Source organism: Silene latifolia, chromosome 2 (genome assembly GCF_048544455.1).
Source record: "Silene latifolia isolate original U9 population chromosome 2, ASM4854445v1, whole genome shotgun sequence".
Classification (NCBI taxonomy): domain Eukaryota; kingdom Viridiplantae; phylum Streptophyta; class Magnoliopsida; order Caryophyllales; family Caryophyllaceae; genus Silene; species Silene latifolia.
In genome coordinates, this window is record NC_133527.1 from 131,601,931 (window position 1) to 131,674,019 (window position 72,089).

Genomic DNA, 72,089 nt, shown 5'->3' on the forward strand with positions numbered 1-72,089 from the left:
CAAAGCTTATTAATATGGGAGATCACAGTTTTGGGTAAAAGAACAGTGGAACACCAAAAGTTCTCAAGCCCAAAAACTATAGAATTGATGAGTTGCAATTTACCAGCATAGGATAAAAAACAGTTTGACCAGTGAGCCACAGCTTGCTGGATTTTGATGATGATAGTATCAAACATGTCACTGGTAAGTCTAGAAGTGTGCAAGGGAAGCCCTAAGTATCTGAAAGGGAAATCTCCCTCAGAAAAACCAGTAGAATTAATAATAGTCTCTTTGACAGGATCAGAAACCCCTCCAAAATAGATGCTAGTCTTCTCATTGTTAGCATGTAAACCAGACAGAAGAGCAAACTTTTGAAGAGAAGCAGTGACAGCAGAGACAGAAGGAACATCTCCCCTAATGAAAATCATTAGATCATCAGCAAAGATAAGATGGGTAAGCTTGATCTTGCTGCACTTAGGATGATAAGAAACCTGAGGTTGGTCACAAATTCTTCTGAGATGACGTGAGAGAATTTCCATACCAAGGACAAAAATATAAGGAGACAAGGGATCTCCTTGTCTAATCCCACTTCTACCTTGGAAGAAACCAGTGAGCTCACCATTGATCTTCAGAGAAAACCAAGGACTAGAAATGCACCCCATGATCCAACCTCTAAACTTTAGAGGAAAGCCCAGGAGCAGCAAAGAATTAGAGATAAAGGACCATTGCAGAGAATCAAAAGCTTTTCTAATATCAACTTTAATTAAACAACGAGGAGAAACATTTTTCCTGCTGTAACCTTTGACTAAAGCCTGGGAAAGCATTATATTTTCAAAGATGTTCCTGTTAGTAACAAAAGCAGCTTGCTCATTCCCAACAAGAGAGGGGAGGACCTTCTGAATCCTGTTGGCAAGGATCTTGCTGATGACTTTATAAAACACAGTACAACAAGAAATTGGCCTGTAATCCATAACAGTACTAGGGACATCCTTTTTAGGGATAAGAGAAAGGATGGTAGAATTGGCTTGCTTAGGCATAATGCTAGATTTAAAGAAGCTATGAACAGCTTTACACAAATCCAAACCCACAATGGCCCAAGCAGATTTGAAAAAACCAGCTGAAAAGCCATCCATACCTGGACTGCTATTGCTATCCATACTAAAGACTGCATCCTTAACCTCCTTCAAAGAAATGGGAGCATCAAGGGCAGTGCTATCAGAGGGGGAAATGGAAGGACCATCAGCTAAGACAGCATCAGTAAGAGGTTGAACTGGAGAAGCATGACCCAATAAGCTCAAATAGTAGTCCTGGAAAGCTTTGTTGATAGAAGTAGGCTCAAAATGAAGCTGACCAGTCATATCTTTGATGGCACCAAGCTGTTGCTGATGCTTTCTAGCAGAGATTCTAGCAAAGAAATATTTAGTACTATGATCATCCTCCTGAATGTGTTTAATTTTTGCCCTTTGAGCCAGAATGCTAAGTTCAGCAGCCTTGAGTTTACTATAATCCTGGATTTTAACATAATTACTACCTTTCCATATTATATTATAATTATTTTCCGATGCAAATCCCGATTATATTCTAACCTTATTATACTAAATTTCAGTCCAATTACTTAATGTCACATGGTCCAATACTCAATTATTAGCTAAGCCCAATTCCCGACTTATTTTACTTATTTTATTATTTAATTATCGTCTTATTTGTAATTCATTATTAGAAATGCCTTTAATTAATTATTAAATTACATAAACTATTCTCATAATTTATCATTAAAATACGGGGTATTACAGTCTTCCCCCCTTAAAATGAACTTCGTCCCGAAGTTCGCCCATAACTACAACCACAACATTCACAACATCAAACCATTCAACATTACTAAGCAACTTCGATTATCAACTACATCAATCTCATCAAAACAATAATTCAAAATTTATGTAGTATTACATTCTTTCCCCCTAAAAATATGTGGGGTTATATCCGTATAAGACCCTTTAAATTTAAGGATTATAACGTAAATTTAATACGTGATTATAGTCATAAAACAAAATACAAGAGAAACGATAAAAGGTAAAGAATCAACCTCGGGTCCTTTGATGCGCGGCGTAAAGAACAGAAATCAACAGAGATTTCCTCCTAATTGTTGCACCCAAGACCGTCTGAGACTATGCCCCTGTGCTAGAAAATGCTTTCTAATTGACTTGCAATATTGAGAAAGCTCTTGTGAGGTTTTTACGATGTGAGATCTAGGTTTCAGAGAGAGATGATCTCCAAAACCCTAGTTTTCTGTAAAATGGAATTGTCTAGGTCAAAAGGAGAGGGAGTCTCTCCTTTTGTTTGGTTCGGCCAGCCGTGGGTTTGCATGGGGAAGTGGGCTTCCACTTCCTCTTAATTTTACCTCGTGGACCGGCTCGAAAAACGCTAAATGTATATGACGCGGTTTATTATAAATCGTCATCGGTTATCGATTAATAAAACATCAACTAATAACACGGGTTAGTTGAAGTATTAATACATGTCCGACAAAGGCGATATTGTATAATTTATTCAATATACATTAATTAAATATAATCGTTTATATTTAATTTACGAATTAACTGTTTAATTCGCCTTAGCCCATTTTATTTAATCCGTATTAAATATAATATCTCAACATCACATTTTGACTAATTACTAGTCAAATAACTCGGACTAACTGGTTAGTCAAAATTGGCATCAACATGACTGTATTTTCATACTGTCACATCTCTCAAACGTATCCTATAGGTGTGACTTTTAGGGACCAGTTGATCACCGCCATGTGTATGACAATAACGTCAAACTTATCTAGCAAGCCAACCGTTATTGATAAACGTGGATCAACTGATAATAATACCAAAAGTGAGGGTAAATATCCGTATAATACCCTTTAAATTTAGGACTATAACGTAAAATTTAACATGCAAATATCGTCATAAAACATAAATACAATAGAGAAACGATAAGGAATAAGAATCAACCTCGGGTCCTTTATAGTGCGGCGTAAAGAACAGAAATCAACAGAGATTTCCTCCTAATTGTTGCACCCAAGACCGTCTGAGAAATGCCCTTGTGCTAGAAGGTGTTCTCTGATTGCCTTGCAATATTGAGAGAACTTGTTGTGAGGTTTTTCGAGATGTGAGATCTAGGTTTCAGAGAGAAAATGTCTCCAAAACCCTAGTTTTCTGTAAAATGAAATTGTCTAGGTCACAAAAGGAGAGGAGCTCTCCTTTTGTGTGTTTCGGCCAGCCGTGGGTCTGCATGGGGAAGTGGGCTTCCACTTCCTCTTAATTTTACCTCGTGGACCGGCTCGAAAATTGCTAAATGTATATGACGCGGTTTATTATAAATCGTCATCGGTTATCGGCTATTAAAACATCAACTAACAACACGGGTTAGTTGAAGTATTAATACACGTCCGACAAAGACGATATTGTATAATTTACTCAATATACATTAATTAAATATAATCGTTTATATTTAATTTACGAATTAATCATTTAATTCGCTTAGCCTATTATATTTAATCCGTATTAAATATAATATCTCAACATCACATTTTGACTAATTACTAGTCAAATAACTCGACAAAACCGGTTAGTCAAATTTGGCATCTACATGACCGTATTTTCATACCGTCACATCTCTCAAACGTATCCTATAGGTGTGACTTTTAGGGACCAGTTGATCACCGCCATCCGTATGACAATAACGTCAAACTTATCTAGCAAGCCAACCGTTATTGATAAACGTGGATCAACCGATAATAATACCAAAAGTATGCCCTTTGATCCTTTTAGAGATTTATAAGTCCTTGCACTAATCATAAGGACACCAGCCCCAACAAGCTCCCACTTGTCCGCACAAGTGTATATGCAATGACGTTATCCGCATTAACTGGAGGACACAAGCTCCAACAAACTCCCACTTGTCCGTACAAGTGTATGTGCGATAACCGATTCTCATATTCATTTAAAATTTCTCCCACTCAATGTAAAACAATTTGCAGATCTGGATCCACAAAGGTCGTATTTTACAATCGATCTGTATCTAGAGTGGTTTCCCCGACTAGAGAGTAACTTAACCGATAAAACGAATCCGTATCCGAGCATGGCCATGCATTTCGATTCTGACTCCTCGAGTGGCCCTGAGAAATATCGAGTACCTGATAAAGGCTGAATATTTCCTTCAACTCGACTCCTTCCGATCTAAGCACAGCATGAAATGACCCAGAAAAAATCTACTTGGCCCCCTGTTATGGATGACCGTGAGAAAGAAACCAAAGTCACCCAAAATCTGCCTTAGTCTCAAGAGACAGTCGATAGTCAAAAGAATCGACCCTTAGGATCACCATGGAGGTCCTATCCACGACCGGGCAGCGAATGTTATAAAACATTTAGGACTCCACGTCGATGTCACAATGGTGTCCTACGAGATATCCGTATAACTCGCCTCTGTGATTGGTCAGTCAACCGGTTGACTTATGGCTCGTTGAACCCACCATCAACCAACGTCACAAAATAATTGCCAGAGTTATCAGCTCATGTGGGCAATTAAGGACTGAAAAATATAATGTTTGTTCAGTTCACTTTGTGGTGTTCAAAATTTGTCGTACAAATCCACATGAAAAACAAAATATATATATACATAAATATCAAAACGATGATGTCGTATAGAGTACAAACGAGAATGAATCTAATCCATAAAAGGTACTACAACTCAGGAACACGTTTGATTCCCATGGAATTAACGTGCCCTTCATGCTTATCTTGTCGTAATGGTTTAGTGAGAGGATCTGCTATGTTATCATCGGTAGCAATCTTTTTTATCACTACTTCCTTTTGCTCCACGTAATCTCGGATTAGATGAGCTTTCCGTTGTACATGTCTAGACTTATTGCTAGATTTTGGCTCCTTAGCTTGGAAGATGGCACCACTATTGTCGCAATAGATGGTGATCGGGTCATTCGAACTAGGCACTGCTGGATAGTCCATATAAGAATTGACGCATCCATATCGCTTCCTTTGTTGCTTCGGATGCGGCATAGTACTCGGACTCGATCGTAGAATCTGTGATTTGTTTCGAACTCTTCCAAATGATCAGCGCCATTATTAAGAGTAAAAACGAATCCAGATCGAGATTTCGAGTCATCACGATCCGTTTGGAAGCTAGCATCTGCAGAATCTTGGTTCACAAGCATAGCTTTTGAGGGCCTCCATAAGTCAATGCCCAATCTTTAGTCCTCCTTAGGTACTTAAGAATGTTCTTGACAGCCATCCAATGTGATTCACCTGGATGCCGTTGGAATCGACTTGTCATACTCAATGCATATGCCACGTCCGGACGTGTGCATATCATGGCATACATGATTGATCCTATAGCCGAAGCATAAGGAATCCGTGCCATGCGCTCTTTCTCTTCTGGTGTCTCTGGTGCCTGAGACTTGCTTAAATGCACCCCTGGAGCCATAGGAAGGAACCCCTTCTTGGAGTTAGTCATGCTGAATCTCTCTAGGACTTTGTCTATGTAAGACTCTGATCGAGAGATAACATCCGTCGTGATCTATCTCGATAGATACGGATGCCTAGAATTCTTTGTGCCTCTCCCAGATCTTTCATCTGGAAATGGTTTTTCAACCATACTTTCACCGAAGATAAGAGAGGTATGTCATTCCCAATCAGGAGTATGTCGTCAACATACAATATTAGGAAGACAATCTTGCTCCCACTCGACTTGATATATAGACATGGTTCCTCGACCGATCGAGTAAATCCATTTTCTTTTATCACTTGGTCGAAGCGATGATTCCAACTCCTTGATGCTTGCTTAAGTCCATAAATGGAACGCTTAAGTTTGCACACTTTCTTAGGATGTACTGGATCGATGAAACCTTCGGGTTGTACCATGTACAACTCTTCCTCCAAAAAGCCGTTTAAGAAGGCGGTTTTCACGTCCATTTGCCAAATTTCATAGTCATGAAAAGCGGTAATCGCTAAGATAATCCGAATGGAACGCAAAGCATGACTACAGTGCAAAAATCTCATCGTAGTGCAAACCTGGCACTTGGGTGAAACCTTTTGCAACTAGTCGTGCTTTGTAGATATCTTGCCGACCTTCCACAGAATGCTTTATCTTGTAAAGCCATTTGCATTGAAGGGGACGAACCTTAGCAGGTAAGTCAACAAGATCCCACACGTTGTTCTCGTACATGGAGTCCATCTCGGATTGCATGGCCTCAAGCCATAGCTTTGAGTCAGAACTAGTCAAGGCACCTTTATAGGTTGCGGGTTCACTACTCGTTAAGAGTAGAATGTCATCTATGTCATGTTCCTCGACCATACCAATGTATCTGTCCGGAGGAATAGAGACTCTTCCCGACCTCCTAGGTTCCTCAGGAATGTTAACCGCAGCCGGGATTGAAGGAATAGGTTCCTCCAATAGTTGCTCGGTATTTGGTTCTGGAACCTCCGACAGGTCGAAGGTTCTATCACTCTTTGCATTCTCGAGAAATTCCTTCTCTAAGAATGTCGCACTAGCCGCAACAAAAACACGTTGTTCGGTTGGCGAATAAAAGTAATGACCAAGCGTTCCTTTAGGATAACCTATAAAGTATGTCTTGACCGATCGCGGGCCGAGCTTATCCTCGTGTCTCCACTTGACATAAGCCTCGCAGCCCCAAACCCGTATAAAGGACAAGTTAGGGACCGTTCCCTTCCATAGTTCATATGGAGTCTTGTCAACAGCTTTAGACGGACTTCGGTTAAGTATTAGAGCAGCTGACAGAAGAGCATAACCCCATAATGAATCAGGTAAAACCGTGTGACTCATCATGGATCGAACCATATCAAGTAAAGTTCGATTTCTCCGTTCGGACACACCATTCAATTGAGGTGTTCCAGGTGGAGTTAACTGTAGGGCAATCCCACAGTCCTTTAGGTGTTGATCAAACTTGTGAGAAAGATACTTGCCACCACGATCTGAACGTAGTGTTTTAATCTTTCTACCCAATAGGTTCTGCACCCTATTCTGGTATTCTTTGAATTTCTCAAAGGATTCACTTTTGTGCTTCATTAAGTAGACATAGCCATATCTACTTAAATCGTCCGTGAAAGTGATGAAATACCTATAGCCTTCTCGTGCGGTGATTGACATAGGTCCACATACATCCGTGTGTATGAGTCCTAATAGGTCGCCAGCCGCGCATTCCAACACCTTTGAAGGAAATCCGAGTCATCTTACCGATGAGACATGATTCACACGTGCCAAATGATTGAAAATCAAAGGCCGAGATAGCTCCATTTTTGATGAGTCGTTTTTACGCGTTTCTCATTAATGTGTCCCATACGGCAGTGCCATAGATACGTTTGATCTTTGTCACCAACCTTTAACCTTTTATTCATTACGTGTAATATTTCCGTGGTCCGATCTAAAACATAAATTCCGTTCATGGAGACCGCCTTGTAGAATCATATCGTGTAATGAGAAAATGCAAGTATTATTTTCTATTACAAATGAAAAACCAAGTTTATCAAGTGCGAAACCGAAATAATGTTTTTCGAAAGACTAGGTACATAATAGCAATCATATAATGACAACTCAAATCCGCTAGGAAGCTGGATCACATATGTCCCCTTTGAGATGGCGCCCACTCTTGCTCCATTCCCAACACGCAGTCCACCTCACCCTTTACGAGGGGTTCGATGTTTCGGAGCCCCTGCACATGATTACACAGATGAGAACCACAACCATTATCAAGTACCCAAGTTCCGTAACTTGCGTGGTTAATCTCAATCATATGAATAAAAGTAGAAGAAGAAGAAGAAGACATACCAACAAAGTTTAACACGACCGCCTTTAAGTCCTCATGATAAACAGGACATGTGCGTCTCCAATGCCCAGTCTTGTGGCAATGATGGCATTCCATGTTTTCATTCTTGCTCTTTGTCGCGCCTGATGAGTTGCTCGACTCACCAGGACCACTCTTTCCTGAACCCGACTTCTTAAACTTCGCCTTACCTACTGCTAGGTTTGCCTGAGCTTTGCCCTTACCTTTCCCCTTGTTTGACACAACGAGAACATCCTGTTTCAAACTCCCACTGAACTTCATGTCCTTCTCGGTCTGTACGAGAAGGGAGTGCAGTTCATATGGGGTTTTCTTCAAATCATTCATATAGTAATTCGCTCTAAATTGCGAAAAACCATCGTGGAGTGAATGAAGCATGCGGTCGATAACAATGTTCTCGCCGATGTTACAATTAAAGGTCTCCACTTCTCGACATTCTCAATCATGCTTTGAGAATGTGTGGGCTAACCGTTGGCCCTTTCGAGTCTCGCATCAAAGAAGCGAGTGGTATGCTCATAGGTCACGATTCTCGGTGCTTTCGAGAATTCCTTGGTGAGCGTGGTGAAAATCTTGTTTGCACCATGGGCTATGAAGCGTTTCTGCAAATTGGGTTCCATTGCAAAAATGAGTACGTTTTTAATCGCACCCGCTTCCATACAGAAATCATTAAACTTGGTGATTTCAGCAGCTCTAGCCGTGGGACCTGGGTTTGCCGGGATGGGCTCTAATAGATATTTGAGCTTCCCATCGCCAGCGGCAAAGATTCCGTAATGCCGCCTCCCGATCCGCGAAGTTTGATCCATCATTCTTCGATCGAGTAGACCGATTCATCTGATTCATGAAGATCCGAAGCCAGGACTCACGGTCCATTGTGGCACTTGGCATTGGGTTATCGAGAACCACCATTTGTTATTTAGCGCTTTAAAAGTCGTGATCTACACCGAAAAAAAAAAAAGAAAAACAAAACGAAATAAGCAACTCATCGAGGTGATTTAAGTCTATTTAAAAAGTATTTTTTTTAACATGTAGACTCTCGCACTTGCATAATTGATCTCCCTCAAGAATGATACAAGTGATCCCAAGACTCAATTTCCGTAAATTGATAAGCTAACTGTTTAGCTAATTCTACCGTAAGAACTCTTGGTCGATAGATTTCCGTAAATCCTATCTATAGTCCACCATAATCACAGGATCGTACGAGTGACCATAGTGTTGAGATAAAATAGGTCAATCGGTTCCAACTTACCCGACGTAGAAGGGGTCATATTATGCCTACCGACGAAGAAGGGACTCATTGGAGTTTGACCTATAAAGACCGTTCTCAATTTTGGTTTATACGAGGAAGATCCCATCAACTAAGTTTTAATTCATTTTAAGTGAACGAATAACTAGCATCTGCGTGAATGAATCAATTTCGGTGATGGCTTAGCATGATCGTGTGACATGAGAATGTCAAAAGAAAACTAACTCGTGACCTCTATATGTGTCAGTTTTCATGCAATAATTAGGTGGTTTGGTTTTTAGGCGGAATATGATGCATATTATCGTTGCGAAAAATAAATAAAGGAATGCAATACGTAAATAAAATTCCTAGTGTGGCCTATCCTAGCATAAGAACATAATACAACTTTGGAATCCACCGTTGGACCCGAAAAGCTTGTCTTGATGTTCCATCTTGATCCAAGTAGCGGGAGTGAGCATCCGGTCTCCATCTTAGGTCTTCTCAAAAATTACAATTAAAATTACAAAATATAAACCTATTTACATTCTAATAAAAAAAACTGTAATTACAAGTGAAAAATCCAAAACGGAGATACGAGATCTCAAAATACAACCAAGACCGTGTTCCATCATTACGGTAACACGTTCTACTAAGGCCACACTAAGTTACAACTGTTTGTAAAAATGAATAAATACGTAATAAAAGTCATTCACGGCATTCAAAATAAACGATAAATAAAAATGCATCAACTAAAAACAAATTCATTCGTGACATAATTCCGTAATTATGTTAAATTTATCCAAACCACCTTTTAATGATTAAAATTCATGTGATAAAACCGCTTCTATCAATTTAATTTTAATCCATTACAATCCGTTACTTTAAATACGCTTTAAAACAACTTAATGGTACGTGTGTGAACCGTTTCACAATCATAGCGAGTGTACAATATCCGTATAAAGTACATATTGAAGCCAAAAGAAAATTTAAAGCAAAAGGAATAAATTTTCAAAGTCATTAAAACAAAAGGTCCTCAATCCAGGGACAAAGGTTCTCGATCGAGGAACAAAGGGCTCGATCGATCGAACCGCAAGTCGATCGAGAGAATTGCCAAACAGAAGGTGCTCGATCGACTAAACCGGTGGTCGATCGAGTACTTTTATCAAGAAAGTCCGCTCGATCGAGTACGAGGACTTCTCGATCGAGCAGTGGGGTTTTAACAAGAGGTCGATCGAGTACAACAAGGACTCGATCGAGCAAAAACAAGACAGAAAAAGCTCTCGATCGAGTAGAAACACACTCGATCGAGACCAAACAAGTTCTGAAAAACCAAAACCCTCGTGAAAACAGGTTTTACGATACAAAACCAAAACAATTTTGATCAAAAACGCATGAAATCAATTTTATAATTGACAAAACTTTAACATATTGCTATAATATCTGTATAAAATAACAAGATGCAAAAAACGAATTGAAAACATAATCAGCCGTGTAAAGAGCCGCGCGGTTTTCAATGCACAAAATCATCGTTTCAAAATCGTTTTATGAAAAACACATAGAAAAATTTACGTGGCCTCTCTCTGATACCACTTGAGGGTAAATATCCGTATAATACCCTTTAAATTTAGGACTATAACGTAAAATTTAACATGCGAATATCGTCATAAAACATAAATACAATAGTGAAACGATAAGGAATAAGAATCAACCTCGGGTCCTTTATAGTGCGGCGTAAAGAACAGAAATCAACAGAGATTTCCTCCTAATTGTTGCACCCAAGACCGTCTGAGAAATGCCCTTGTGCTAGAAGGTGTTCTCTGATTGCCTTGCAATATTGAGAGAACTTGTTGTGAGGTTTTTCGAGATGTGAGATCTAGGTTTCAGAGAGAAAATGTCTCCAAAACCCTAGTTTTCTGTAAAATGAAATTGTCTAGGTCACAAAAGGAGAGGAGCTCTCCTTTTGTGTGTTTCGGCCAGCCGTGGGTCTGCATGGGGAAGTGGGCTTCCACTTCCTCTTAATTTTACCTCGTGGACCGGCTCGAAAATTGCTAAATGTATATGACGCGGTTTATTATAAATCGTCATCGGTTATCGGCTATTAAAACATCAACTAACAACACGGGTTAGTTGAAGTATTAATACACGTCCGACAAAGACGATATTGTATAATTTACTCAATATACATTAATTAAATATAATCGTTTATATTTAATTTACGAATTAACTGTTTAATTCGCCTTAGCCTATTATATTTAATCCGTATTAAATATAATATCTCAACATCACATTTTGACTAATTACTAGTCAAATAACTCGGACTAACTGGTTAGTCAAATTTGGCATCTACATGACTGTATTTTCATACCGTCACATCTCTCAAACGTATCCTATAGGTGTGACTTTTAGGGACCAGTTGATCACCGCCATCTGTATGACAATAACGTCAAACTTATCTAGCAAGCCAACCGTTATTGATAAACGTGGATCAACTGATAATAATACCAAAAGTATGCCCTTTGATCCTTTTAGAGATTTATAAGTCCTTGCACTAACTGTTAAGGACACCAGCCCCAACAAAAAGTATGCCCTTTGATCCTTTTAGAGATTTATAAGTCCTTGCACTAACTGTTAAGGACACCAACCCCAACAAGCTCCCACTTGTCCGTACAAGTGTATGTGCAATGACGTTATCCGCACTAACTGGAGGACACAGCTCCAACAAACTCCCACTTGTCCGTACAAGTGTATGTGCGATAACCGATTCTCATATTCATTTAAAATTTCTCCCACTCAATGTAAAACAATTTGCAGATCCGGATCCGCAAAGGTCGTATTTTACAATCGATCTGTATCAAGAGTGGTTTCCCCGACTAGAGAGTAACTTAACCGATAAAACGAATCCGTATCCGAGCATGGCCATGCATTTCGATTCTGACTCCTCGAGTGGCCCTGAGAAATATCGAGTACCCGATAAAGGCTGAATATTTCCTTCAACTCGACTCCTTCCGATCTAAGCACAAAGCATGAAATGACCCGAAAAAATCTACTTGGCCCCCTGTTACGGATGACCGTGAGAAAGAAACCAAAGTCACCCAAAATCATCGTAGTCTCAAGAGACAATCGATAGTCAAAAGAATCGACTCTTAGGATCACCATGGAGGTCCTATCCACGACCGGGCAGCGAATGTTATAAAACATTTAGGACTCCACGCCGATGTCACAATGGTGTCCTACGAGATATCCGTATAACTCGCCTCCGTGATTGGTCATCAACCGGTTGACTTATGGCTCGTTGAACCCACCATCAACCAACGTCACAAAATAATTGCCAGTTATCACTCATGTGGGCAATTAAGGACTAAAAATATAATGTTTGTTCAGTTCACTTTGTGGTGTTCAAAATTGTCGTACAATTCCACATGAAAAACAAAATATATAAATATCAAAACGATGATGTTGTATAGAGTACAAAAGAGAATGAATCTAATCCATAAAAGAGTACTACAACTTAGGAACACGTTTAATTCCCATGGAATTAACGTGCCCTTCATGCTTATCTTGTCGTAATGGTTTAGTGAGAGGATCTGCTATGTTATCATCTGTAGCAATATTTTCTATCACTACTTCCTTTTGCTCCACGTAATCTCGGATTAGATGAGCTTTCCGTTGTACATGTCTAGACTTGTTGCTAGACTTTGGCTCCTTAGCTTGGAAGATGGCACCACTATTGTCGCAATAGATGGTGATCGGGTCATTCGAACTAGGCACTACTGATAGTCCATGTAAGAATTGACGCATCCATATCGCTTCCTTTGTAGCTTCGACGCGGCATAGTAAGACTCGGACTCGGTCGTAGAATCTGCTTTATGTGTTTGTTTGGAACTCTTCCAGGTGATTGCAGCGCCATTAAGAGTAAAAACGAATCCAGACCGAGATTTCGAGTCATCTCGATCCGTTTGGAAGCTAGCATCTGCGAATCGGTTCTTGCATAGCTTTTGATCGCCTCCATAAGTCAATGCCCAATCTTTAGTCCTCCGTAGGTACTTAAGAATGTTCTTGACAGCCAGCCAATGTGATTCACCGGATGCTTTGTTGGAATCGACTTGTCATACTCAATGCATATGCCACGTCCGGACGTGTGCATATCATGGCATACATGATTGATCCTATAGCCGAGGCATAAGGAATTCGTGTCATGCGCTCTTTCTCTTCCGGTGTCTCTGGTGCCTGAGACTTGCTCAAATGCACCCCTGGAGCCATAGGAAGAAACCCCTTTTTGGAGTTAGTCATGCTGAATCTCTCTAGGACTTTGTCTATGTAAGACTCCTGACTGAGAGATAACATCCGACGTGATCTATCTCGATAGATACGGATGCCCAAAATTCTTTGTGCCTCACCCAGATCTTTCATCTGGAAATGGTTTTTCAACCATACTTTCACCGAAGTTAAGAGAGGTATGTCATTCCCAATCGGGTAGTATGTCGTCAACATACAATATTAGGAAGACAATCTTGCTCCCACTCGACTTGATATACAGACATGGTTCCTCGACTGATCGAGTAAATCCATTTTCTTTTATCACTTGGTCGAAGCGATGATTCCAACTCCTTGATGCTTGCTTAAGTCCATAAATGGAACGCTTAAGCTTGCACACTTTCTTAGGATTTTGAGGATCGATGAAACCTTCGGGTTGTACCATGTACAACTCTTCCTCCAAAAAGCCGTTTAAGAAGGCGGTTTTCACGTCCATTTGCCAAATTTCATAGTCATGAAAGGCGGCAATCGCTAAGATAATCCGAATGGAACGCAGCATGACTACGGGTGCAAAAATCTCATCGTAGTGCAAACCTGGCACTTGGGTGAAACCTTTAGCAACTAGTCGTGCTTTGTAGATATCTTGCTGACCTTCCACAGAAAGCTTTATCTTGTAAAGCCATTTGCATTGAAGGGGACGAACCTTAGTAGGTAAGTCAACAAGATCCCACACGTTGTTCTCGTACATGGAGTCCATCTCGGATTGCATGGCCTCAAGCCATAGCTTTGAGTCAGAACTAGTCATGGCACCTTTATAGGTTGCGGGTTCACTACTCGTTAAGAGTAGAACGTCATCTATGTCATGTTCCTCGACCATACCAACGTATCTGTCCGGAGGAATAGAGACTCTTCCCGACCTCCTAGGTTCCTCAGAAATATTAACCGCAGCCGGGATTGAAGAAATAGGTTCCTCCAATGGTTGCTCGGTACTTGGTTCTGGAATCTCCGACAGTTCGAAGGTTCTATCACTCTTTGCATTCTCGAGAAATTCCTTCTCTAAGAATGTCGCACTAGCCGCAACAAAAACGCGTTGTTCGGTTGGCGAATAAAAGTAATGACCAAGCGTTCCTTTAGGATAACCTATAAAGTATGTCTTGACCGATCGCGGGCCGAGCTTATCCTCGTGTCTCCACTTGACATAAGCCTCGCAGCCCCAAACCCGTATAAAGGACAAGTTAGGGACCGTTCCCTTCCATAGTTCATATGGAGTCTTGTCAACAGCTTTAGACGGATTTCGGTTAAGTATTAGAGCGGCTGACATAAGAGCATAGCCCCATAATGAATCAGGTAATACCGTGTGACTCATCATGGATCGAACCATATCAAGAAGTGTTCGATTTCTCCGTTCGGACACACCGTTCAACTGAGGTGTTCCAGGTGGAGTTAACGTCGTAGGGCAATCCCACGCCTTTAAGGTGTTGATCAAACTCGTGAGAAAGATACTCGCCACCACGATCCGAACGTAGTGTTTTAATCTTTCTACCCAAAGAGGTTCTCAGACCCTGTTCTCGGTATTCTTTGAATTTCTCAAAGGATTCACTTTTGTGCTTCATTAAGTAGACATAGCCATATCTACTTAAATCGTCCGTGAAAGTGATGAAATACCTATAGCCTTCTCGTGCGGTGATTGACATAGGTCCACATACATCCGTGTGTATGAGTCCTAATAGGTCAGCAGCGCGCATTCCAACACCTTTGAAGGAAATTCGAGTCATCTTACCGATGAGACATGATTCACACGTGCCAAATGATTGAAAATCAAAAGCCGAGATAGCTCCATTCTTTATGAGCTGTTTAACGCGTTTCTCATTAATGTGTCCCATGCGGCAGTGCCATAGATACGTTTGATCTTTGTCACCAACTTTTAACTTTTTATTCATTACGTATAATATTTCGCTGGTCTGATCTAAAACATAAATTCCATTCATGGAGACTGCCTTGCCATAAATCATATTGTGTAATGAGAAAATGCAAGAATTATTCTCTATTACAAATGAAAATCCAAGTTTGTCAAGTGCGAAAATGAAATAATGTTTTTAGAAAGACTGGTACATAATAGCGATTATATAAAAATAACTCAAATCCGCTAGAAAGCTGGATCACATATGTTCCCCTCGAGACGGCAGCCACTCGTGCTCCATTCCCGACACGCAGGTCCACCTCACCCTTTACGAGGGGTTCGATGTTTCGGAGCCCCTGCACATGATTACACAGATGAGAACCACAACCAGTATCTAGTACCCAAGTTCCGTAACTTGCGTGGTTAATCTCAATCATATGAATAAAAGTAGAAGAGGAAGAAAACATACCAACATGTTTAACACGACCTGCCTTTATGTCCTCATGGTATACGGGACATGTACGCCTCCAATGCCCAGTCTTGTGGCAATGGTGACACTCCATGTTACCATCCTTGCTCTTTGTCGCGCCTGATGAGTTGCTCGACTCACCAGGACCACTCTTACCTGAACCCGACTTCTTAAACTTCGCCTTACCTACTGTTAGGTCTGCTTTAGCTTTGCCCTTACCCTTGCCTTTGTTTGACACAACGAGAACATCCTGTTTCATGCTCCCACTGAACTTCATGTCCTTCTCGGTCTGTACGAGAAGGGAGTGCAGTTCATGGGGAGTTTTCTTCAAATCATTCATATAGTAATTCGCTCTAAAGAGCGCAAAACCATCGTGGAGTGAATGAAGCATGCGGTCGATCACAATGTTCTCGCTGATCTTACAATTAAAGGTCTCCAGCTTCTCGACATTCTCAATCATGCTGAGAATGTGTGGGCTAACTGGTTGGCCCTTCTGGAGTTTGTCGGGATGGGCTCTAATAGATATTTGAGCTTCCCGTCAGCAGCGGCAGCATTCCGTAATGCCGCCTCCCAGTCCGCGAAGTTTGATCCATCATTCTTCAGTCGAGTAGACCGATTCATCCGATTCATGAAGATCCGGCCCAGGGACTCACGGTCCAATGTGGCACTTGGCATTGGGTTATCAGTAGAACCAACCATTTGTTTTTAGCAGTTTAAAAGTTCGTGATCTACACTGAAAAAAGAAAGAAAAACAAAAACGAAATAAGCAACTCATCGAGGTGATTTAAGTCTATTTAATTTATATTAACGTGTAGACTCAAGCACTTGCATAATTGATCTCCCTCAAGAACAATACAAGTGATCCCAAGACTCAACTTCTGTAAGTTGATAAGCCAACTGTTTAGCTAATTCTTCCGTAAGAACTCTTGGTCGATAGATTTCCGTAAATCCTATCTATAGTCCACCATGATCACAGGATCGTTTAGTGACCATAGTGTTGAGATAAAATAGGTCAATCGGTTCCAACTTACCCGACGTAGAAGGGGTCATATTATGCCTACCGACGAAGAAGGGACTCATTGGAGTTTGACCTATAAAGACCGTTCTCAATTTTGGTTTATACGAGGAAGATCCCATCAACTTAATTACAATTCATATTAAGTGAACGAATAACTAGCGTCTGCGTGAATGAATTAATTTAGGTGATGGCTTAAAAACATGTGACATGAGAATGTCAAAGAAAACTAACTCGTGACCTCTATATGTGTCAGTTTTCATGCAATAAATAGGTGGTTTGGTTTTTAGGCGGAATATGATGCATATTATCGTTGCGAAAAATAAATAAAAGAATGCAATACGTAAATAAAAATTCCTAGTGTGGCCTATCCTAATAAAAAGAACATAAAACAACTTTGGAATCCACCGTTGGACCCGAGAAGCTTGTCTTGATGTTCCATCTTGATCCATGTAGCGGGAGTGAGCATCCGGTCTCCATCTTTGGTCTTCTCAAAAATTACAATTAAAATTACAAAATATAAACCTATTTACATTCTAATTAAAAACTATAATTACAAGTGAAAAATCCAAAACGGAGATACGAGATCTCAAAATACAACCAAGACTGTGTTCCATCATTACGGTAACACGTTCTACTAAGGCCACACTAAGTTACAACCGTTTGTAAAATAAATAAATACGTAATAAAAGGCATTCACGGCATTCAAATCAACGATAAAAGAAAATGCATCAACTAAATTAAATTTATTCGTGACATAATTCCGTAATTATGTTAAATTATCCAAACCACCTTTTAATGATTAAAATTCATGTGATAAAACCGCTTCTATCAATTTAATTTTAATCTCATACAATCCGTTACTTTAAATACGCTTTAAAATAACTTAATAGTACGTGTGTGAACCGTTTCACAGTCATAGCGAGTGTACAATATCCGTATAAAGTACATATTAAGGCCAAAAGAAAATTTAAAACAAAAAGAATAAATTTTCAAAGCTGTCAGAACAAAATCCCTCGATCCAGGGACACAGGTGCTCGATCGAGGAACAAAAGGGCTCGATCGACTGAACTGCTAGTCGATCGAGAGGTATGCTAATCAGGAAGTACTCGATCGACAGAACTGGTGGTCGATCGAGGACTTTTATCAGCAATACTGCTCGATCGAGTACGAGGACTTCTCGATCGAGCAGTGGGGTTTTAAAAATGGTTGATCGAGTACAGCACGGACTCGATCGAGTAAAAACAAGACAGAAAAACCTCTCGATCGATTAAAAACTTGGTCGATCGAGAACAAAAGTTTCTGGAAAACAAAAACCCTCGTGAAAACAGTTTTGTCGAAACAAAACAATTTCAATTTTGATCAAAAACGCATAAAATCAATTTTATAATTTGACAAAACTTGACATATTATTATAATCTCCGTATAAAATAACAATATGTAAAAGAACAAAACGAAAAAGTGAATCAACCGTGTAAAACATGTCACGGTTTCACCAAAAACGCAAACATCCGTGTATACAAGGCACGGATTTCGAGACAAAAGCAACCGTTTCAAAATCGTTTTATGAAAAACACATAGAAAAATTTACGTGGCCTCGCTCTGATACCACTTGTGGGGTTATATCCGTATAAGACCCTTTAAATTTAAGGATTATAACGTAAATTTAATACGTGATTATAGTCATAAAACAAAATACAAGAGAAACGATAAAAGGTAAAGAATCAACCTCGGGTCCTTTGATGCGCGGCGTAAAGAACAGAAATCAACAGAGATTTCCTCCTAATTGTTGCACCCAAGACCGTCTGAGACTATGCCCTTGTGCTAGAAAATGCTTTCTAATTGACTTGCAATATTGAGAAAGCTCTTGTGAGGTTTTTACGATGTGAGATCTAGGTTTCAGAGAGAGATGATCTCCAAAACCCTAGTTTTCTGTAAAATGGAATTGTCTAGGTCAAAGGGAGAGGGAGTCTCTCCTTTTGTTTGGTTCGGCCAGCCGTGGGTTTGCATGGGGAAGTGGGCTTCCACTTCCTCTTAATTTTACCTCGTGGACCGGCTCGAAAAACGCTAAATGTATATGACGCGGTTTATTATAAATCGTCATCGGTTATCGGTTATTAAAACATCAACTAATAACACGGGTTAGTTGAAGTATTAATACATGTCCGACAAAGGCGATATTGTATAATTTATTCAATATACATTAATTAAATATAATCGTTTATATTTAATTTACGAATTAACTGTTTAATTCGCCTTAGCCCATTTTATTTAATCCGTATTAAATATAATATCTCAACATCACATTTTGACTAATTACTAGTCAAATAACTCGACTAATCGGTTAGTCAAAATTGCATCAACATGATCGTATTTTCATACTTGTCACATCTCTCAAATGTATCCTATATGTGTGACTTTTAGGGACCAGTTGATCACCGCCATCTGTATGACAATAACGTCAAACTTATCTAGCAAGCCAACCGTTATTGATAAACGTGGATCAACTGATAATAATACCAAAAGTATGCCCTTTGATCCTTTTAGAGATTTATAAGTCCTTGCACTAACTGTTAAGGACACCAACCCCAACAAAATAAACTTCGTCCTCGAAGTTTGGAATACTAAAAATAGGAACAATCAATTCCTTATTATAATGCCACAAAACCATGAAACACATATTGTAATATAAAACACTTATCGCTTCCAACATGAATTAACGATTGAATAAATAACAAAATTTTAATTACTAGCAAATCACATCATATAAGATATTCTAATAAATCTTTATTCCAACTTATTGCTTAACTACTGGCGAATACATTGCCAAATTAATAATAATCTATAACAAAAGATGCGCATAATTATTTAATTAATCTTTTCTTAGTTCATCTTAATTGTCACTAACAACATCCAACTTAAACATGAATGCAATTATTGTAACATATATATATATATAGGCTTTAGGGTAACACGTTCCGCATATCACTAGACATGATAATCTAATTCACACAATTCACAATACCAAAACATCAAGAGACAAAATTTTCATTATTCAAGACGAAGGAAAACATGCTACAACTTAAAAATCATAGATAATTAATAACATAAATAAATTATGGAGAATTTCTAGAAAATACAAAGAGTTAGTAGATCATGGGTGAAAGAATTAAGTCAAAAATTCAAATGGTCAATTTATAATGCATTTTACAAGATACTTGGTCGAAACAGAAATTTTACAGCAACTTCTCAGAAACTTAGGTCCACTTGTAAAAATCACCATAAATTGTCAAAATATTTTCTTAAAACGTGGCTTACCAATTTAGAAACATACATGAGTCTATTAAACAGTGGCGTTGGAATTATAACAAATAATTACGTAGTTTTTAAATGGCAAATTTTACAAAAACATGGCGCGAAAACATCACTGTACAGGAATATTTCGACTACTGTCCACTAAAATATTTATTTCTTCTAAACCGTATATTATTTGAACATGAGACCAGAGGCATATGAAAACTAACTCACAAAGGTATTTCACATAAAAATGTCGGGCAAGAATTGTAAACCGACAGTAAATGACAGCCAAAACAATCAAGGATAAAATGTCGAGAAATTAACCAAAATCACATTCTTCACAATTTCACTTATACCCATCATACTTCACATATTAATCACAACTATGCCTCCCCAAATATATACCATCACACTTTTCTATAACCATACACCTATACCAATGCTTAAAATCATATCACATCCCATCTTCCTAGAAGCAAAGTTATGTCCCCGTAACCACAATCATCAATGAAAACAATATTCAAACAAGGCAAACAAAACTTACAAGGCAAAATATACAATATTCATTTTAAATTATCCAACACTCTCAAGTATTCTCTCAGGGTTTCCAGTTCAAAACTGAGAGGGCCATGATACGAATTATGGGCGCCTTCTTAACCGCACTAAGAGGGGCTCCTAACAGTTTCTACCCGGGGTTCATTTTATTTAGGCACATCCTAAGTTCATTATTATTCATTGGTTAGGCCTGAGGATCGTTTTGCTCTGATACCACTTTGTAACACCCCCATTTATTCAGGAGCCTTTAGCTAGACATTCCCAAATAAATAGGACTGTTACCATCTCGGTTTCCCGAGGTAGTGTATAACAAAGTATAACAAACCAAAGTACTTTAGATTAAAACTTTAGTGAATACATGCTTATTACAATTTAACTAACTAAAACTTAAAATAAAATAATTACAACTCGCAGCGGAAATAAATAAAGTGATATAACTACATTTGTGATCTAGACTCCTGCAGGTCCGAAAGCTCACACGCCCAAGCTCCCCATATCCAGCTAACTCAAAACCTGCTATTTAAATCTGCTCCCCATTTAATCGGAAATATTAAATGGTTCACCACAGGATGCCATCAATTAAAGTAGGCATCAATTTTATTTTGACACAGAAGCAAACACGTCAACCAATGGTTGAGTAGGAATAAAACTAAACAACAATAATAATAATAATCCAACCAAAATAAACATCCTTCAAGTTCTCATCACTTCATTCGTAAAACTTACTTACATCACTGGCAGTAGCACAACCCCCCTAGCACCGTGCTATGCTCACCTCAACTGGCAGTGGTATTCTCATACCATGCTCAACTGGCAGTAGTACCCTCCGTACTATGCACAACTGGCAGTAGTAATCACTTACTATGCACAACTATCTCTAGCAGTAGTAATTACTAACTATGCACATCTGGCAGTAACGATTGCTCGCTATGCACAATTGGCAGTAACACCCTCCGTGTTATGCTCAACTAACTAATCAACTCTCAACAACAAATATAACCAACAACAAAAACTCAATAACAATCCCGTCATACAGCTCCGTCAACAACTACACATATACTCCGTCTCCAATAATAAATCACAATATTAACATTAATCTTATCAACCGTAACAATTAAACATTCATTCACTTAACAATAAAACCGAGTTGAGTAGGAAATTCCTACCTGGCAAGCAAGCACTCCAATTACGCAATCCAATAATTAAAGCGAGCAAATCCGATTATAAACTCATCACAATTTCCGTCACCTATTAATTACCGCTTGCTAATTCCGTCTCCAAAAGCTCCTCCTCTTAATTTGTGATTTATTTATCAGATTTAAGGTGGTATTTATAGTGTAAGATTATAGAGAAAGCGAGGTCGATTAGGAAACTATCTTAATTTACTTATTCCAATTAATATAGGAATTACTATTATTATAATTATCACTATATTATTATTATCACAATTATATTATTATTATTATTATTATTATTATTATATATATCATAGGTAGGATTCCCTTATTTTATCTTTACTAATTTATTATTGTCAGAAATTATTATTAGTAATAATATAGATACTACCTTTCCATATTATATTATAATTATTTTCCGATGCAAATCCCGATTATATTCTAACCTTATTATACTAAATTTCAGTCCAATTACTTAATGTCACATGGTCCAATACTCAATTATTAGCTAAGCCCAATTCCCGACTTATTTTACTTATTTTATTATTTAATTATCGTCTTATTTGTAATTCATTATTAGAAATGCCTTTAATTAATTATTAAATTACATAAACTATTCTCATAACTTATCATTAAAATACGGGGTATTACACTATCTTTTTGCATTTGAGTGAAAAACTCTTGTTGATTTTTTTGCATTTGGAGGACCGCTTTTTGAACATCAAAACCTTGGTCATTTTGGTGATTGTATGGATTTTGATTTTGGTAACCTTGGTTTTGGTTGTAAAAGGGTCTTTGATTTTGGTTTCTCATGGGAGGTGGGGTGTATGTTGTTTGAGGGTTTTGAATACTTTGGCTTTTGTACGAGAGATTTGGATGGAATTTGGTGTTTTCATTGTAATAGTTGGAATAAGGGGTACCACTCTTGTATGCTTGGAAAGCATTCACTTGTTCATTTGTTCCCCTACATTCACTTTGGTCATGTCCCAAAGTTCCACAATTCTCACATATCCCACTTGGGATTGATGAGGATGCCGTCATGGCATTAACATGATGCTTTGGTGATTTTGAGGCTTTCTCAAGTCTAGCCATAGCTTTTTCAAACTTCAAATTGATTGTGTCAATGTGAGCACTAAGTTGAGCACCCAATTGAGTAACGGAGTCCACTTCATGCTTTCCTCCTCTAGTAGCCTTGAGAGGTCTACTATATTGTGAGTTATGGACCGCCATTTCCTCAATATTGTTCCATGTTTGATTGTCATCAACTTCGGTGAACATTCCATTTGATCCCATGTTGAGAATGTTCCTTGAATCTTCATATAGACCGTTCCAAAATTGTTGTACCAAGAACCACTCGCTAAGTCCATGGTGAGGACATGAGCGACAAATTCCCTTGAACCGCTCCCAAGCTTCATACAAAGATTCTTCATCCCTTTGCTTAAAACCCGTAATTTGAGCTCTTAGCATGTTAGTCTTTTCCGGTGGGTAGAATTTTTTGTAGAAAGCTAGAGCCAACTTCTTCCAAGAATCAATTCCGAGAGTGGCCTTATCAAGGCTCTTCAACCATTGTTTCGCGGTGCCAATTAGAGAAAAAGGAAATAAGACCCATCGAATTTGGTCTTGAGTTACACCGGTTTGAGAAATCGCATCACAATAGTCGCAAAAGGTTTCCATATGAGAATGAGGGTTTTCACTAGGCATCCCCCCAAATTGGCTCCTTTCGACTAATTGGATAAAGGCAGATTTGGCAATAAAATTTCCGGTCAAATGTTGTGGTGTGGGAGTACCATTGGGTAGGTTCTCCTCGGTGGGTACGGAATGTGATGAAAGCTTAGGCATTGTGGGTTGATTTTGTGTGGTATTTTGTGTTGGGTTCTCCTCACCTTCTCTTGCAAAAGGGTTGATGAACTCAATAGTCGGTTGAATATCCACAACCTCACTAATACCTCTCAAATTCCTCCTAGCGAATCTTCTATTGTTTGTCAAAGTTCTTTCAATTTCATGATCAAAAGGTAACAAATCACCTTGTGACCTTCTAGACATGCAAAATATCAAATAACTCGAAAACAATTAGAACAAACCTTGAGGAGTTTTACTTCCCCAAGGCAAAGAAAGACACGACTAATAACAATATAAGAAAATCTAAATCAAGTTAACACCGTCCCCGGCAACGGCGCCATTTTTGGTCGGACTATTTCGGAGCTATATTCTATTTTTCGGAACAATTGTCGTTGGAAGCACCTAGAACAAAACACAATTTATAACTTCACAAACAACTCTACAATTAGTAAAGAGGCAAGTAAAGGTCGGATCCCAAGGGACGGGAATTGAGATGAGATTTCTATTGAAACTAGTGGTGTCTTAGGGGTGTCACAATTTGGGTTGATGTAGAAGGTCACTAACTAAATAACAATAAAAGTAAATAAGCAAGATGAATTAAAAGGGTTGTAAACAATTGATAAAAAGCACTAGGGTATCATGGGGTCACATGGGAATCATGGGAATTAATCATACAAACATGTATTCAAATTATAAGCAAGCAATTATTGTTGTGATGGATTGAGTTGGGTTATATCTTACAATCCTAGGAAAGTTTGGGTCCCGGAGCCGAATCGATTAGATTGTACAACACCTACAAGTCGACTTAGTCTTTCCTACTCAACAACATGCATGGTCTAATGAGACTCGAGTTGGTTTATGTCTTACAAGTCTCATTGAAAAGATAGGTGATGGGTAAAAAATGCAAGGATTCATAGGCTCACATTTCATCAAACATAACATGTGCACGAGTTGAGATCAAAACAAGCAAGCAAATAAACCATGAAAGCATATTAATTTAAGCATGAATCATTCCCCATGTTGGTTTCCCCTAATTACCCATTAACCCTAGCTAGGTCACTACTCACTCATTATCATGTTGATCATGCTAGCAAGGTTGTCAATCATACCAACAAAATGAAACATGATGAACAAATGAAAGTAATTAACAATAATTAAAAAGGGATTAAGAGAATTATACCTACTAATGATTCCAATAATAAAGCAAAGAATAAAAGAAGTACTTGATGCTTGATTGAGAGGTTGTCAATCTCCCAATAATAACCCAAATAATCTTCAATTACCCAAAATAAAGGATAAACAAAAGAGAGATTAAGGAAATAAAACTTGTATTAAAACTTGATTAATTGTTGATTACAATACTAAAGAGAGATTTGACTGATATTAACTACTCTAATAATTGATAAGAAGAACATGCTCTTCTAATTAGACTGATGAGGTATTTATAGTGGAAATTAGGTGGATGCATTAGGGTTAACTAAGGGCTAAACTAGTAATTACACTTTTTAGATTGAGCAGGGAGGCGCCGGTATTTTTCAAAGGAAGGGCTTCTTTCTTTGAAGCTTGAAGAAACGGATTTGTGCTGGACTGGAATCCGTGCGTCTTAGGCACGGGACGGGCGGATTCAGGAGCCTCTGCCCGGGCGTCTTCAAGGGAATCCGGGCGTCTTCTGGGCTTGCTGCCCGGGCGTCTTTGAAAGAAGACGCACGGATTGTGCTGTGGAGGACGGGCGTCTTCCAGTCAATCCACACGGGTTGCTGGACAGCTTCATTTCTTTCTTCTTTTCTTTCTTTCCTTCATAAAATCCTTGGGGATTTCCTTGGGGATGCAAGGATCCTTCCTCAACATTGCTCAACTATTATAGTATGTACAAAGGCCTTCTAATCTTGTCTCTCCTTGATACTTGGTCATTGAATTCAATCAATTTAGTCTCGTTTTGCCATGAAAATGTAAGATTTGCACTCCTTTCATACCAAGGGATCAAAATCTCAAAGAATATGCAAAACAAAGAACTAAAGACAATAAATGACCCAAATATGCACTAAAAAGCATGGGAACAAGGCTAATTCGGGGGCTAAATATGCGCTAATTATGGTCACATCACCTATGATTATAAATAGGAGGCATATTTGGAACTTATGTATCCACCCAAAAATTTTCGAGTCTCATAAATATTGTTTTAAAGAGCTCTTAAGATTTTCTATCATTATCTACGATATGATATAAAAAATAAAGTGGAAATCGTTGGGAACTACCCGGGAAAGAGTTAAGAACATGAACAAGAAAATAAAAAAATAAAGGGTTATTTCATGGGAATAATCCATGCTATGTCCTATCTTCTCATATTAATCCATCCTAGCGTTTAACCGATAAAAATCTCATCTTTGACGTCATTTAACTTATACTAAACTCGGGCCATAATTGACCTGTTAATACAGGTTTTCCAACATGTCATTAATTTTTTTTTGTTTCTTTTATCCTTTCTTTTTTTCTCTTTTATTTCTTCATTCTTAATTTCATCTTTAATCATTCTTTATCTGTTCTTCTTAATTTCTTCTTAAACATTCAACATCACCATCCACTCCAAACCATTTTAAGCTAGGAATTCCACCTGAATAGTAATACCACCATCAAATTGAAGTCACCCGTTTACTCGCACCAATTAAAACTCAAATACACTTCCTAAATATTTAGGTTGTTACGTCTTCTTGCATTAAGTTGTATACCTTCGCTTCATATTTCCTGCAAAATTACAAATTAGAATTCCAGCATTTTCCCAATTTTCATAAACCCTAGCTTCATCTTCAAGCTCATACTTATCCGTGTGTCACAAAAGAATCGATTTAATTCAACAATAATTGAATTATTACGATTAATCCTCTAAATCTATTTGATCGATTGCGTATAAACCCAGAAATTATAAAAAACTCAAACTCTAAAAATTCTCTTGAAATCCTCAATTATTATTAAAAGATTGTGAATCAATTAAAAAATTTGATTTGGTTTGAATTTCTGGGCTTGATTTTAGAAGAATTTGTGGGTTCATTATTGTCGATTTTGATTTAATATTCGAAGTTGAATATCTAGGAATCTAGGATCCTAAGGCTTGTAAATGGATGTAGAAGGAAAAATAAGAAATAATGCTTGATAAAAACCTCAGAAATTTTTTAGGTTTTGTTTTTGATTTAATTAAAGAAGTAAATGAGTTTAGTTTTTGTTTAGAGTGAGGAGAAATGAAGTGATTTAGAATTATAAGTCAAGTTAACTGGTTTTACAGGTCTCCCGTCAACAAGTTCAGTGAAAGTTAAATGACAACAAAGATGAGATTTTTCTCGGTTAAACACTAGGATGGATTAATATGAGAAGATGGGGCATAAGATGCATTATTCCCATGAAATAACCTAAAAATAAAAAACTAAAGGTTTTACTAATGGTAGTCTCCTGACACAGTACAAAACTAAAGATTTTACTAATGGTTGTCTTTTGAATGGAGTAATAGAGCGTTAATGAGTCGTTATATGTACGATGTAGAGATCCCTATCTAATGATCGAGACTAAGTGGTTTTACCTTCAAAGAAAAATAATATGTATACAATATTCAATTTTTTTAAGAAGAGACATGTACTTCTTGGTATGTTATATCTTTCACATTGAAAAATAATGTAGGCATGATGAACATACTACGTTTAAATAATTAAATTATGTATCTCACATCGAAAGAATAGTATACGGTAGGGTAATTCTATAAATATAAATAGGAGGCATCCGTAAAACTTAGGTATTAACCTAAAATTTTTTGATATAAAAGATATGTACTTTTTAGTATGTTATATGTCCCACATTGAAAAATAATGTAGGTGTGGTGAATATATTATGTATAAATAATAGAACTATCCCATATATATATATATATATATATATACATTTTCTATATTATATTAAAGTGATGTTTATAATTTTGATATAAAAACTTTATATTTCATTTGACAAAAAAGTATCGTACGAAAATTATATAATTAGATTGTGACAAAAAATGCTATCATTAGAGTGTAGATTGTATTGTATTTTCTCATTATTTAATCGGGTTGATGTCAAAGTAAGTGCGAAAAAAATGGTGTACTTAATATGTTATTTGTCCTACATTGAAAAGTAATGTAAGTGTATGTGGTGAATATACTATGTATAAATATTAGAATTGTCCCACATCGGTAGATTATCATAAGGTGATCTTATGATTATAAATAGAAGTCATAACCCAAAATCTTTTGATTCTCTTAAGTATTGTCAGAGAGAGAGCTCTCAAAAGAGTTTGTATTACTGTCTCTACAATAATGATGATTTCTAACCTAAGTTCATCTTTGGAAAATCTTTTAGTTATTATAATATATATACTCTGTATTTCTTATTTTATATTCAAGTGATGTTTCTAATTTTTATATAAAAACTTTTACATTTCATTTGGCAAAATAATGTCGGTAAAAAAATTATGAAAATATTATTATTAGATTCATGGTAAGAAATGCTATCATTAGAGTATATAAAGATTTCGTATCATTTGCACATATTAAAGATGGTGTATTTCATAGTATGTTATATGTTCCACATTGACATCGAAATATAGCATAAGGTGGGTTATTCTATGATTATAAATAGGAGGCATCCGTGGAACTTAGGCATCAACCCAAAATATGTTGAGTCTCTTAAGTATTGTCTTGGAGAGCTCTTAAAAGTTCATATCATTATGTTTTCTACCTACAGATTTTATGTCTCACATTGAAAAATAATGTAGGTGTGATAAATATACTAAGTTTAAATAAGATAATTAGAAATTTAGAATTGTGTTAAAAAAATTCTATCATTAGAGTATAGGTTCATATCGTTTGCACATATTTTAATTATGATAAAAAAATAATAGAAAACAAACGTATGAATATTAATAGATAATATAGTATTTGCTTATTATTAAATCGGGTTGGATGTCGAATTAGGTTCAAAAAATATGGTGTACTTTTAAATATGTTATTCGTCTCACATTGAAAAATAATATAGTTGTGATAAATATATACTACGTATAAATAGTTGAATTGTCCCACATTAGAAGATTATCATAAGGTAGGGTGATCCCATGATTATAAATAGGATTTATCCTTGGAACTTAGGTATCACCCCAAATATATTGAATCTCTCAAAGTATACTTATTATATAAGAGACTTTAAACATAATCTTGAATTAAATGTTAAATTTTTAAAGTTGTAACATTTTTTTAGGTGGGAGAAAAGACGATAAAATGGTCAATATTATTACGGAAATTTTTCATGGTACCCTCAAATTTTGGTAGATTACACATAATACCCCTAATTTTAAGTTTCTACATATAATACCCTTGTGTTTACATTTTTTTCATAACGCTGTTACTCCTATGACTAACTAGATGAGTAATTGAGCATGTCATGCTATTTGTGTTTTGTTATTTAGGTATTAAATGTTAGTTTATTAAATAAAATATGGATTTAAGAATTAGATGATGAAGTGTTTTTGTAATAGATAACAAAAGAAAAAGGCGTCACAGGTCATAGGAGTAATGGCGTTATGACGGAAGTTGTCAAATGGTATTCTGGGAAAGAAAAAGGTGAACACAGGGGTACCATTTGTAGAAACTTAAAATTAGGGGTATCGTGTGTAATCTATCAAAGTTCAAGGTTACCATGAGAAATTTACAATATTATAGTGAAATAGTTAATTAAATTTTCATTTAAAAGAAAGAGATATCCGTACCAATACAACAATAAATGGGGTATTATTTTTTAATTGTTATTTTATTGTCACGCCATTAAACTTAACGTTCGTTTAACAGCCTTTGCATTAGGGGGTACCATGGGCAAAAAAATGGAACCTCAAGGGTACCATAGGCAGATTCTTAAAAGTAGGGGTAACATGGAAAATCTGACAAAATTAAGGGGTACCACGGAAAATTTCCGTATCTTAATTATGATTAAAAAAATTTGAAGAAAAACAACGTACAGATATTAATGGAGAGTACTTGATCATATTATTAAATTTAAATATAAGTTAGATATAATGAGTAGCAATTGTCCGTATTCAGTATTCGGGACCTGGTTAGATGTCGAACTAAGTGCAAAAAAGATGGTGTATTTCTGAGTATGTTATTTGTCCCACATTGAAAAACAAATGTAAGTTTGATGAATATATACTACGTATAAATATTAGAATTGTCCCACATCAGAAAAATAATCCAAGTTTGGTGAATATATTACTTATAAATAGTAGAATTGTCCCACATGTAAAGATTAGTATAAGGTGGGGTAATTATATGATTATAAATAAGAGTTAACCCACGTCTATATTAATCTTTTATTTTTTTTTAAAGAGATATTTTAATAATATGTAAACAAATCATTAGACATAGAATGTAAACATTAAACCCTTATAACGTTTTTTTTTTGCATTATAAATAAGTTAATTACCCCGTTGCAATGCACGGGCATTCAAACTAGTTAATTATACTATATAGTTTTAAATCAATAGCACCGTGTGATGGACCCGATTAAGGGATTTCAATGCAAATATTATATAATTTGGTTTAAAATTAAATTATATAGAAGTTTGGTAATTTTCCTAAACATTTGTAAGAGACTAAAAGATGGTCAATTTCCTTAAAATAAAATAATTAATTAAGATGATCAATTTCAAGGAGACTAAAAGAAAGAAGATGCTTGGTAATTGTCCTAAATATTTATAGAAGACTAGAAGATGGTCAATTTCCTTAAAATAAAATAATTAATTAGTATAAACATGCACACTTATGATATTAATTATTATCATCATCATAAAATTATATATTAAATTTAAAATCTATGCATTTTTATTAAACTTTATAGTTTATTAGATGTTAATTATTTAACATACAAAAATATAATAAGTAGGTTATAAATAATTTAAGTTAGATTGCATAATATATAATATTGCATAATTCTTTCGATTTTATTTAATGCATATATGTAATATATTTTTATAAATATATAATCTTCTTAAAATTGAATGCCTAAGTAGTAAAAGTAATTTCGTTAGTAAAGAAAAGAATTATAGTAAGATTGGATATAGTTATATGATAATAATCACTCATTTGAATAGTAAAAGTAATAATATTATCAGCGAGATTAGTAAAAGTGGTAGAAACAATAACGGGAGTAGTGAAATAATCAATATTAAGAAAGTGGTAGAAACAACAACGGGAGTAGTAAAATAATCAATATAAATGCGGCAATATAGTGAAAGTAACAATAATTACGGTGGGAATAGTGAAATTATCAATATTAATGCGGCAGTAGTCACGGTAACAATAATTACGACGGGAGTAGTGAAAGTAACAATAATTACGGGCAAGTAGTGAAATGTTATTACTATTGTTTCATTAATAAGAGTACAATATTAATAGCGGGAGTAGTGAATATGTCTCAAAATTTATTTTATCGTAATTTTAGGATATGTCATAGAAAAATGATAAATTTATTGGTTATGCATCTTTTAAGTAATTTTATTTAATGAAAAAACAAATTTAATGGTAAGTAGAGGTAGCCCGGGCGGAGCCGGACACCAATTAAATAAAGTTCAAATGTTGCTGAAAATATAATTTTATTCCAAATTAAATATAGTTTAAATTATTACGGCCTACTATAAGTTAAGATAATTACGACCTACGGAGTATATAATTTAGATCATTTTGTGAATTAACCTATTTGTGTTTAGTACTTAGTTAACCCCCTTTAATTTTGGTTAGAGCATTTGAATTCACCATCTGTTGTCTCTTTCCTCCTCCTCCCCGTCCTCCCTGCAGTTTGGGGGAAACAAGATTAATTAATAAGGAGAAGAAAGAAGAAAGGCAAACCCTAGAAATAATTGAAATCATCAATTGAAACAAATTTAGGTATGGATTTGGATAAGTGGGTCGTCAAGGTTAAAGAAGGTCAGCATTTAGCCGAAGATGAGCTCCAGCTTCTCTGCGAATACGTATCTATTCTATTCTCTCTCTTTCCTTTTCAAGATCATTATTGTGATTGCCGATTTACTATCAAGTTCTCTTTTTTACTAATTTGATACTGTTATTACTTTGATGGGACTTCATTTTCTGTTTTTCCTGCTAATTTGTACTAGTATTCTTTATGTTAATGACGTTTTTTTTTTTTTTTTTTTTTATTGAGGAAACTAATTCAGTTTCTTGAACTAAATCATGATTTTCTTCTTCTTTAACTGACTTGTTATACACCCTCTTGGCGGGTTTTAAGTGACAGTATTAGTTATGCCTGCTGAAACGGATTTTGATTTAGGAAGCTCGTCTGTCCCGATTGCCACCACTATCTGACACCAAGTTGTTTGGATAACTCACTTCAAGATCTGGCGTCTACTCGTACTTTTTCATACTGATGAAATCCTTTTCTTATTGACTATTTTTAGGTAAAAGAGATTCTCATTGAGGAGTCAAATGTGCAGCCCGTTAATAGTCCAGTCACTGTCTGTGGTGACATCCATGGCCAATTTCATGATCTCATGAAACTTTTCCAAACAGGTGGTCATGTTCCAGACACCAACTATATTTTCATGGTACTATTTTTGTAACTCTACGCCAATTTCTGTTGCTTATCTTGCAAATCTCTCTTGCGTTTTATTAAATCGTCAAATCTCATTGCAGGGTGATTTTGTTGACCGCGGCTACAATAGTCTTGAAGTCTTTACAATCCTTTTGCTTCTTAAAGCTAGGTATGCCTTCGTTTGTAATGCACGTTTCTGTCTAGTCCATGTCCTTGTTCCTGCGGTTCCTTCCTTTAATAAATTAGTCATACGGCCACCTTTTCTTCACCATGTTTAGCCAAAGAATGCGATGATTGGTTATGGCTAGATCGTTTCCTGTGCTAGTGTTCAAACACTGAGTCATTTTAGTTTGTGGAGCAGCTTTCCAAGTAGGAAAAGGGACTTGTGGCTATTTAGATTCAGCAATTGAGAGATTTCAGGACCCTTTTGAAAGGTGCAAAATTGCCAATGGAGGGATATCAGTAGTATTGAACATCATTTTGTATGGGAGAATCTCAAAATTTACTTGATTAGTTGGCTCCATGGATTCCTTTTAACCTCGATAAATACTATGCTATACGTTGCAGTTCTTCTAAATAGCTGATTCCCCTTCCCCTTAGCCTTCAAATTCTCAGGAGTGAGTCCTTGAGGCACTGGGGGTGGTGTTGTATTTCTTCTATAGTTGGCTTTCATGTTTTGTTGTGTTTCAAGTAAATTGCCTCATGTTCTTTTAGTTCCTTATGTATTCCTTGAATTTTTTAAATTCTAATATATTTTTGTTGGAAGATTATGGAACGAGTAATAAATTTGTATGCTTGAGTTCTGTGTGTTTCAATGTTGTAGACTTTAGTATTCTCAATTTACACTACTTTAGGGCAGAGACTCCTTGTTGATTTTTGATAGTTGTCATTTTGGTTCATGTCCCCCAGTACATCTTTTAGGATAATAATAGAGTTGGGGCTCTTTTGTGTGGTTAAGTGAATTAGTCCAAAAGAATCGTTCGGCTTTAGTTATCAGATGTGCTAAGAGCCTAAGATTATGATGCTGAGAAAACAGCGACTAATTCAAGCATGAAGTTGCTTATATCTAACCAATAACCAACCTTTTTCCCATCTGGATTTGTATATTTAGAAAATCAATTAATCTTGTTTTATTTCATGTACTCATGGGTCTGACAAAGTAACGGTGCATTAGGATGTCCTCCTTGGAAGATATTGTATTTATAAATTGATGGAACTGTGGCACTGTTATTGTGACTGTGAGTTAACTGTGTAGTTTACTAAGGGATTCTCAGTCTCCCACCAAAGAGTTGTGGAGCTTATTTGTAAACCTAATTTAAGACTTATGCACAAGTGTTTGGTTAGTAGTGTATGGCTTAGTATAAGTATTAGGGAGCTTGTTTATGACTTTGTATTGTTAAAGCTAGAGCGTTTTTGTAAATTCTCTTTTTATCTATAATACCACTGGGTTGGGTTTCATGATTTCGTTACACTGTAACGCTTATGCGGTAATTCTTAATCGATGTGTTTCGGAGCGACTCTCTCTATAGATACTATCTTGTCAAGGTTATATGCGTTGTTTTCTAACATCTATATGCATTTTGTGGATACCTTAAGAGTAACCATTTTCCAAGAAACATATACTCCCGTCGTATTATTTAGCCTGTGTACTTCTTATGAACTGCCTAACAAAGGTGTTTGATGTTGATAGAATATTTTCTTTCCTTTTTTCACAATGGTCTGGTTCTTCTTTGTTGATAGGTATCCAGCAAACATCACTCTTCTACGTGGTAATCATGAAAGCAGGCAGCTTACACAGGTTAGTTTCTACTCTCTAATGTTCATATATCCTTCAATCCTCATTTCTATTTTTTGCCATGTTAGTTTACCTTCATCCTTATTTTTTCATATTTCGTCGTTTTATTATTGTGTTTTCCATACTCGCCACTTGTTCAATGTTGTCCCGCCTCACGCTGATGTTCCATATGACGAATCATCTGAGTTGACCTCAAACCATGTGGGACTAGGGGGTTTGTGTTGTTGCTAGTAAGAAGGTTAGTTGGTAAGTGGGGTTTTAATATTTTATTCTAATGAAAGTAACATTGCAAATTGTTTGGTATCTTCTTTGGATCATGATTTATGAAGCAAGATCAACAAACTTAGTCCCAAAAGAATTTGGGGACGGCGAAGATAAATAAATCTAAAAAGAGGAAACTGGATGGCTCTACTATCTTATGTGCTGAAGCAGAATTAATCACTTGTTTACTTGTGTTGCTAACTTCCCTGCAATCTTACTTCTATTTTGGGCTGTAGACATTTGGTAGCTTAACTCATTAAATGGTCTATACATCAACTACAATGGTTTTTTGGATAAATGACACTCTTTTCAAGAATTGACTTATATTTGTGCCCGCTTGTTTGTTTTTAGGTTAATGGGTGTGGGAAAGTTCTAACCATGTAGGCATTAATTGAGGAAATTTGTTTTTAGGTTATTTGTTTTTCAGATGAACATGTCATTATGAAATATTGGTTGTAGCGAAGGTCAATGCTTTTGAGGAAATCATGCTTAGCAGTTTGCAGTTGGTGAATTTCAGAATTACAGTAATACATTTTTCTCTAATTGTGGTTGCATGGCAAGGATGCCATTATTTTACACTGGGGTGAAAGTGTTTGTGATTCGTAATATTGCTGCTTTCTGAGCTCATTGAGGCAACCTTGGTGCACCAATCTGGATTGGGGATATCTCAGACCAATCTGAGGAATGTACATTGGCCGAGTGTAAGATAGGGTGAAGTTTATTACAAATATAAGATAAGATTATTGCTTAAAATGAACGAAGTGATTTAGGAGTAAATTGAAGTCGGATTAGGTCATAGCTCCCCAGGAAGCTGTATAATGAGGCATTATCATTGTCAACATTTTCAATTCCCTTGGTGTTCAAGAGGAAGGAGTCGGGTATGATGGAGGATTGGCCCATTATGCCTTATGGAAGATGATATGTGCATAGTAGTTATAGCGAGTCAAAGTATTTCCATTAGCTTTTTGCTACATCTAATTTTTCCCTCATTTTCTATATTATCTTTTGCGACTCATCTGTGCTCTGAATCACTTGCTTTTAAACTGAGAGAGTTTGCGCATGTTTTAAAAAGGTCCCTTCTCAATCGAGCTACTAGGTGAAGATGTGCTGCAGCATAAGGCTTATGTCAATGGTCTAGGTGTCAAAGTGTGTATACTGCTAATACATACTCCACGTTTGTTTCCATTCATGAGCAGCTGGCTCAGACATCTGAGCTTGAGTGAATTGGATTTGCGTCATGGTGTTAGCGCTCACAAGGAATGTTCGGGCATCTTTAATGTATCTTTTTAGAAATAGTGTGAATAAAATATTTTGGTTTTGTAGCTTTTCGCCAGGCTTGTTTAGCATATCTTTAATGCAGTGAAGTTGGATGGCGATCACCTACATAAATTCTTTTTGTTGCAAGTATGAAGTGGTTTCGTTAGATAGGTCTCATTCATGTCCCAAGAATTTTTTTTTTTTTTTTTTTTTTTTGTCAAAAGTGCAATTTGTTTGTCTAGATTTATACTTACATAAAGATATTTCAGTGTTATGAATCTGACGTGTATTCGATTTAAGGATTCTTAGGGATAGTGAATATGAAGTTATGGAGTAGATGTGTTTCTCTCAAAGGCTTCATAGTATGTAGTTCTACTAGAATGCTTTTTATCAGATACGTCGTGATAGTGATATAGATACTGTACATGTGTAGATTTGGTTTTATGTTTTTCGAAGGATTAATGGCTTTTTTCTCAGGTATATGGGTTCTATGACGAATGCCAGAGGAAGTATGGAAATGCCAATGCGTGGAGATACTGCACAGATGTTTTTGATTATTTAACCCTATCAGCAATCATAAATGGAACAGTAAGATTCTAGTTCTTTTGTATGAAAATTGTAAACTACAAATACTCCCTCTATGGCGAGTTAGGAGCTTTAGGTTTGGTGCCCTCATTTCCCACTTCTCAGGAGCTTCAAGCTGTGGGATGACATTTGAAGTTCTTTATTTAGGGGACTTGTGTTTGAGTATTTGTTATCTGTGCCTAGGTGCAGACTGTGCAGTGGCCTATTTATGTTTTCTTCCTTATATCCTATGAAAGTGGGAGCATTGTAATGCGTCTAAAACGAAATACTTGGCGTCTATCTTTCCCTTCACTTCGATAATCACCTTGTCTGTGATCTTCATTTATCCCACTGTTGGTAGAAGCATCAAGCTGTGGGGTAACACTTGATGTTTTTCTCTGTTAGGGCTGGTGGTTAATGTCTATAGTTCTAGTCTGTGTGGTTAATGTCTATAGTTCTAGTCTGTGTGCAGTGGTCTAGTAAGGTTTCCCTTCAGTTCTTTTTTCATCTTATCTGTGATCCTGCAGGTGCTATGCGTTCATGGTGGTCTTTCTCCGGATATTCGAACAGTGGATCAGGTCCTGTGTTTCATGTTCTGTAATGTCGTCGTTTATTAGTTTTCTTTATCGAACAGAGCCGTTTTGTCAGGCCTTTTGTGACAGGGTTATGTTTACAGTTGTTTGGAAACTTCGAGCTTTCTTTTCACATGAAATACTTCCAGCATTTTACTGCATAAGTTAGTGATTATAAGAAACTTAGAAATCTTTTAGCTTTTGGCTTTTGGCTTTTGGCGTCCGTTTGTTTTAGCAAACTCCATTATTCAACCTCATTTTGTATTTTGACCTATTATTTAGCAGATGAGGGTAATTGAACGGAATTGTGAAATACCTCACGAAGGGCCATTCTGTGACCTTATGTGGAGTGATCCTGAAGATATCGAAACATGGGCAGTCAGCCCACGTGGAGCAGGCTGGCTATTTGGTTCAAGAGTAACTACTGAGGTACTGGTTTGTTTTTTGAGTTAGTAGTTTGTATAATATATTGATGAATGGACTAAATGAATTATTTGCAAATACAGTTCAATCACATCAACAATCTCGATTTGGTATGCCGAGCTCATCAGCTTGTACAAGAAGGTCTTAAGTACATGTTTCAAGATAAAGGCCTTGTAACGGTAAAAACACGCAGTTTTATGGTGATTGTATATGCAAACTTGATAGCTCAATTAAACCTTGGTCTCTGGCATCACAGGTGTGGTCTGCGCCAAATTACTGCTATCGTTGTGGGAATGTTGCTTCCATTTTGAGTTTTAATGACAACATGGTAAGTTATTCCCATTTTATTTTGCGTATCTCTGCACTAATCAAGGTATATTGAGTTCTGATTGCATGTTCATTTTTTCTTTCGAGTCACATTTCCTGGTTGCTTTCCTCTCCTGATATTCCTAAATGTAATACGGAATTTGACTTGAAGTTATCAACTACAGAGTACTAGAATGAGACGGAGTTTGATGGATAGTAAATTGACTGTTTGACTAATTAGATGTGTTTAATCTGTGTGTGATGCTCGTGTGAAAAATGTTTGGCTTATATAGCTGTGTTTATTTGTTCTCACGGGGTTCAGATATTCCTTGTTTTGGACGTAGCTTGTTAATTTGAAGTCCTTGGCAAAATACCGCCCAGGTAGTGGTTATCCTTTTGGCATTGGAGTTCTTGGCATCTGTTTGTAAAAGTTGTAGCGTGGCCTGATTGATAGCATTTTTTATATTTTAAAATTGATAAAAACAAAAATATGTTATTCGAAGTGAAAAAGGAGCTGGAGCTTTCTGATAACTATGCGCCTATGAATGTCAATACTTATACAACTTCTTCCTATGGCTTTCTCTTATCTATTTCTTCCCCTGGAATATAATTGTTGGGCTATGCTCTACCATGTTTTACAGGAGAGGGAAGTCAAGTTCTTTACAGAGACAGAAGAGAACAATCAGATGAGAGGTCCTAGAACTGGGGTTCCGTATTTCTTGTAGAATTGGCATTTGGAAACCAAGACACTGTATAATTATTAATTCATGTGTTTTCTTTTTAGAACCTGGATGTTAAATTTAGAGTCTGATTGAATTCTTTCCAAGGATGTTTCTCAGTTTAAAGTTTTCTTCAACTCTGGAAAACCCTTCCTCCTATTCAGTCTGCTCTGTGATTAGAAGGGTCAATGTATCTGGTTTACACACTATTATGGTTTATTCTTTATCATTTTTCATGGATTAAGCTTTCTGCGTACTTAGTACGTCACATTACCTTTCCGCGTTGATAACAAGGTTTTTTATATGAGCGATTTAAGTCTAAAAGGGTGGTTTAATCAGATTTACAATTTCATAGTCCAGGGAATCAGGCAAGGAGACTTTGTATCTTAACTATATCCCTATACCGAGAGTTGGTAGTAGCTAGATCGTTAAAGAACAAGAGTGAAGTGAGTGGGGCAATGTGGCATTGGAATAGAATGGTTGCAGCCACTAGGGGTGGTTATCGGTAGTGGACGACGGCGGTGTCCAGTTGTGGGAGAGACGAGATGAAGAATTATAAGGGTGGTAAATGAGGGGAAATAATGGAAAAACGCACTACAAAATATTCACCATTAAAAATCAACCCAGTATAATGATTATTTCTCATAAGTCATAAACTACTCTACATTGTTTAAAATTTTGCAATACCATAGATTAATTTTGCATTATGTACATAAGAAGAGATAAGAGAGAGAAAGAGGTGAGAGTATGAGAGGATTTGAAAGGATGGAAATGAGGGGGTATTTTCGTCTAAAGTGTACTGTAATGAGTAATATGTGTACTGCGAAAATCAGGACCTTTTTTTTTTTATGATATGGGAAGAACCACAAAGACAATTTTGATGCTAACCGATTAAAACATAGATCACAAGTAACATTACCGAATAAGCTGGATGACATTGGAATCATGCTACAATTACTCATGGCGCCCATCACTTAAATGTAACCATGCAACTAACGACCATATGCCTAGCAGCATGCCAACAATAACCTGCTAATCTGTAGCAGAATGGAAGATATGTTTGGACAAGTACAGTTGATAGTTAAATTAGATAGGCCTACTAGTTTCTCCAAGTTTAGACACTAACTAATTAATTACAACCAAGGCACCACGCTAGGTCCACAAAACACATCCTTCTATCATGATCAATAGGCCAGTTGAATTCATATCCTTTTTGGAGGCACATACTGAACACGCTCATCTTCACAAAGAGTCTGCAAAACCCAACAAAATATGTCCTTGAATAAAACTAGATAGAATAAAGCATAAATTTCTCAGGCAGACACAACATTAACCCTCTGAATGCATAATATTTATCTTCTGGAAAGCTAGAGATACAACCCCGACATGCCAAAAATCAACACGAGTTTATATAACTTATTTCAGTCACGACGTAACAAAAAGTTCGGCATCTCAGTACACATTTCCCCGCAATCGATCAATGACAAACCATTCAGTACTAAACTACACAAAAGGATGGAGAATAAAGAGTAAATTTTATACTGCAATGACAAAGGAATTCCAGTACACGTTAGATCATCAGTCGAAGTATAAATTGCATCAAGTGCATAGTTCGTACTTCGTAGAGATTCAGCATTTTCCTATCCAAAGTTTTTAGTGAAGCAGAGACAAATCGTAACATCTATAATAAAGTAACAGCGTTCTGCAGTACGACATATAGTTTCGTGGAGCCACTTCCACAATGCAAAGAAACAAAATAGGCTACACCAAACAAAAAACTATGCATGCGTTACAATCTTAGTCTGAAATACAACTCTTTTTCCCTTCAATGTTACTATAACAGAAGTAGAACATAATTCCGAGCTCGAAAACAGTTGATTTTATTCAATGTTGGTATTAACAGAAGCCACGATAACTGCTACTATAACAGAAGTTGACAGAACACGCTATTTTTGACACACTTGGCTTGAAAGAATTAGTGTAGATGGCATGTCAGAAGATAGAGTAAGAATGATCAAAAACGCCAAACAATGTAGGTAAGAATGACTCATAGGGCATTCTAATACAGAGAAAATGCATACTAGAGCTAAAAGCACGACAACCAATGGCGCGGTTAGTATAGTGCATGAAGTTCTAAATTCCTAGTCATGTTAAGTGTCAGTAGGTGACAAATATCATCTAACATAGAAATCAAGATTCATGGAGTCCTTAGTGTCTGAAATTCTGAATGGCTCAACAAAAAGTACTTCCCCTAATCATTAATTTGGCTTCAGATGGAATCCACAGCGCCCATATGCTAGAAAGAGGAAGGTATTGTGTCAAACTATTGGTGCAATAAATGTCAAAGAATTATAATGTGAACATGCAGAGATGAAAACCATACATGAAGGAAAATAGCATTTCATGCAAAACGCCTAGCCAATAAAGTTAATACATGGAGACATCATCGACAGATTAAAGCATGGTTGCCTAATTCGTAGTAGGCTCCAATATGAATATGTAATATGCATACACGACACATACTATGTTGGAATATGAATACGAAATACGTAGGAATCAATTCGGGAGTTGCGATTTAGTGGGATTTTGCGAGAAGATGGTAAACATGGATCAAAGGACGGTTAAGGCACCAAAACCTTGTAGTGGTCACAATGGTATACATTGTTTCACGCATCTTCGTAGCTCAAAATAAGAAGTCACTGGATAAGAAATAGCACTAGCACATATGATTGCTTTTTAGTTTGCAATGTTTAGCGGAAGGGTAGAGAAATTAGAGGGACAAGGGCCGTAGAGGAAGAGGATATAATTGAGGTCCAAACTTTTAGCAATTAATTAAGAAGGCCTGTAGAGACTGGGATGACAAAAGAGAAACATGTAAAATATTTCAAAATTCAAAATGCATGCACCAAACATTAGGGAAGTCGGATCGAGAAAAAGCATGCACCAAACATAGGGCATACGCAAATAGAGTAAAGTTAGATTAAAAGAGCGGTGAAAATAGACCTGGAACTCCTCTGGCAGTGCCTCAGAGACAGCAAGGGTATAGCAGCCAGGGACAAATCTTCCTGAAGTCGAGAAAATGATGGGAAAGTATAAATAAATCCTGTACACATGTTGATTCATTGAGATGATTTAACTGAAAACGGAAAGGGTTGAGAGAGATACCGATACGCAGCCAACGAGCAGCCCAACTCCTAGTCGGATCCATGACAGAAATTAAACCAGTGAAATTAGGAGTAGTGCATTCGACAACACGCTCATTGTCAGATTCCAAGCCGAAGAAGGGACAGTTTTCGCAACCCGATTCCCTAAACTGCATTTTTAATTATTTATCAAACCCTAATTTAAACAATCAATCAATCAATCAAATCAAAATTGAAATTAAAAGAAAAAAAGGCAGAACCTGGTCGTAAGTTTTGACGAGGCGGCAACGAAGGCAAGCCCTAAGCTCATGCCCAAAGCTTGTTGGTATCTGCGCTACCACGCTTCCCATTCTTGATTCTCCTCTCTCTCTCTCTCTCTCTCTCTTTCTCTCCCCTTCTCAGTTCCTCAGTTTGAACCACTTTTATATGGAGTCCCTCCTTAAAAGACCAAACCTAATTAAATTACTTCGGATTTATTTAACTTATAAATATATTAGTCTAGATTCTGTGCAAATGCACGGATTTTTCTTTTTTTTTTGAGGGAACAAATGCACGGATTTTTCGGGTTGTAATGTGAAGAGAGATTAATATTTATTAATTATTAAATGTAGTATTAAGAGATAAAAATTACATTATTTATATTTTCGTGTTGTATTTTCATGTGTGTGGTGTTGGAGAAGATTTTTAAATATAATACTCCTATTTAAGAATTTGTTTCCAAAATGGGCGATTTTTCACTAATTATTTAACGAAATGGGTCGAGTCTCAAATTAATTGTCGAAAATGGGTCCACGTAGACTCGGTGTAGACGAAGCTAATGAGAAGGGTTCAAGTCGCCAGGTCGGTTGGCGATTATGTTCGAAGTCATAGTTGGGATCCCCTCCCCTTCCCACTGTATCAATAATCCCCAAATCAAAAAAAAGAAAAAAATCGCCTAACCTTAACATTAAAAACGGCGATTTTTCCTCCAAAAACTACCCTAAATCTTTCAATTGAAATGATTAATTATTAATTTATTAGTCTCTAAGCAATATCAAACAATCATTTGGATATTTTCTTGGCCAATTTCAATACATATTGAAGGTATTAACTATTACTTACTTTTTTAATTAGCAATTGATTTGAGTAGCTAGTTAGTTTAGTTTATGATTATTATTCCATTTATTTGATAGTTTAGTTGAATTTAGGTGGTTGTTAGTGTTTTAGACTAAATGGTTTTGGTTATAATTATGGAGAGAAGTCATTTTCCCTTATTGTGTTATTGGAATGGTGAAGTAGTTGAAGGAGATGGGTGTGTAAGCTATGTTGGTGGAAATGAGTCTTTTATTTTTGCTAGTAGTAACATGAGCTACAATGATCTTGTTAAGGAGGTATACACAACCATTGGTGTTGATGTATCAATTAGTGTAAAGATGAAGTTTGCTAGTCTTGGATGTTTTAAGGTTGTTAGTCTTAATAATGATCGTTTTTTACAAGCGATGTGGGCTAGTATATGTCATTCAAAGGCGGGTTCTATGGATATTTATGTTGAGTTAATATCATTTCAACAATCTTAAGTGAGTAATGTAAGTGTCGTACCAAATGTGTCATTTACTAGGATGTTAAACATAATGTCGGAGAATGATGATCGGTATGTGTAATTGTTGAGAAATAATATCGGAGTAGAGGTAGGTGATGGTAATATTGAAGGGGATTAAGTTGAGGTTGATCTTGATTTAAGATTAGAGAATGCTAGTGATGCCAATGATGATGAGGACGATATTGATCTTGTGTCTCCGAGTGCCCCAAATCCGGGATTCACTAGTATTCCTAAATTTGATGCACTACATGGGGATAATTGGGTTAATTGGAAAAATGTTGTCCCCTATGATGGTGGGGGAGAGTTTTGTGTTGGTCAAAATTTTCCTAATAAGAGATATTTGACTGATGTAGTTACCGAGTATAATTTGAGGGTAAATCAAAGTTTCAAAATTCATGAGTCAAAACCTCACACGGTGACATACAAATGTGGGAGAAAACCTATAGCATGTAAGTGGACCTTAAGAGTCAACCAAAAAAGTGGGATTTCTGAAACATTTACTATTGTGAGATACAATGGTAGTCATGAGACATCATGTTTGGGAGACACCATGCCTTTAGACCACCGAAACTTGCAAAGAACTTTCATTAGTAGTGTCATTAGAAATATTGTGGAGGCAGATTGGGGGTTGTCGGTAAATGCTATAATTGAAATAATAATTGATAATTTTAACTACACGATCACTTATATGAAGGCATGGAAAGCTAATCAAAAAGCTTTTGCCGACATATTTGATGATTGGGAGTGTTATCATACCAGTTGCTTCCCCGGTACTTTGAAGCTTTGAAAGAAGCTAATCCCGGTACTGTGGTTCAATTTGTAAATTATCCAACGGATGATCCAAACGTTGTGATATTTGGTCGGGTATTTTGGGCTTTTGGAGCATCAATCAAGGGCTTTCCTCATTGTCGCCATATAATTACAATTGATGGGACTCATTTGTATGGCAAGTACAAAGGTGTGCTTATGATTGATATGGGAGTTGATGCCAATGATCAACTATATCCTCTTGCTTTTGCCACAGTTGAAAAGGAGACTATGGAGACATGGTCATGGTTTTTGGCATGCATAAGATGTTGGTAACACAACGTACTGAGCTTTGTGTAATATCTGATAGATATTCGGGCATCATGGAAGCGATGAATGAAGAGAGGAGCGGGTGTGAGGAACCATTGGCATACCATAGTTTTTGTATAAGACATCATGCATCCAATATCAACACAAAGTTCAAAAATAGGGCTTTGAAGGATTTGTTTAGTTGGACAGCTTTTCAGCATCAACCAATCAAGTTTAATAAAGGTTTAGCAAAGATCAATGAATTTAGTGTTGAGGCAAGGGCAGACTTAGATAAACTACCTTTGTCAAAGTGGTCCATGTGTCATGGTGGTGCACTTCGATATGGAATCAAGACAACTAATTTGGCTGAGGTGTTTAATAATGTGTTGAAAGGGGATCGTTTCTTACCTATCACCGCTCTTGTCAAAGTTACATTTTATAGAGTAAATTCTTACTTTGTCCAACGACACGAATTTGCAAAGTCTAGAATCTTTGAGGGTTTAAAGATTTCTCCGGTTGTCACAAAGTATGTTGAAGAGAATTTTGGAAAAGCGGCACATCATAAGGTTGAGTGTTATAATTCAAGGACCGGTGTCTATCAAGTTAAAACTGGGAGAGGTCAAAGGGAAGCAGGAAAGGGTGGTCATAGCCAAACTGTAAACTTGTCTAAAAGAACTTGTACTTGCAACAAGTTTCAGATATACCATTTCCCATGTTCTCGTGTGGCTGCTGTTTGTAGAACCTACAATCTAACCACAGATCAATTTCTTGACCCATTTTTTGTTGGGTTTATATACCTCTTATTACTCCTCTAATAGTGAACTAATTAACTTCTTAATTATTTGTTCTTTAGATCTAGTGCATCCATAACAAAATAAGAGAGTTATAAGAAAAACAATGTCCCTTACATTGTAGGATGGTTCAAAATTTTGGGCACAAATAAGGTCACCTTCCTTATTTGTTCTTGAGCTTAAAATGTTGGATGATCCTCCAAAAATCCCAACGTAGAGATCCTCCTTAGATTGCACCCAAGACTAATCCCTTAAACTAGTATACTAATTAACTAGATTAATACACTAATACCCTTAAAATGTATTCTAATATTGTTATTATTACTACACTAGTAACCTTATTTAGATATTAGAATGGATGAACAGTTTCTTGTATTCTAAAACTTGTTTAGAGAGAAGTGGGAGAGAATAATGAACAACTTTGCATGTGTTGTGTTAGAATGAATGAATGATGTAAAAATGAGAACAAAATTCTCATAAAGAGGAGGAAGTGGCCGGGTAGGAAGAGGGCAAAAGAGAGCATCTTCTCTTTTCTTTTTGTCTTCTTAATATTATAGATGTGTAAGACAATTAGAGTAGGTGCAAGGCTAGTATGTATAGGAATGATTACATATTACTTTATATCATAAAATAATTAACCACATACCACCATGACTCCCTCCATTTCGGTCCAACCCACATAAAATGGACTACCATTTTATTTTGTCAATTTGTCAATTGTCACACAATATGTCACATGTAGTATGTTACATGTTATTAATTAATTTAATACATATTTATCAAATAAATATCATTCTAGGAATTAATTAAATTACATACAACAAATTGACTAGTGTGTAGATACCTCATTTCTGCACCTTCCGCAAACCACCCGGTGATGATTGGGCCGCATGTTTGGTACGCGGAACGATTTGTGACAGTTCGTAAGTTTATCGTCAAATGATCGCTCAAACACTAATGTCTACCTCTTAGTTGTCATCTACGCGCCGATACGGTCGTTTTGACAGTAATTAGAGTACATTTGGAGTCCGGGCCTAAAACCGTCTTCATTTTCTGACAGCCGTTAAATCCCGAGTCGGAATGTTCTGGAATGTTCCGGATATTTCTATTCCATATTTTATAAATATTTCACAATCTTTTATTCTTTGGTAAACAATTTCCCGTAATATTCATACAAAATATTAAGGAAAACCAAATTATCCCGTTATTCCATAACTTAAACACGGAAATCTTTCTTCCGCAGGAGGAAACCACTTGGGAACAGACGCAGCAGGTGCTGCGCCTCTTCCCAGGGCCTTTTCTGCGTATTTCTCGTATCTTTTTCATATCTTTCCGAGATTCACTTCCAAAGTCTCTCCGAAAACCCTATTCCTTCACGTGATTAGTATAAATAGGAGCCTTCGCTCCTCATATTTCTCACGCGAGTGTTCGCCCTTCTCTTCTCCCTTCACATTATAGACCTTTGTTCTTACTTTTTGGCGTCTACGTGCTTGAACATTCGACCACGTAAGCTCGGATCTTTCTGAGTACCAGCCTCGTTTGCATGACCGACCAATTTGACCAACTCCACAACTAATCAACTTAATTAATCTAATCGTTTTCCTCTTACGAGGGCACTTTCGTCTACATTCGAGTCGAGCATCACTAATCGATAACTTAGTTCTTCTCGTTTCGTCAAACATGTAAGTCTGAGAGTGTAAATCTTTCTTTTATTTACTGTTCTTAGCTTTTTGTATCATCATTAATGTAATGTTTATGTCGAAAACACTTTGTTAAAACCGATTTCTAAAACCATGCTTCAAAACCCTTTTTACGGATTTCCAGAAGACAAACCGTCGAGAAAGGACGCAGCAACTGCTGCGCCTCTTCGAAGGAGCGCAGTTCCTGCTGCGCCTCTTCGTGAGGCTGCCGCAGTTCCTGCTTCCTTTCTTCTTCCTTCGTCCTCTGTAATTCGTCAAACTTTTATTTGTTTCGTTTGTTTTCTTTAATTCTTCGATACAATAGCATATTAATTTAACATGTATATTATTCATCATTAACACGTACAATTCATCATTAAATCCGACTTAAATCCCTTATAATCTCATATTTGCGGGTTTTTCGTCATTAAACTTAATCCGGGTTGTAGGAATTCGATTTGTTCATATCGGGTTTCTGGAATTCGATCCTTTGATATATTTTCATCTATCTTTTGTCGTTTTCGTCATCAATTTGTCATTAATTCGTCATATCTAACCTATTTTGTTCACCCATGTCACTAATCAATCGTTCATTCATGTAAATAATCCGTCTTTAATCCGTCTCATCCATGTTTTATTGCTTTTATGACCTTATTCACATGTAAATAACCTATTAATCACTTTCATCCGAGTAAGTACCGTAATTAACCATTAAAATCACCAATTTACATTAACGATTTGCAGTTCCGGCTTCACAGCCAGAACTCACCCTTGGAAACAGAACGCGCAAAGAATCGCCGCGCTCTTCCAAAGGGCGCGATCTCTTCGCTGTTCCAGGTTGATTTCTGTCTCTGAACTCCGTTCTGCCTTGACCTAGTTTAATTCGTTTACGTATAATTAACTATTAACCATATTATCACCCACTGATCTGTCCGTTAATTCTTTCTTTTATTCTTTTTCTCAAATCATCCGTTTTAAAGGTGTTTTCGACATAGATCAATGAACCCGATGTAATTATTGTAATTTTTCATTATTGTAATTTTATTTATTATATTTATCATTGTATCTTGTATCATTTGTATGCCTTCACATGTAATTGAGCATTAAATCCTACTTTGACCCAATTGTATGTTAAATTGATTGTTAACCGATTTAGTCTAATCTTCACATGCTAGGATTAAAACTTGGATGTTGCATTGCATGCATATAATCAACGATATATCAAGTATAGATGATGTCCCTAATCATTAGTAGAGGCCGCTATCGAGGCGGGCGGGATTAGGTGTTCGATCAAAAGAGCTTCCTAATACGTACCCTCACCCCTTATTCCAGATCTCTGTGAACATCCGTGTTCATTGGCATCCACGAGAGTCATTCTAGACATAGAATGCTAAGGGTAACGATTGCTTAGTGTTCATGTCACTACTTTGTGTCTTGACATGACAAGAGGTATTCGAACGGTTCCAATTTCCCATAAAAATTGGTGGCGACTCCACAAAATGCAAACGCTTGTTCTCTCTCCCAAGCGCCCCTGTGGGCCCCATTGTCCACATAGTGATACTTGATCACATAAATAAAATGGGTCATATAATTATAATTCACAACATCTTGTAATTATAATTAACCATTCATTCTTATCTCTATTGTTTCTCAAACAATAAACAATTTTAGTAATAAAGTATTTCAATTACTAAAATAAATCTTATTTAATCCAATTACAATAAGATATCAATATTCTCTTTCACAAATGAATTATTCAATTTTAAGGAATTGATCAACTTGTATCGTCATACAATTAATCAATTTGTCTATTAAGGGAATTGTCCTTTATGTGTGACCTTAAGGGATTGATACGTGCATTTTATATATATAGCCTTTTTAGTCTTATTTTGCACGTATTTCTATGCACTTTTGTATTGTTTTGTATTGCAATTGCTCCGAATTGGCTACTTTGGTTTGTTTTATCTGTTTTGCAGAAATGAACCTGAAAGTGGTGAAACCGTACTCTTTTCGTCCAATTTTGCATGCATTTTGAGGAGTCGGGAATGTTAGAGTGAGATTATGCCTTGAAGTGCGTGAGAGGGTGGTCAACGAAGCAGTCAATGACGAGATAGAAGCTGAATTGGAGGAAGAACACTCGATCGATGGGCATTTTGATTCGATCGAGTGGTTTTGTGAGTAGAAGAGTTCGATCGAGTGCTTTAGCATACTCGATCGAAATGCTGTTTAGTGGGTTTCCTCGATCGAGAGATATTTTGGTTCGATCGAGAGGATTATCTCCTGAAGACCTCGATCGAGTGGTTTTATATCGCTCGATCGAGAGGTTTTCGATTTTAGACGGGCTTAATTAACCTGTGTTATGTTTTTTCGTGATAGACTTTGTTTTGCCTATTTAAGCTTTCGTTAATTAGGTTATTAAGTACACTACTTACGCTTCTTTCATCTTAGAACTCTCTTAATATCTCTTTTATACTCTCTACTGTAAACTTTCTCTTTAAATCTCTTGCTTGGATTTGGATTGTTTCTGCGCCGGAATTGCTTGAGATTGTAATCACTTTTCTTCTCTTAATCTTAATCTATTTATTTGTTGCTTAAATCATTGTTCCTTTCTCTTAATTATTCTGCCCTAATCTTAGTTTACGATTAATTATTGTTATTTCATCATGCTTTTAATTAGTTTATTCATTTTTTTTTGATGACGAGGAGGTTGAGTCCCCCTCCCCCCCGGGCTCATGCATTCCCGCAACACCACATGGACCATGTAAGCCACCCCCTTCGGGGGCTGCAGTGGCCAAGTGATAATCGCCCCAGCTGGTAGTCGAACCTGAGACCTCTCAACTCCTGCATTTCTGCAAGCTTCAAGGTTTAACCCAGCTACCACTGGACTAACACCACTTGGTTTAGTTTATTCATTATTATTATTATTAACATCATTAGTAATATGAGTAGCTAAATCCTTTCATGTCAGGATTTGGGAATCCATGGTAGGATTGTGACGATGTAGCGAATAGGCTAGATGATTTACTTGTGAGAATCTGTACCCATGACAATATAATTATAATACCGACTTAGTTGAGTGCACGCTTCTAAGTTACTTTTAATCTGGTTAAATTTGCTCCTGGATTGGAAGATTGGACTAAATAGACCTGCTATGAACAGTAGACTACCCTGACGAGGACGGAAGTTAAGTTAGTGGAAATCTAGGATAGAAAGTGGACCTGAAGGACCTTTCCTGTATCCGTCTCACAGTAGATTATCTAGGTTATTTGCAGCTGAGTCGATAGATTACCATGGTGAACCGAAATCCTGATATGTTCTCTCTCATTTGATCATCTTTATTATAATTTCTGTCTTTTATTGCTCTCTCTTTATCGCTCTTTCCTTTAAGCTTTTATTATTTTAGATAACCAAAATTCAAACCCCCATTTGTGACCAAATAGACGGACCCTTAACAGATATCTTGCCTCCCTGTGGAGATCGACCCTGCTTATCACTAGCTTCTTGTTAGTTTTAATTAGGTTTATTTTTGGTACAAAACGACAGTATCAAATTTTGGCGCCGTTGCCGGGGAGGCAATAACCCTATCTGTTTTTGTTTTCGTTTACTTTTATCCGTCTCAAGGAATTTTTATTCCTTGAGACAGTTCTCATTTATCTCTTTCAGTGCTGTGTATGTCTAGGTCAAACAGGTTGGTATTAGTTCCAGCTGATTCGGAGCCAGAAAGACTGTTTCGGCATAGACTTCGTCTGCAAAGAGAACTTCGAAAGGAAGACTTGAGTACTTTCGAGCCCGAGCTAAAACACCTCTTATTTGCAGAAGACCAGTCTTTTGAAGAAGACAATCTCATTTCTGCCAACAAGCCAGTAAAGATGCCCAACATTGCAAGTCACTCGGAGCCCAAAGCATCCTCGATTCCTAAAGGTTTTAACCTCCAAACTGAGGATGGTAACACTTTCGATATCCGTCCGTCTTAAATAAATCCGGTGGAAAGGAATCTGTACCGAGGTGTGGCAGGTGAAGATCCGCGAAAGCATATGGAAGTCTTTACCGACTATTGTTCTACTATTCCCGCTACTAAGGGAGTAACTCAAGACAAGATAAAGGAAGTGCTCTTTCCTTTTTATCTGATTGACTCAGGCCGTGAGTGGCTGAATGATCTTGACCGGACTGCCGCTGGTATCACCAATTGGGAGACTCTCGCACGTGCCTTCTACAAAAGATACTTCCCTCCACAACGCACTAATCAACTGAGGGGTAAGATTACTAGTTTCAAGCAGGCACCTGATGAGACTTTCTATGAAGCTTGGTGTTGGTTCAAGAAGTTGGTGAGGTCTCTTCCTCACCATGGTTTTGATCAGTGGTTTTTGTGCAACCAGTTCTACAATGGGTTGTACGATGACCACGGAGCTATACTTGACGCCTCATCCAACGGAAGATTTCAAAAGAATATTGATGATGATAAGGGATGGGGCATTATTGAGTCGATGGCGACCCATTGTGCTGAATATGGGAACCCACGGGACGGTATTCGAACGGTTCATTCGGTTGATAAGGCAGTCTGGCTCAGCTGGAAGCCATGAATGCTCGGTTTGATAGATTGGAGCTGCAATCTGCTGGAGATCAACATACGGTTCATCTGTTGACTAGACAGGAAACTGTCATATGTGAGAGATGTGGAAGCGATGACGGTCATACTGCTTTTGACTGTCTTACTGAGAAAGAACAAGTCCTTGCCTTTCAGCAATATAGGCAAGGAGGAGGTTCTTATTACAACAATCAAGGGGCTGTCCATTCCAATTTGAGGTGGACAAGTTAAAATGTTCTTAATCCCACTCCTCCACCGCAGCAGCAACAGCCATATGTCCCTCCTCATAAAGCTCAACAAGTCTTCCAAAAGCCTCCTTCTTTTCCTCCACCGAATCAAGGAGCATCATCTTCAAGTGGGGTAGGTGAGCTAGCTGAGTTAAAGATAATGCTTCAGTCGTTGACAAAGCAATGGCAACTAAGTGAACAACAGAAAGAATCTTCAATCAAGTCACTTGAAACTCAAGTTGCTCAACTCGCCGCCAATCAGTCCACGAGGAAACCGGGTCATTTGCCGTCCCAATCTGAGAAGAATCCACACGAGACGGTAAACTTGATAAATTTGCGTAGTGGTCGTTCTTATGAAGGACCAAAATTTTCAGCTGATAAAGACATTTCAGACCCTAGGGATGCTATTATGGAGGATGAACAGTCACTTGTCGCTGAAGATAAGCTTACCACGAAGAATATACTCGATCGACTGATCTCTGGTGGTCGATCGAGCAAAATTGAAGCTGAAATCACTCGATCGAAAGGAAATTCTACTCGATCGAGTGAACTGGATAATTAAGGCATCGATCGAGAGGTTCAAACCACTCGATCGAGTGAAAATATTGAAGAATCTGTTCGATCGAGTAGAAATTTTCCTCGATCGAACACTGCTACTATTGAGGAACTCGATCGAGAGGCTACTATTGCTCGATCGAGTGAAATTTCACCTGAAAAGACTCGATCGAGAGGTAAAAAGTCTCAATCGACTGACAGAGAGCTTGAACCTGCTGAGACGTTGGAAGAGAGAAACAAAGGGCTCGAGATTCCTATTACCGTGCCCTTCCCAAGACGATTACAGAGCACTAAAGCCAATCAATAGTTCGGTAAATTTGCCGAGCTCCTGAAAAGCTTACAGGTTACTGTTCCATTCACCGAGTTGCTAACATAGGTACCCTCTTATTTAAAGTTTATGAAAGAAATTTTATCACGTAAGAGGCATATCAACGATCATGAGACGATAGTATTAACTGAGGTAGGGACTGCCCTAGTTCAAAATAAGTTGCCACCTAAACAGTCAGACCCGGGTAGTTTCTCGATTCCATGTCACATAGGTACCCATTTGATTGATAACGCGCTATGCAATCTTGGTGCTAGCGTGAGCATCTTACCTTTGTCTCTTGCTAAGAGACTTGGTTTGACCAAATTTAATTGCACAAACATGACCGTACAGATGGCCGATCGTAGTATATCATGGCCGTTAGGAGTAATAGAGGACATACCTGCCAAAATCGGGAGATTTTTTTATTCCCGTTGACTTCGTAGTGCTTGACATACCCGAGGAAACTCACACCCCTATTATTTTAGGGAGACCATTTTTATTCACTGCTCCTGCAGTGATCGATGTCGAGGGTAAGACACTCACGTTTCAGGTAGGAGATGAAGAATTAATTTTTCATCAATCTAAATCTCGTAGGACTCCCATGCAAGGTCAACCTTGCAATGCCCTCTCCTCTACTGACTCCTATATTGACACTCCAGGTGATAATGTGGAATTTTGTGCTGCAATTGTGACCCCTTCGCCTCAGACTGAGAGCGAAAAGGAGGAACATTCGTCTGTTTTCCTTGCTGCAGGTACAGATAGAATGGATGTCGGAGCTGTCAAAGGTCGTAGTGCAATTAAAGACAATAAAAAAGGGGATCCTAACGTCAAAGCTGATGGGAAAGATAAAGGGACGAGAAAAGCTCGTGCATACGTGGACGTTAACTATTCTCCCCCTACTGGTTCAAATTCAAGCTCGTGGAGAACGAAGAGGACGGTCAAGGACGTTGAAGGGACCTCCTCCAGTCAGAAGCCCTCCTTTGGGCTACTTAATTGTTTTGGAAATTGAGTGGGGCATGCCCCGTGTAACAAATTGTAAAAATTAATTTTAAATTTCCGTTGAATTTCTTTATTTGCATTTTTTAAGAACTGCTAGATTTTAGACTGTTTTAGCGTAGTTGGAAAGACTATAGACTGTTATTTTTGTGATTTGGTATGTTCGGGATATGTTTGCGAGTATTTTTATGCAGGTTTGGGGAGGTAATGACGCATTGTGATGAGTTGCCCGAAGAAAAGAACTCGATCAAGTACTTTTTGTACTCGATCGAGAGGAATGCACAGGAAAAGGGTTCGATCGAGCCGTTTCAAGTTACTCGATCGAAATGGCAAATATAGGGAGTTCTCGATCGAGTGGAATTTTATTCGATCGAGTGAAATGAAGACAGGACTTCTCGATCGAGTGATTTAAAACCACTCGATTGAGTGAAATTGAATTTCACACGCAGGAAGTATCTCTTTAACTTATTTTTTCCTTCATTTTATTATCTCCTTCATTTGTTCATCCCTTTTTGCGACAAATACCCCAAAAACCTCCATTTTTCTTGCCCAACACCAAATCCAACACCCACATTCTACTCCTTGTGCTTAATTAGACTTTTGCCCCTACTTTCCCATTGGATTTCGTCTGTTTCGTGGTCAATTAAAGGAATTAGGGTTTGCGGGTTTTTCATTCGAAAATCCGTCAATTGCATCTATTTTTGTCGATTATTTTGCTTCTTCTTGTGGGTTTTATTATCAAGTAAGTTTCCCCTTTATTATTTTGTCGATTAATTGCTTGATTTTGCTATATTGAAGTAATTAGGGGTTTAGGGTTATGTGAAAGTCAAAAATTGGACCCATTCTTTTCTAACTTACAACGATCCATGAAGGATCGGAGCCATGACACATTGGTGGGCGTGTTGGAACTAGTGGTTGCGGATGTGATTGGAGATGCCATTGCAATTGAGAAAACGATTTTGACTACAAAATAAGAAGTGAAGGAATTAATGAACATCTATCGTTTTGACAATACTTGTAAACATTTTAAACAAGTTTTAAGCATTTATATAGTGACCTCTACCCAACTAGTATAAATGATCCCGAGATCCAAATTCATATTAACTTGGGCACGGTGAGCCAATTCATCCCTTATCAATATAACTCGGTGGATTAACCTCTTAATCGATTCTACATTTAGAACTCTCGGTCGATAAAAATTACTTTAATATTTATCTTTAGCCCGGAACACATGCGACTACGGTCACGAATACTTCCGTTGAGCTCAATCCAAATTTCGATGTAATAACATTTTATTACCCACTTACCCAACGTAACAAGTTTAGTACCCCGGTGAGCCGAACCTACTTCCTCATGAAATTGGGACTCATGGTTTCTACTATTTGGTAAGGCTAATTCTCAATTATTATAAGTGAGAGGTCTTGTCAATTTATTATCTATCACGTTTTAAGTGAACTAAAGCGATGAACTACGATAATTATATTTGACACGGTCGATGACTCGATATGATATGCATGTGTTGTTATGGCGATTTGGCAATGCATGTAACATATTAAAAGAAATGCAAAGCAATAATAAAATTCCTAGTATGACCTTCCTAAAATAGAAAATCAAATAATCTATTACATATTCGGAAACCAACTCCTTTGGTCCCTTGAATCTTCAAGTGGCACGCCTTCCAAGAACACCGTCTTTGTTGGAACACCTTTCCGAATGACACCGTCTTTGAAGAAACTCCATGATTACAAATAATAATAAAAATACAAAGCTATTCCTATTATACACTTGTAAAATGGAAAAACTAGTAAAAAATAAAAGTGATACGAGATCACATTAAATTACAACCGAATCAATATTCCCTTTCATTACGGGTAATATCGATTAAAACTAAGGCCATACTAAGATAAAATTACATAATTCAAAATTATATAAATAAAAAGACATTCAACAATTGAAATATGCAGCATTATAATATGTATCTATCATGTCAAATTATGTGCCAAATCGCCCTATTTAACTTGTATCGTATATATAACCCGGTTTTATGGAAATGCGTGATAATAACTTCTTAAAATCGTAAATTAACACTTAAATCATATATAAGCTCAAGTTAATTATCCTAACACTCTTAGGACTTAAAAATTAGTCATCACTCAATTTTTGACAAAAATTCAACTTGATTTAATTTTTATGCTCATCTTGGCCTTAAAATCATAATATTTATGAAATAAATCCAAATTAAATTACAATAATTTCAAAATTTGAATTTTAAATTTTTGAACATTCTGGAATATTTCCATGACACTCAAAATGCCAAAAATCATGGTTAAAAATTTCAAATTAATTTTGAGAAAATATAGTTGCAATTTATCGGTTTTATCTCATAAAACATCTAAAGTATCCAAAAATTAATCTAATCAATTTTACAATATTATATCTGATAAGTGGGATATTTATGCAACCTAAAATAATTTTCTCATGCCATGCAATTCGTTTTAGTTATTTATGCTAAAATAGTCACTATTTATGCTATTCTTACACTAAAAATTCATAAATCATGCTAAATGAGATCATTTTATCTCACAATTTACATACACTATGTAAATCATGCATATGACAACATATTAAAGTTTTATGGCCTGGTTCGAAATTTAACTATTTTTAACCATTTTACCTCTTTTAATCCATTTTTATCTCATGAAAATCATAAAACATGCAATATTAATCAAATTAATACGAGATTTTACACAAAACTTGTAAAATATGAATGTGAGATCATATAAAATTTTCAAGGTTAAAGAGTAAGTTTAACCATATTTAGTTTTTTAACCTCCATTTATGCCATTTTTATCTCATAAAAATCATAAATCATGAAATATTAATCGCATTAATATAAAATTTTACATACAATACGTAAAATATTCATGTGAGTTCATACTAAAAAATCACGATCATTAGTGAAGGTTAACTTATTTTAGTGAATAAAAGTTCATTTTACTCATAAAAATGTAATTATTTCACTAAAAATTAATAAAATGAGCAATAAATTACCATAAATCATAAAAATGACCTAAAAACATTTTAGGACCAGAATATATAACATGCAACATAATTTCGTGGCTTACTCTTATAAATCACAAATTTTTAGTTTTATATGTTAACATTTTAACTCGGAAAAACAATAACCGATTATGCATACAACATCCTATGCTCCGATACCACTTGTTGGGTTTATATACCTCTTATTAGACTCCTCTAATAGTGAACTAATTAATTTCTTAATTATTTGTTCTTTAGATCTAGTGCATGCATAACAAAATAAGAGATTTATAAGAAAAACAATGTCCCTTACATTGTAGGATGGTTCGAAATTTTGGGCACAAATAAGGTCACCTTCCTTATTTGTTCTTGAGCTTAAAATGTTGGATGATCCTCCAAAAATACCAATGTAGAGATCCTCCTTAGATTGCACCCAAGACTAATCCCTTAAACTAGTATACTAATTAACTAGATTAATACACTAGTACCCTTAAAATGTATTCTAATATTGTTATTATTACTACACTAGTAACCTTATTTAGATATTAGAATGGATGAAAAATTTCTTGTATTCTAAAACTTGTTTAGAGAGAAGTGGGAGAGAATAATTAACAACTTTGCATGTGTTGTGTTAGAATGAATGAATGATATAAAAATGAGAACAAAATTCCCATAACGAGGAGGAAGTGGCCGGGTAGGAAGAGGCCACAAGAGAGCATCTTCTCTTTTCTTTTTGTCTTCTCAATATTATAGATGTGTAAGACAATTAGAGTAGGTGCAAGGCTACTATGTATAGGAATGATTACATATTACCACCATGACTCCCTCTATTTCGGTCCAACCCATATAAAATGGACTACCATTTTATTTTGTCAATTTGTCAATTGTCACACAATATGTCACATGTAGTATGTTACATGTTATTAATTAATTTAATTCATATTTATCAAATAAATATCATTCTATGAATTAATTAAATTACATACAACAAATTAACTAGTGATACTTGATCACATAAATAAAATGGGTCATATAATTATAATTCACAACATCTTGTAATTATAATTGACCATTCATTCTTATCTCTATTGTTTCTCAAACAATAAACAATTTTAGTTATAAAGTATTTCAATTACTAAAATAAATCTTATTTAATCCCATTATAATAAGATATCAATATTCTCTCTTACAAATGAATTATTTAATTTTAAGGAATTGATCAACTTGTATCGTCATACAATTAATCAATTTGTCTATTAAGGGAATTGTCCTTTAGGTGTGACCTTAAGGGATCAACTGACCACCACCGTCAAACGACAGTAATGTCAAACTCTAGTTAGCCAATCATTACCGATGAATGATGATCAGTTGACTATATTAATGAATCATCCCTTACATATTCTTAATATGAGATTTAAACATGTGATCGCACTATTGTTGAGGACACATACTCCAACATTTTTTACTTGTGGGGAGTATTTGGGTTCTTACAAGCCAAACTTTCATCCAGTTCCCGATGAACGACATTGGCCTAATTGGGTGGGAGAACATGTTTTACCAAATGATGACTTAAAGAGGGAAAAAGGGCGTCCTAAGTCCAAAAGGATTCACAATGAGATGGACGAGGGACAAACAACAACAAAATATACATGCACCTTATGTCGTAAAAAAGGGCACAACCAGCGTGGATGTCCTTTTAGAAACCATGAAATTGGTGGTCCTTCCGAGTACATTTATGTTTTTTATATGTTGTCTATTTATTTATTAATTTCAAGTTACATTTTTTATATGTTGTCTATTTGTTTCTTAATTACATTTATGTGTGTTTAATGTGACTCATATTTAAGCACATTTAGTCCCCGAATTAGCCTCGTTCCTATGCTTTATAGTGCATAATTGGGTCATTTACTATCTTTAGTTTTCCATTTTGCATATTCTTTGAGGTTTTGTTCCCTTGGTAGGAGAGGAGTGCAAACCTTGCATTTACATAGCAAAATGGAGCTAAATTGATATTATTTAATGACCAAGCATCAAAGGGAAGACGATACTACAAGGCATGTGTAGATAATAAAGTAGATTGTGCAATGATGAAAGGATCCTTGCATCCTCAACAAGATCCCCGCGGATTGTTGAGGATTGAAGAAAAAAGAAGTGCCTGACCCATGATCCGAGTGGATTGCCAGCAATCCGGGCGTCTCCCTGCACCAAAATCCGAGCATCCCGAGCTTAAGACGCTCGTCTTGAAGCCCTAGGATCCGAGCGTTTCCCCTATGATCCACTCGGATATCCTGACAGAACCCATCGTGCCAGCTTCCAAGCCGCTCGGGACGAGCATATCCATACGGGACTAGCAAAACGAAGATGCTCATCTCCTTGGAGAGGAGCATTTCCTCAACTTTTCTTAAGGGTCTTAATAGTCATTTAAGCCCTTAGTAACCCTAATTTATGTACCTAATCTTTAGTATAAATACCCCTTTGTACTACCTAGATTAGCATGCTCTCTTAATTAAGTTTTAATCAATTAGTAATCTCATCTTAATCTTGTAATCAACTCTTAATCTAGTCTTAATACAAATCTCATTCCTTAATCTTTCCTTAATTTCTCTATTGTTCATCATTTATTTTGGGTAATTAGAAGATTATTTGGGTTTATTGGGAGATTGACAACCTTCCATCAATCATCAAGTACTTCTATTATTCTTTGCATTATTATTTTGGAATTTCCATAGGTATAATTCTCTTAATCCTTGATTTAATTATTGTTAATCATTTTCATTCATTCATCATGTTTTGTCTTGTTAATGTGATTGACAACCTTGTTAGCATGTTAAACTTGATCATGAGTGAGTAGTTTCCTTAGCTAGGGTTAATGGGAAATTAGGGGAAACCAACATGGGGAATGATTCATGCTTAATCTAATATGTTCATATAATTTATTTGTTTGCTTGTTGTGATTTCAATTTATGCACATGTTATGTTTGATGAAATGTGAGCCTATGAATCCTTGCATTTTTTACCCATCACCTATCTTTTCAACGAGACTTGTAAGACATAAACCAACTCGAGCCTCATTAGACCATGCATAATGTTGAATAGGAAGGACTAAGTCGACTTGTAGGTGTTGTACAATCTAATCTATTCGGCTCCGGGACCCAAACTTTCTTAGGGATTGTAAGATATACACTAACTCGATCCCATCACAACAATAATTGCTTGCTTATAATTTGAGAACATGTTTGTATGATCAACTCCCATGAGTCCCCTATGAACCCATGACAGCCTAGTGCTTTTAATCAATTGTTTACACCTTCATTTTATCTACCTTGCTTTGTTTTTATTGTTGATTAGTTTTAATTGATCTCTAATCTCAACCCCAAATTGTGACACCCTAAGACACGATGTGGACGTGGGCCACGTCTCGGTCTGCGGATTTGGGCCGCCTACCGGTTCGTAGTCGCGGGCCACCTGCACGCCAGGCCAATATGTGGACATGCATAGGTCTTTTGAAAGCCATGCTCGGCGGCGTAAAGATGCTTTCGACCAGATCGCTTTAGCTCGGTCGGTATCGTCTCGGCAAGGGACGCGAAACGATGTATAGATGTTCGGAGTCGCCACCAAGCATTTGCGGGATGCTTGGAACCCGTTTGAATCCACTTTATACCTAGGTCAACCAAGGCAAAAAGCGGTGTTTGACATAGGTACTAAAGATAAGGAATCGTCCCCCTTTTAGCATTCTATGCCTAAAATGACTCTCGTGCGCCCTGGATAAGGCCATCCACTATCCAAAGGTTCTGAGTAAGGGGTGAGGGTACGTATTGGGAAGCCCTTTAATCGGACACCCAATCCCGCCCGCGTTAGCGGCCTCTACTGATCGATCGTGGTTGTTTAAGTGCAAAAGTTTATAGAACGGTTAAAATGCATGAATGTGCATCCAAAAGTTTAACCTAACATGTGAGCTTTCTAAGTTGGTTTGTTTATCCAAATATCAAGTATAAGATGTCAAAGTTGGATTTAGATTGATTTGTATGTGAAAACGGAAATTAAACATCCATTTACCAAGTTCGGATTATGATGCTTAACACGATCCATTTATTTGAAAAAGGATGTTAAATGACAAAGTGTAAAAACGTAAGTTTGTCAATCTGATCCGTCGTGTATTCGGATTAACCATAATCGGGATCGTCCTAGACAAGTGATAAAAATGAGGCAGAACGGCGCCAGGCAGCCCCATTGGGGCGCGAGCCTATTGGCGATGGAAGGGGCTCTGCCCTGGTTTTGAAATGTGAAGACAGGCGGTCCCTTGGGGCGCGAGCCATGAGCCGACCCAAGGGGGCGTCTCCTGGTTTTTGAAAAGGTTGTTTAAAACCGTATTTATGATGAAAGATTTGCAAATATGATTTCCATGACTCGGAATAATTACTATTATGTTAGTAATATACGTTGTCGGATTTGCATGTTTGAAAAGCATAATAAAATGGTAAAGGAAAATGTTTGATTTGAACTAATTATGTTAAGTTCAATTATTTGTAATTAGTCAAGTTTGTCATCGTACCCGGATTAAACCGACATGGTATAAAGAACCAAGGATGATTATGAATTATGACTAATATGTTTACAAATGTAAACAAATGAGAAAAATGGTAAATAAAAGAAAAGGGTGTTAAAATACCCATTAAAATGTAATTAACCAATAATGTCATCGAGTCACGGAATAAACCGTCATGGTATAAAGAACCAAGGATGATTTTTGTAATGGTCAAAATATGTTTATCATAAAAATGAATTAAAACATTTGAAATGGTAAAAACCGTAAAAGGAAAGAAGTAAGAATAAAAGAAAGTATTGAAGGAAAGACGAACTCAAACACGGATGAGTCTGACCCGAGACCCACAAGAGACGCGAGCTCCCTTGCATAGCAAGAAGCTTCTGTCTCAGGCCAAAACTCAGTTTTGGCTCGTCTAACCTATATTTGAACCGTGTTATGCATTGTTCATGTTCATAAAGTTATGAAAATAGTAAAGACATGAAATAAATGAGATATTTACACCCTCAAACTTACGTGTATTGATGTTTGCGAAGTAGACGACTTTAGAGACGGTTTTCTCGTTGTGACTAATCGCGATCAAAGAAGTTTAAAAAGAGTGCCTTAAAAAAGGATTTTGTTTTGAAAATGAGTTGAAAGCATGTTAATTAAAACACGTTGATTAATGAGTTGAGTTGGTAGAATGGGTCGGTTGAATGCACGGCGACGGTACCAAACAATATGTGTAAGGCTTGTGTTTACGATCGGTAGGTCGTAAACACGTGTCGATTTTGTGACTTAGGAAGTCGAGTCTAGAAGTTTAAGGGAGAGGTGAAGGGGTGGACGCTCGCGTGAATATTGTGTTGTGTAATGGTGGGTATTTATAGAGAAATGTGGGATGGTAGGTCGGTTGAGTTTGCGTAGAAACTAAGCAGGCACCTGCTTTAGGCGCGAGCCACCCTGTGACTCAATAGGGTGTGTTGTCCCTTTCGCAAATTTGGATTTTGCATTTGTTCTAACCAATGTTTTGTTGGTTGTTATTTGTGGTCGTTGAGGTTTGCTTAGCCGTGTAAGCTTACTCTTAGGTGATATTTGGGGTAGGTATTTTGTGTCTTTGACTCGGGTTTGACCCGTGTGAGTCGGGATTTGAATTTCGAGTTGGTTTTTGGCTCGGTGTCGGTTTTGACTCTAATTAGGGTCATTTTAATGGAAATAACATGATGAAAACATTCATGGCATTATTTTTGACATTCGAGATTTGGGTTGACTCGGGTTGACTCAGGTTGACTCGAGTTGCGGGTTTCTGAGTTGGTTTTGGGTCCGAAGATGGTTTTAACTCTAAATAGAGTTATTTTAATGGAAATGACATGATGAAAACATTCATGCATTATTTTTGACATTCGAGATTTGGGTTGACTCAGGTTGACTCGAGTTGCGGGTTTCTGAGTCGGTTTTGGGTCCGAAGACAGTTTTAACTCTAAATAGGGTTATTTTAATGCAAATGAAGTTAGAAAACTTTTGAAATAATTTTTCATATTTGAGGAGTGCTTTAAACCGTCTCATGTATAGCCAATCCACGCACGCATATCAAAAACACGTTATAGTCTGATCATCATCGGGTGGTTTTTCGAAGGTGCAGATACTGGGTATCTACAGAGCCCCCACTTTGACTGAGGCTTGGACAGGGCGAAAGTCAAAGTATGATCTCCAGGTCAATCGAAGATTACAACCTAAAGACCATTGCGACGTCGAGGCGACTCAAAAGGATTTGAGCCAAGGACCTGCCGTCGGGAAGGGCGACGTCGAGGCGACTCGGAGATTCGAGTCAAGGACCTACCGTCGGTAACATTTTAGAGTCTGTCGACTTTCGATTCGGGTCATTTAAAGTCCATTAGACTACGTATAAAGGCTCGCCAACCATAAGAAGGAATCATACCTGAGGCATCTTCGGGATATGTCCTTGCGCGTTTGTGGACAAAGGCTCGCCAGCTATGATAAGGAGTCATACCCGAGGCATCTTCGGGATACGTCCTTGAGTTGTATCTTGTTTGCGGACAAAGGCTCGCCAGCTTGATGCGGATGTGAAGGGGCTCGCCCGCCGCGGTGCGTTGTAAGGCTCGCCAGCCATGGTGCATTGTAAGGCTCGCGAGCCAAAGGAAGGAATCATACCCGAGGCATCTTCGGGATCTGTCCTTGAACGTTTGCGGACAAAGGCTCGCCAGCTGAGGCATCTTCGGGATATGTCCTTAGATAATTCTCGTTTGCGCGCAAAGTCTCGCCAGCCATGTTGAAGGTGCGTATAGGCTCGCCAGCCATGGATGGTCGAATGATCGACTGTGGGAAATAGCCTGTGTGACTTCCATTTGAAAATCGGCACTCGCTGGGGAGTTAGAAACTTCTCAAGACTCGCCGGGGATATGAGTTGCTGCTCGCTGAGAGGTAGCGTGTGCCATGTAATCGACGGGGTTAAAGCCCTTGGACTTGACGGGTTGCCGTTTATTGGGAAGAACCCAGTACTCAGTTGGAGTGAGTTTGTCTTCTCAAGATTACCTGCATGGTTAGTGACTACACAAATCCGCAGTGGAATAGACAAGCACGTTGAATGCAAGCATATAAGCACATAAGCATGTGAGCAGTTAGCATATAAGCAACTAGTATATACTATCTTGCGTGAGGGGAGATAGAAGTTTTGAAAGTTGTGAAGCTAGAAAGCTGTTAAGAGTTGAAATTTGTTGCTTGTGGATCCGTGACTTAATATATTGGAGACACGTGACCGTTGCGACATTGACTCACATGGACGCATAACTGACAGACTGACAAGCAGACGGTCGTTAACGTGATGCCAACTCAGTATCGACACGACACAGGGGTGACTCTGATAGACTTTGCACACGTAAGTACAACTCCTAGCCTAGAAAGGGTGACAACGCGTATCAAATCCCTGAGGTAGAAGATCTGCTCGGCTGGGGAACATGAATTGATTATCTCCTCCAGACATCTTTGCCACCATTTGCTCGTTTGAGATCCTTCCTTGAGGCATGATGATTCGGAGAGCGGAACCAAGACGTTGTCATCGTTCGAACCGAGCAATAGGCTATGGGCGATTTTATTTTGGACTATAGTTGAGACTCAAAAGATGTTTGAGGACAAAGGACGGGTGGCGTCATGAAAGAGAAGCCCCCAGAGTGAGAAGGTGGGAATTTGACAAAATAAGGAATGGGCGACGTCTTAAGGAAGAAGCCCCCAGTAAATAGGTGCTCCCTCCTATTCCGAATAACTGTCCCATTTGGATAATGGCACGAAAATTAAGGAATGAAGTTTAAATAATGAAAAGTATTGTATAAGGGTAAGAATATAAGAGTTAAATAATGAAAAGTATTGAATATGATTGTTTAGGGGTGGTATGGGTTATAAATAAAGAAAATAGCAAAGGGTAGAAATGTCATTAATTATGTCCATAGACAAAAATAACAAATGGGACAGTTATTCAGAGTAGAAGGGAGTATAAGATTAATTTTTGCCGCTGGGTGGGCTGCTTTTGAGGATTGATGTTGATGGTTGAGATTGAAAGAGATATGCGGTTGTGCCCTTGTAATAGAACTGCCTACGTATTCGCGTGTTTGCGAAATCAAACCAGGTCGTAGTTCTGAGCTGGTTATTGAAGATTAAAAATTGGAAATGTTGTGAAAGGAGTATGCGGTTGTGCCCTTGTAATAGGGCTGCCTACGTATTCGCGTGTTTGCGAAATCAAACCAGATCGTAGTTCTGAATGTATGTGCAATGGGTTTCAAATTGATGGGTTTGAAAATTGAATGTGTGTGGGGGTGTGGTTGTGTCCTCGTAATAGGACTGCCTACGTATTCGCGTGTTTGCGAAATCAAACCAGATCGTAGTTCTGAATGTGTGCCTAAGCGAGTTGTTAGGACTTTGAAGTGATTTTGAGGTGTATGGTTGCGCCCATGAAGGACTGGCTACGTATTCACGTGATGTGAAATCAAACCAGATCGTAGTTCAGAATGTGTTTGTGCGCCTAAGCGAGATGTTAGGACCTTTAAATGTGGAGGTCACGACGGTAAAAGCCGTTTGGTGACTCGAGAAATTGATTTGAGATAATTCCCCTCGATCATGAATCAAAGAGGTGTAATTTGTAAAAATGTTCCTTATCATGTGAGCACACTAAAAAGTGGACCCTAAGGGTAGATTGGGTATGTCCCGTTCTCGGTAGCAAAGCATCCGAGGACTCCGTATCTAGGTCAGGGTGAAAAAAGCTTCGACATTATGTAATGTGGAGCTTGGTAATAATGGTTTGTTTGACAGATAAAAATCTGGAGCAAGAATTTTGTGGTGTTTAGGCTGGAAGGTAACGGCTTGTAGTGTGGTGCGGAATGAGGTCTCCGACTTGATGTGGCCTGAGCACGAAATGGTTGGTAAATAACATGGGATCAGATTTACATGTCTGGACCTTAAAGGTTAAGGTGTGATATTACGAGCTTGAGGGGGAATCCTCAGAAGCCTAGATAGGTCTCCCTACAACAGTCTCTAGAAAGACTTAGGGGTGAAGCAGTTTGGGTTATGATCTTGAGGGGAGTCCCCAGGATCCTAGATAGGTTTCCCTGTAACAGTTTGTAGAAGGACTTAGGGGTGAAGGAGTTTTGGTTGAGGTTTTAGTGTTTGGTGTTTTGGACTTGTGGGTTCGGGATTTGATGTGTTGGACTCGTTGGTCCAGGCTTTGGACTTGTTGGTCCTGGTCTTGGTATTTTGGACTCACTTGTGCAGGATTTTGTGTGTTGGATGCTTTCTTTGGATTTTGGCCTTTTTGGGAAAAGGGTTTCAATCTTGTTTTGTTTTGATTTTGGCTTAAGTCTTAGCCTTGACGTTGGGTGAGTAGCCTTTAGCTTTGGTTTTTTTGCTTTGAGCGAATTGATTTCGGCTTTGGTTCTTGCTTTGGCCTTGAACTTTGGCTTTGAATGGATATTGTCTTGGGCCTTTGATTTTGGCCTTTTTCTTTGACTTTGGGTGAATGGATATTGGCTTGGGCCTTTGATTTTGGCCTTTCGCTTTGGCTTTGGGTGAATGGTTATTGGCTTGGGCCTTGATTTTGGCCTTTCGCTTTGGCTTCGGGTGAATGGATATTGGCTTGGGCCTTGATTTTGGCCTTTCGCTTTGGCTTTGGGTGAATGGTTATTGGCTTGAGCCTTGATTTTGGCCTTTCGCTTTGGCTTTGGGTGAATGGCTATTAGCTTGGGCCTTTGATTTTGGCCTTTCGCTTTGGGTGAATGGCTATTAGCTTGGGCCTTTGATTTTGGCCTTTCGCTTTAACTTTGGGTGAATGGCTATTAGCTCGGGCCTTTGATTTTGGCCTTTCGCTTTGGCTTTGAGGGAATGGCTATTGGCTTGGGCCTTTGATTTTGACCTTTCGCTTTGGCTTTGGTTTGGAGATTGGCCGAATGGCTTTCGACCTTTTGGTTTTGGTTTTTGATTTAGCTTTGGCTTGGATGCATTGGTTCTTTGCCGTCCTTCGTTCGAGGCAGGTAAAGGTGCGGATGGGGATGTACCTGTTGGTGAGAGGTTGAAATTTTGTGATGGGATGTTTTTGTAGGGAATGGGCTTGCCTTCCGTCATTGATTATGAACAGGGAGATATTCTGGTTTGTTATCTGGGTTCGTCATAGGATCCCCTTGATAGAAGCTCGTTCTAAATTGGGTGCTAATGAAAGGTTTCTATTTCCAGACATGGAATAGGTAAAAAGAATGAACACGGAGTTTCGGGTCCTTTGCTTACTCGGTACGGAACGTCACTCGAGTGTACTCACGTTGAATTGGAACATGTTGTTTGTTTTAAATCAACTCTCAAATCAATTCTCGTTGTCAGCAGGAAATGGTAAAGAGGAGAATATATGATAGCTGAAAATTGTGCTTTTATTTAGATAAATAAGATGTTAGCACAAACTCGATGAATACATGTGACTCATGGGGACAGCCCCCAGTTGTCGTTTAGGAATAAAAGGACAGACGCTAGGATAGATATGAGAAAGCCTAAGACTCGGACTCGGACTCAGACTTAATCGTAGATACGGACTCCTAATCATCATGTTCCTCCTCGAAGGTTTCTTTCAAAGATCCAAATGCTTGAATGTCCGGTCTTGAGCATTGACCCACTTGAGCACTTCACTCTCGTTGCTGGGAATGATATGAGGACAATAGTCCATGAGGCTATTATCTCCTTGCAGAAAGAGATGTTCATTAGGGTTTTCTTCATCACTTGGTTGGCATAGGGATGAAGCTGCCAGTTTATGGTTGTCGATCATATTTTGAATAGTATGTTTCAGTTTGAAGCATGTTTCACTGTCATGACCTCTTCCTTGATGATATTGGCAATAGGCATTACCGTTCCAGAAACGGGATTTCTTAGCATCAGACGGGTCCGGAGTGGGCCCGATTGGTTGTAGCTTCCCTTCAGTCACAAGCTTTTGAAGAGTTGCGGCATAGGTTGTGTTGAGCCTAGTGAATGTCCTTTAAGAACGTTCAACCTTGCTGTTTGACTTGAGACATTCAGGAGGATTGTCTTGGCTGAGAGGTGCAATTATGATTTTGCCAGCTTCAATCATATCTTGAATGGCATGCTTGAGTTTGAAACAGGTTTCGGTGTCATGGCCCTTGCCTTGATGATATTGGCAATAGGAATTGCCATCCCAGAAACGGCTTCTTTTGTGTTCAGGTTTGTCCGAAGTCAGACCAATGGGTTGGAGCATTCCTTCAGAAGTAAGTATCTCCAGAGCGGTGCCATATGTTATTCCCAGATTTGTGAATACCCTTTGATGTTTTCCAATGGTTCCCACATTGGTGTTTCTTGGTATATTTTTGTGAGTTTTGTTTTTGTTTTTGTCAATCCTGGGCGGAAACAGGATTTGGTCATTGTCGATGGGGAGTTTTTGGGATGTTGTTTGATATTTTGAATGGGATTTTGGTGAGGTAATTTCATGTTCTTTGTTGGTAGGTTCGTGGATGTGGGAACCATCGGATGACTCCTCATTTTCAACAGCTGTTTGTTGGTGAACCAAGGGTTGGTTTCCTTGATGGTCAGGTTCATTTTCTGTACTACCAAACCTCTTCTCCAAATTAGCTACCTGGATGTTCAAGTCATCGATAACAACTTGCAACTTTGAGAATATGTTGTTGATGGAGACGGAGAGCATCATTATACCGCTTTGTATGCCATCCTCATCAATTGCATGGATTTTCTCATTGTCAGGAGAAATGAGGTGAGAGCAGTCTAGGGAAGATTCCTGACTGTGTCCAACTGGGTTTTCTGGAGGGTTGATTTTGTTGTTCGTTGAGGGCGGTTGTGGTAATTCGCTATTTTCAATCATATCAAGGATGGCACCTTTCAGGGGAACACACATTTCAGTGTCATGTCCGCGACCTCGGTGATATTGACAAAACAATTTTCCGTCCCATCTTCGACCTCGCTTGCTTGGTAAAGGGTCTGGAGTTGGACCAATCGGTTTGAGCTTTCCTTGGGAGATTAGCCTTTCCAAGGCCGTGGCATAAGGCAAACCCAAATCAGGGAAGGACCGATGAGGTCGTCTGGTTTTGGTTTGGTCGTTGGCCAGTAGCCGGCCTTCAAGGAGCTTAACCCTTTGCTCAATATCAGAAGAGAGAAAATTCCCGGTTATCACTTTTTCCTCAACTTGGGAGAGATGAGTGCTCAAGTCTTCCACGGTAGCTAGGAGTCGAAGGACCATGTTGTTGGTTTCAGCAGAAGTCATGGCAGATGCAGATTGATCGGCTTCTTGAGTTTCTTGTCGACGATCGATGGCACCCAAGGGATTCCTATTGACATAACGATAGGCGTCATAACTTGTCTTGGCAAGGAATCGCACAAACAAAGGCAAGTACGACACGTATGTATAAAAGACAAATACGTCGTGAAGACGCAACGGTGTGACTAAGTTATGAGTTCATTAAAGATCGTGAATGACCTCTCGTGTTTGAACTCTTGATGCATAACGTTGAACTTAGACTCGAGTGTCAACTTTGGCATAGTGATGCCCAGACAGACGACTCTTTGACTTAGTTTTGATGTGCGTTGATGGCGTGACGCCATTGGACGAGACATGTACACATGCTTGACCTTTGACCCGCAATGTAAGAGAAATGCTGGTTTAAAACCCGTCAGGTTTTGACTCTGCTAAGGCCATTGAAGATGTCTCGTCAATTAGGCGACACAGCCTGGAGCAGAGGGTAGGTACTAACTTCTGCAGAGACTCGACATTATCTAGATGACTTGACTTGAAATCAATTCGAGGCTGAATCGGAAAAGTGGACTGAAATTTTCGAAAATAGAAATTTTCAAAAAAAGATTCATTTGTTGTTTTATGGACGGTTTCCGAAGAGTAGGGATCTCCGAAAGTCGATTAATTGAAGAGTTGTCTTAGGTTTGTTTTCAAAAGACAGTTTGAGTTGAAATTGCGGCGGCTCTGAAAACAAAGTGGTGTTTCCAAAGACTGTTTTTGAAATTCCGAATCACGGATTAGAAAATCGAGAATCGAAAAGTTTGGAATCGTCATCACAATGGCCATGAAAACGGTTAAGTTTGTTTTCAAAGGATTTAAAATTGGGCTGGAAATTTGGAAACGGTCAGATTTGTTTTCAAATAATAAACAAATAATTTGAAATTGGATTGAAATTTGAAAACGGTTAAATTGGTTTTCAAAGATTTGATTTTGAATTTGAAATTAGAAAACGGTTAGATTTGTTTTCAAAGATTTGAAATTTGATTGAAATCTGAAAACGGTTAAATTTGTTTTCAAAGATTGAGTTTTGATTTGAAATTTGAAAACAGTTAAATTTGTTCTCAAATGATTTGAGTTTTGATTTGAAATCTGAAAACGGTTAAATTTGTTTTCAAAGATTTGATTTTGAATTGAAATGTGAAAACGGTTAAATTTGTTTTCAAATGATTTGATTTTGAATTGAAATTTGAAAATGATTAAATTCGTTTTCAAATGATTTAATTTGAATTGGAATTTGAAAACGGTTAGATTTGTCTTCAAATGATTTGATTTGTGATTGGAATTTGAAAACGGTTAAATTTGTCTTCAAATGATTTGATTTTTGAATGAAATTTGAAAGCGGTTAAATATGCCTCCAAATGATTTGATTTGAATTGGAATTTGAAAACGGTTAAATTTGTTTTCAAATGATTTGATTTTGAATGGAATTTGAAAACGGTTAAATACGTTTTCAAGATTTGAAATTGGAAATCGTGAGGATTGAATTCGTCATTACGACGGGTTAGAAAATCCAAATTTGATTTTGAAGGCGAGATTTGAAAATTTGGAAAGTTGCACGGGTTAAAATCGTCATTACGACGGTTTGAAAAACGTTTCTGTTTAAAAATTAATTTTGAATTTTGAAAATTTGAGGGTAGAATTCGTCATTACGACGGCGTAAAAGGGCGCTTTGAGAATGCAATGGTTGGCGGCAGACCAAGTTTTGAAACGGCCATTATGACGACGTAAAAGGGGATTTTGAAATGGTTTGTGAAAACCGAGTTTGAAATCATCATTACAACGGCATGAAAAAGGTGCATTTGAAATGGTTGTAAAAACCGGATTCTGAAATGGCCATTATAACGGCCTAGGAAGGCGTGTTGAAATGGTTATAAAAAACCGGATTTGAAAATCGTCATTACGACGGCCTAGAAAGGCGTGTTGAAATGGTTATAAAAAAACGGTTTTGAAAAACGTCATTATGACGGCCTAGAAAGGCGTGTTGAAATGGTTATAAAAAACCGGGTTTGAAAATCGTCATTATGACGGCCTCGAAAGGCGTGTTGAAGTGGTTATAAAAAACCGGGTCTGAAAATCGTTATTATGACGGCCTAAAAAGGCGTGCAATGGTCGGCGAAAGACCGAGGTTTGAAATGGCCATTATAACGGCGCAAAAAGGTGTTTTTGAAAGTTTGAAAATGACACCGAAGGACTTATGATCATATAGCACATAAGCACTCACAGTTTCATTATATTATGCATAATGCTGACACGGGTTTTGGCTTAAAAGGGTGGGTTACACACCAAGCAATCAAACCCCGATTTGCGAGAGGGATACCAATCCAAACAAAATGTGTAAGGAGGGTGCCCTAGCCAAGTGCTCGAAAGTGATGAAAGCTCTTTGACGAAACAGAAATGTGTAACGTCAACGGTATGCTTGACTCAATCGGGATTCGAAACGCGGGGATGAGAAAACTCACGCTGACAAGACGAGCCAATTGGTCGAAAAGGGTTAGGTTGTGGGCCCAGACAAGGAACCCGACTTATGACCGTAATATCAATTAATTCACTTTAACCACGACCTCGTTCGAGTTTCACCTCTAAGGATCACAAAGACACAAGTGTCCTAGTTTTCCTCAACGGAGTCGCCAAACTGTGGACGTGGGCCACGTCTCGGTCTGCGGATTTGGGCCGCCTACCGGTCCGTAGTCGCGGGCCACCTGCACGCCAGGCCAATCTGTGGACATGCAGCGGTCTTTTGAAAGCCACGCTCGGCGGCGTAAAGATGCTTTCGACCGGATCGCTTTAAATCGGTCGGTATCGTCTCGGCAAGGGCCGCGAAATGATGTAGAGATGTTCGGAGTCGCCACCAAGCATTTGTGGGATGCTTGGAACCCGTTCGAATCCACTTTATACCTAGGTCAACCAAGGAAAAAAGCGGTGTTTGACATAGGTACTAAAGATAAGGAATCGTCCCCCTTTTAGCATTCTATGCCTAAAATGACTCTCGTGCGCCCTGGATAAGGCCATCCACTATCCAAAGGTTCTGAGTAAGGGGTGAGGGTACGTATTGGGAAGCCCTTTAATCGGACACCCAATCCCGCCCGCGTTAGCGGCCTCTACTGATCGATCGTGGTTGTTTAAGTGCAAAAGTTGATAGAACGGTTAAAATGCATGAATGTGCATCCAAAAGTTTAACCTAACATGTGAGCTTTCTAAGTTGGTTTGTTTATCCAAATATCAAGTATAAGATGTCAAAGTTGGATTTAGATTGATTTTTATGTGAAAACGGAAATTAAACATCCATTTACCAAGTTCGGATGAAAAAGGATGTTAAATGACAAAGTGTAAACACGTAAGTTTGTCAATCTGATCTGTCATGCATTCGGATTAACCGTAATCGGGATCATCCTAGACAAGTGATAAAAATGAGGCAGAACGGCGCCAGGCAGCCCCATTGGGGCGCGAGCCTATTGGCGATGGAAGGGGCTCTGCCCTGGTTTTGAAATGTGAAGACAGGCGGTCCCTTGGGGCGCGAGCCATGAGCCGACCCAAGGGAGCGTCTCCTGGTTTTTGAAAAGGTTGTTTAAAACCGTATTTATGATGAAAGATTTGCAAATATGATTTCCATGACTCGGAATAATTACTATTATTTTAGTAATATTCGTTGTCGGATTTGCATGTTTGAAAAGCATAATAAAATGGTAAAGGAAAATGTTTGATTTGAACTAATTATGTTAAGTTCAATTATTTGTAATTAGTCAAG

General features: G+C 37.6%; 2 protein-coding genes and 2 non-coding genes across 4 annotated transcripts; 2 read left to right on the forward strand and 2 right to left on the reverse strand.

The window, feature by feature from the left end:
- Positions 1-23,087: 23,087 nt before the first annotated feature.
- LOC141645572 (small nucleolar RNA R71) lies at positions 23,088-23,194 on the forward strand. Its single transcript, XR_012545051.1, has one exon. It is a non-coding gene; the product is annotated as a small nucleolar RNA R71 (small nucleolar RNA).
- Positions 23,195-31,291: 8,097 nt separating this feature from the next.
- Positions 31,292-38,137, forward strand: LOC141642989 (phytochrome-associated serine/threonine-protein phosphatase 3). Its single transcript, XM_074451999.1, has 10 exons — positions 31,292-31,595; positions 32,040-32,186; positions 32,275-32,342; positions 33,914-33,971; positions 35,964-36,074; positions 36,578-36,628; positions 36,908-37,051; positions 37,129-37,224; positions 37,302-37,373; positions 37,993-38,137. The coding sequence occupies exons 1-10, from the start codon at positions 31,515-31,517 to the stop codon at positions 38,074-38,076; spliced, it is 912 nt and encodes a 303-aa protein (XP_074308100.1). The 5' UTR covers positions 31,292-31,514; the 3' UTR covers positions 38,077-38,137.
- Positions 38,138-38,945: 808 nt separating this feature from the next.
- LOC141642990 (transcription elongation factor SPT4 homolog 2-like) lies at positions 38,946-41,668 on the reverse strand. Its single transcript, XM_074452000.1, has 4 exons — positions 41,474-41,668; positions 41,236-41,383; positions 41,074-41,135; positions 38,946-39,323 (listed from the first exon to the last, which is right to left on the reverse strand). Exons 1-4 carry the CDS (start codon positions 41,561-41,563, stop codon positions 39,273-39,275), a joined length of 351 nt encoding a protein of 116 aa, XP_074308101.1. The 5' UTR covers positions 41,564-41,668; the 3' UTR covers positions 38,946-39,272.
- Positions 41,669-50,562: 8,894 nt separating this feature from the next.
- LOC141644925 (small nucleolar RNA R71) lies at positions 50,563-50,669 on the reverse strand. The gene has a single exon (XR_012544525.1). It is a non-coding gene; the product is annotated as a small nucleolar RNA R71 (small nucleolar RNA).
- Between the last annotated feature and the right edge of the window lie 21,420 nt (positions 50,670-72,089).

Bases quoted from the DNA above. Each gene is read 5' to 3' on its own strand.
- LOC141642989 (XM_074451999.1), top strand. From the start codon at position 31,515: ATGGATTTGGATAAGTGGGTCGTCAAGGTTAAAGAAGGTCAGCATTTA. The intron at 32,187-32,274 runs GTACTATTTTTG...ATCTCATTGCAG, and splicing joins ACACCAACTATATTTTCATG to GGTGATTTTGTTGACCGCGG. The intron at 36,629-36,907 runs GTCCTGTGTTTC...ATTATTTAGCAG, and splicing joins ATATTCGAACAGTGGATCAG to ATGAGGGTAATTGAACGGAA.
- LOC141642990 (XM_074452000.1), bottom strand. From the start codon at position 41,563: ATGGGAAGCGTGGTAGCGCAGATACCAACAAGCTTTGGGCATGAGCTT. The intron at 41,384-41,473 runs GTTCTGCCTTTT...TTAAAAATGCAG, and splicing joins TCGTCAAAACTTACGACCAG to TTTAGGGAATCGGGTTGCGA. The intron at 39,324-41,073 runs GTCTATTTTCAC...TGGGTTTTGCAG, and splicing joins CACTGCCAGAGGAGTTCCAG to ACTCTTTGTGAAGATGAGCG.